The sequence below is a fragment of the Salvia splendens genome, chromosome 7, assembly GCF_004379255.2.
Source record: "Salvia splendens isolate huo1 chromosome 7, SspV2, whole genome shotgun sequence".
Taxonomy (NCBI): domain Eukaryota; kingdom Viridiplantae; phylum Streptophyta; class Magnoliopsida; order Lamiales; family Lamiaceae; genus Salvia; species Salvia splendens.
This window is the reverse complement of record NC_056038.1, coordinates 23,522,981-23,595,069: the sequence shown is the minus strand read 5'-3', so window position 1 is coordinate 23,595,069 and position 72,089 is coordinate 23,522,981. Positions and strand designations below refer to the sequence as shown.

At 37.5% G+C, this 72,089-nt stretch overlaps 5 protein-coding genes across 5 annotated transcripts in view; 3 read left to right on the top strand and 2 right to left on the bottom strand.

Annotated features, from left to right (window-relative positions):
• Positions 1-6,099, bottom strand: part of LOC121810583 — a 6,672-nt gene extending 573 nt beyond the window's left edge. Inside the window, exons 1-3 of the mRNA XM_042211345.1 lie at positions 5,979-6,099; positions 3,605-3,880; positions 1,715-1,898 (exon numbers count right to left, since the gene is read on the bottom strand). Of these exons, the coding sequence (XP_042067279.1) occupies positions 1,715-1,898; positions 3,605-3,880; positions 5,979-6,099 (581 nt within the window). The remainder of the gene's footprint in view (positions 1-1,714; positions 1,899-3,604; positions 3,881-5,978) is intronic.
• Positions 6,100-28,702: 22,603 nt separating this feature from the next.
• LOC121741040 (lectin beta-1 and beta-2 chains-like) lies at positions 28,703-30,428 on the top strand. The gene is made up of 2 exons (XM_042133724.1): positions 28,703-29,305; positions 29,964-30,428. The coding sequence occupies exons 1-2, from the start codon at positions 28,764-28,766 to the stop codon at positions 30,361-30,363; spliced, it is 942 nt and encodes a 313-aa protein (XP_041989658.1). The 5' UTR covers positions 28,703-28,763; the 3' UTR covers positions 30,364-30,428.
• A 26,126-nt stretch (positions 30,429-56,554) lies between these two features.
• Positions 56,555-57,538, top strand: LOC121741025. The gene is made up of 2 exons (XM_042133708.1): positions 56,555-57,005; positions 57,344-57,538. Exons 1-2 carry the CDS (start codon positions 56,700-56,702, stop codon positions 57,431-57,433), a joined length of 396 nt encoding a protein of 131 aa, XP_041989642.1. The 5' UTR covers positions 56,555-56,699; the 3' UTR covers positions 57,434-57,538.
• A 5,315-nt stretch (positions 57,539-62,853) lies between these two features.
• On the bottom strand, positions 62,854-64,824 carry LOC121741846 (glutamine synthetase, chloroplastic-like). Its single transcript, XM_042134774.1, has one exon. The coding sequence runs from the start codon at positions 64,427-64,429 to the stop codon at positions 63,695-63,697; it is 735 nt and encodes a 244-aa protein (XP_041990708.1). The 5' UTR covers positions 64,430-64,824; the 3' UTR covers positions 62,854-63,694.
• Positions 64,825-65,000: 176 nt separating this feature from the next.
• LOC121810582 (probable protein phosphatase 2C 68) lies at positions 65,001-67,311 on the top strand. The gene is made up of 4 exons (XM_042211344.1): positions 65,001-65,241; positions 65,833-66,197; positions 66,285-66,395; positions 67,204-67,311. Exons 1-4 carry the CDS (start codon positions 65,001-65,003, stop codon positions 67,309-67,311), a joined length of 825 nt encoding a protein of 274 aa, XP_042067278.1.
• Positions 67,312-72,089: the final 4,778 nt, after the last annotated feature.

The following is a 72,089-nucleotide window of genomic DNA, read 5'->3' as shown; positions in this document are numbered from 1 at the left end:
GCACATCTTCAATGCTTCTTGGAACTCCATTCTTGGAACTCTATTATTCTTTAATGCTTATTGATACTTCCCCTTTTCTCAACACTCCCCCTCAAATTGAGTGGTGGGATCTCCAAAACTCAATTTGGAAAGCACATCTTCAAAGCTCCTTGAGTTGACTGCTTTAGTTAGGATGTCGGCAAGTTGATCTTCAGAGCGAACAAAAAGGAGTTCGACAATCCCATTCTCAATGTTTTCTTTGATGAAGTGTCTGTCAACCTCCACATGCTTCGTTCGATCATGTTGTACTGGATTTTGTGAGATGCTTATAGCGGCTTTGTTATCACAATACAACTGGCACTTGCTTGGAGAGAGATTAATCTCTTTCATCAATCTCCTTAACCATAAAATCTCAGTCAACCCACTTTTAATCCCACGAAATTCTACTTCAGCACTCGAAAGAGCCACCACCTTCTGCTTCTTGCTTCTCCATGTTACCAAATTACCTCCAACAAAGGTAAAGTAGCCTGCTGTAGACTTCCTATCGTTTGGGTTCCCTGCCCAGTCAGCATCTGTATAACCATGAATCTCAAGATGCCCATTTTTGGCGAACAACACTCCATGCCCTGGAGTTCCCTTCAAATACCGACAAATCCTAAGTGCTGCCTCCATGTGATCTGTCTGCGGCTTATGCATGAACTGACTTACGACCCCAACTGCATAGGCAATATCTGGCCTAGTGTGCGAGAGATATATGAGTTTTCCGACCAGTCGCTGATATCGACTACGGTCAGCCAACTTGGCTCCTTCTCTGATTTGTAATCCATGATTAACTGCCAGAGGAGTGTCTGCTGGTTTACATTCCAGTAGGCCAGTCTCTGCTAGGATGTCCAAGATATACTTCCTTTGTCGCAGAAAAATTCCTTTGGTTGACCTTAGCACTTCAATCCCAAGAAAGTACTTGAGATTCCCCAAGTCCTTCATCTCAAATTCCTGAAAAAGATTTTTCTTTAATTCCTCAATCTCTTCTAGGTCGTCACCTGTAATAATCATGTCATCAATATATATGATTAAACATGTGATCTTATCACTCTGCTTCTTAAAAACTAGCGTATGGTCTGAATTGCTCTGTGTATATCCGTAGCTAATCATTGTCCCAGCAAACTTCCCAAACCATACTCTTGGAGATTGCTTCAATCCATACAAGGTCTTCCTCAATCGGCACCTTTCACCTACTTTAAAATCTGTTGCAAAACCTGGGGGTGCCTCCATGTAAACTTCTTCTTCCTTCTTCAACTCTCCATGTAGGAAGGCATTCGTCACATCAAACTGGTGTAATGGCCAGTCCCTGTTAGCAGCAATGGATAACAACACCCGAATAGTGTTCATCTTAGCTACTGGAGAGAAGGTCTCAGAATAGTCAACTCCATATGTCTGAGTATAGCCTTTTGCGACAAGTCGTGCCTTGTACCTTTCTATCGAGCCATCAGGTCTTCTTTTGATAGTGAAGACCCATCGACAACCCACTGGTCGCTTCCCTTCTGGTAGAGCACATTTCTCCCATGTGTGGTTTCGAATCAGTGCATCAATCTCTTTCTTCATTGCTTCCCTCCAATGCTTGTATTTCATAGCTTCTTCCCATGTCTGTGGTATTTCTTCTTCCTCATATAGTGCATTCTCGAAAGCCCGAGCCATCTCTGATAAATGGCCTTTGGCTAGGTTCACAACAGAGTACCGCTTTTTCCTGTCAATCCTCTCTGGTGTATACCTTTTGGGTGGAACTCCTCTGTTTGACCTTGGTGGAAGTATGTACCTCCCAGTGTCAGGGTCAACTCCTTCGACCTCGACTTCCTCAATTTCCATTTCTTCGGTCTCAATTGAATTTTCTTCTGCACTTACAGTGTTAGCCAAACAATTATCTATATCCACAGGATTACTTACATTGGATAACCTTAACGGAGAAATATTTGAGGCGATGCCACCTTCTACGATGGACTCTACCACATCAGAGACTTGCTCAGCGGAATTGCTTACTGTTTTCTCTGATAGATCCGCATCAGGATTGCTTGGCGTTGGCAGTGGCATTGAGATCCAACTTAGCTGGTCCGTATCATTGTTATCCCTAACATTACTCTCCCCCTGACCGCTAAGATGGGTAAAGAAGTATTCAGTTTCAAGAAAGTTGCAGTTTATTGTAACAAACATCCGGTTGGACTTTGGATCGAAACACCTATACCCCTTTTGATTTACCCCATATCCTACAAAAACGCATTTGATAGCGCATGGGGATAGTTTAGTTCTTTCATGTTTAGGAATGTGGACAAAAACAGAGCATCCGAAGACGCGAGGTTCAAGAGTCAAGGGCGGAGGAATTTTTGTGAAGGTGGACAAGACTTGTAGAGGAGTTTTGTGTTTGAGAATACTTGTGGGCAATCGGTTTAAGAGATAGGCTGAGGTGGCAATGGCTTCTGGCCAGAAGTGTTTCGGGGCTTTTGACTCTATAAGCATAGAACGAGTCATTTCGAGGAGTGATCGATTTTTCCTTTCTGCCACACCGTTTTGTTCGGGAGTATGAGCACATGTGGTTTGGTGTATAAGGCCTTTGTTTTGGAAGAATTGTTTCATGGTAGAATTAACGAACTCCTCCCCCCCATTATCTGACCGAAGGACCTGGATGGTTTTGTGAAACTGAGTTTGGATAAGGTTATAGAAATGGGTAAAGTGTGACAAAACTTCAGATTTTTATTTCATGAAATATATCCAGGTCATGCGAGTGCAATCATCCACAAAAACTAAGAAATATCGAAAACCTTGCCCCCCAATAACTGGTGCGGGCCCCCAAACATCAGAGTGTACTAAGGCAAACGGGGTTTCAACAAGAGTATTACTTAATGGGTAAGAGTTCCGATGACTTTTGGATAAAAGACAAGTTTCACAGTACATGTCATGCTTAGGAATAATACTAGGAAATAACAATTTTAAGTAGTCGATAGATGGATGACCCAAGCGCCGATGCCAAAGCCAAGCTTTCCGGTCAGCTGATCTGTGAGTTAACATGGCAGTCCCATTTTGAGCTATCTCATCCACATAGTAAAGCCCATCACGTTCAGTGCCACGCCAATTATCTCCCCGGTTCGGATATCCTGCAACAGACAAAATTGTGGCTGCATTAGTAACGTACAATTCAATTCCTTTGTGACATGACTAATGGATAATAACTTATGAGACATCGAAGGAATATATAGACAATTTGATAACTGCAAAGTTGGGGAAATGTTAACGGTTCCAGCCCCCTCAACCACTGTAAATTCCCCATTGGCAGTTTGGATATGAGATTTTAGAGGTTTCTGAAGGTTGGTAAGGTCTGAGGCATCATATGTTATGCTATCGGTTGCCCCACAGTCAAAAATCCATTTATCATTTTTCTCATGGCTATTAGATACTGCACACACAACTTCAAGCTTCTCGAGAGGCTGAAATCGATTTTGGCAAGTAGTTTGGGAAATTATGGAATTTTCAGGAGATTTGGGGGCTAATTGTGACTGAGAATTTTGGTGGGGTAAAACCTGCAATTTCCCAAAGATTTGGGGGCTTCCAATAAAAGAGCCCCCTAACCCTAATCTACCTGAATCGGGCGCCGCCTCTTCCCTCATCAATTCTTCACTCCAATCACGAATAACACTCCCACTTCCACCGGTGACGAAGTTTGCTGCCCCGGTTGTGTTCACCGGCTGAACAGCTTCATTTCCGGTCCTTCCTCCTGGCTGGACAGCACCGGCGGTTTGCGCGACCCCCTGCACGGCGTTGCCACCGTCACCTCCAACTGCTGCGACGGCGTGCCCGCCACCGTTCCAGGGTGTTTGCGGTTGCGGCGGCTTGCCGTGCTTCTCTTCCCACCAATCTGGATACCCAATTAGTTCAAAGCATGAATCTTTTGTGTGTCTTTTCCGTTTGCAGTAGGAACACACCAATTTTGACTTGTCTTCTTCATCACTTTGCTGATTTCTGCCATTGCCGCCGCCGCGACCACCACCGTGGCTGCCGCGACCACCACCGTTGCTGCCGCGACCGCCACCCCGAGAGCTGCCGGTAGGGTTCTGCCACCCTCGGATGGCGAGGCCGGTTCCGATTCCATCCGTGGCAGCTGCTCCGCCGGTGTTTGCCAGTTGTAACACTCGGAGTCGTGTCTCCTCCTGCTGAATCAGGTTGTACGCATAGTCGACGGAGGGAAGCAGGTCCATTTTCAGTATCTCCCTCTTGGTTGTTTCATATTTGCTATCAATTGCATATAGAAACTGACATACTCTCTGATCTTGTATGAATTTGTTATGAATCTCCATATCCTCTGGACATATCATTGGGTTCGTCTGTTTTTGATCAATTGAAATCCAGATCTCTCCCAACCGGCTCCATATTTCTTCTAATGAACTGATTGCTTGTCTTAGTGTGGTTGCTTTGAACTGAAGGTCATATACCCGGATTTTATCTCTTCCACTCCCATATGTGACGGCAAACACATCCCAGATATGCTTCGCCGTCGGATGTTGTGAAACTCGACTAACCAGTCGAGGCTCGATGTTTTGTATTAACCAAGTGATCACACAGTGATCGGCTTGTTGCCACTGTGTGAAGGCTGGATCGGTTCGAGGTGGGGAAGGAGGCACTCCGGTGACGTGAGAGAGCATTCCCCGACCACTTATTGCCGTCTTTATCAATACGGACCAAAGGGCGTAATTTTCTCCATTTAACTTGTTCCCACCAATGTGGAGGGGCTGCGTGTCGATTCTGAATGGCATGACAACTGTTTCTGGTGGATTTGGTTGGTTCATCGCAAAACTATTGCGCATAAAATTGGCAAACTGCCGGGCAAATTCATCTGCCATAGATGAATCTGAGGTTTCGGTTACTATATAGTTGTCATTTGACATTTTGGCTTATGGTTACAGGTACAACGGAAAAAGGAAAAACAAAAAAAAACGAGAAGGGGCCGAGAAAGGTATCAAGGACGATGATGATACCTTATCTGAGTCCAAACCTGCTCTGATACCATGTTAAATGGTATAGACAACATATTTAGAGAAGAAAGCAATGGGAGAAGATAATTGTATTTGATTGAATGATGAAATGGTACTCAACACCCATATATTTATAGGGATGTTGGTGACCTTTGAGATCCTACAATAAATGTATATTCATAGAACTACACTGTTATTGAAACATGCACATCTTCAATGCTTCTTGGAACTCCATTCTTGGAACTCTATTATTCTTTAATGCTTATTGATACTTCCCCTTTTCTCAACAGGAAGAAGCCGTTAGCGGCCAGATCTATGTGCATGAATGTCATACCAAGACCATTGAGCTCGGACAGGGTGCTTGCAGATACAACTACCGCGGCTGCGCCATACCGCGATTCGAATTGTTTCCAGGCAGATGCAAGCCGCTCATGAAGAAGTGGTCAGGGGTAACGGTGATTGGGTCCTTGCATGCAGCTATATGTATATAGATAACCATATATGTCAACCATTTGAATTATAATAAAATTGTACTCCTTTCGTTCCTGAAAATTTGTCACATATTTCCATTTTCGTCCGTCCACAAAATTTGTCACATTTCATTTTTTTTGTTTACCATTTTTGAAAGTGGACCCCACATTCCACTAACTCATTCTCACTCACATTTTATTATAAAACAAATATTTAAAAGTATGACCCACATTCCATTAAATTTCTTGAAACTATACTCCCTGTGTACCTGAAAAGTATGAACAATTTCTTTTTTAGTCCGTCCGTCTCTGAAAAATATGAACGTTCTAATTTTGGAAATTTTTTTTGTCTCTAATGAGGCGGGACTCATTATCCACTAACAATACTTTAATTACTTTTTCGTTCTACGACTTTCTTACTTTGTCAATTATGATACATGTGTAGGACAAAATGTTTATACTTTTCAGAGACGGAGATAGTATTTAAGGGACGAAGGGAGTAATATAATGTTACCTTTGCCAGTAGAGTCTGCAACGCAGAAATCTTGAAGAGGACTAGTGTCGAAGGCAAGGACGATGCACATGAAATTCATGATGACGGCCAGGGTGGATAACGCAACTGAAATTGATGCCATTGTGTATCTATATCAAGAAATTGTTTTTGTGTAATTAGCTAGCAAATGAATAATATAACTTCTGCTCTGTTACGAAAATGAAAACCAATTAACCGCTATTTATAGGAGTATTTCACTTTATATGTTCAGATTGCCATTATATTGCCTTGAATTATACAAAAAAATTGTAAATAAATGGTCAACGGGATATATCACACTCCTAAATCCTAATTCATAGATGGTGTATTGCATTAATTACTTCAAGCTCTTTATATCTCTGTAATTTGACGGATTCTAGATTTATGCTCACTCTTTTCTACTATAATAAATATCGCACTTTCTTTTTATCTATTATAGAAAAAATTATATTTCCTTTTTTGCAAAATAGTAAATTGTCATTAAGATATCTATTAATGACAATTTCTCTCTTTTTATTAATATTATTTTAATTACTTTATTAATATTATCTAAAAATATATTCAATTACATTTTCAATTTGTATTTAATCTAATAAACAATACTCCATTTATCCCAATAAATAAGGATATTTGGGAAGGCACGAGAATAAATGTATTATTGATAAAATAAGAGGGATGAGGAGAAAGATAATTAAAATAATATTAGTGCATAGTAGAATCTACATTATTATTAGTGTTTATGGTGGGACCTTGATGAGGTTCGTTTCATGCATGTGTTCTGTGATAAAACTACGTCTAATACTGCAATCTAACGTCCAATTTTGAGTCAGGTGTGTGTGAAATTCCGCCATATTTAAATAATGAACTGATCAACTGGGCGGACGAACGAATCAAGGAGAAGGAGTCAAATTTGCTGCACAAACGGATCAAGTCAGACTACATGACATGCAGCAGGGAGCACCCGATTAGAAGATTGAGCGTCACACAAGCAAAATCCCCACGGGTGAAGGGTAAGAAAGACTTTTCGAAGGACAGTTGCCCTAGGGATCAAGACCTCACGCCTTCATATAAATGAAATAGAGAAGGAGGAAGGAGGCAGCTTCCAGTTCTTGACACTCAGTAGATTTCAGCTCTCTTCTAGGGCTGAAATGGAGGCTCCCAACACTCCAAACTCCTATATTCCGTTGCATACACACTTGGTTCCTATCTTAGTTTAGTTTCTTAGTTGTTTGGTGTTGGTTTTTGTCACCTCTTAGCAATTTGTTCTGTAATTCCGCTTTGAGAAGGGGCGATGAAACAATTTCTATTTTTGTTTCGTCTATTTTCAGTTTACGTTTGATGTTGCAGACTATGGATGTCCTTAATTCAGTAAAATTAGGTTTTATGATTTTGCTCATGCTTAAATGTTCTGTTTACTATGCATACAATTTATGAGTCAACTTTTGAGTGTTGATTTATGTTTCATGTTTGAGCTTAGTGTTTTTGCTATTGTTTAATCTACTGGATCTGAGTTTTACTTTTGATTTCTGCTTGATTGCAAAGAAAATTATGGATAAAGGTGTGTTTAGATCTTATAGTTGATTTGTGATTTCCGCATGATCATGGTTTAAATTCTTATTTATGTAGGTGCAATTTAGATTTTAGGAGTAGATTTAAGTTTACGAGCTGTTTTGATAATTTTGTTGTTCAGAAATGTTCAGATTTGATTTTGCTCTGTTTTTCATGTTGATTTTGTGAGGAAGATGAAGTTGTTAGAAAAGTTTTCTCTATCGTACGTTTTGCAGGAGACTGACAGTCGTTCACTTTTATTCTGTTTGGCTATTTCGGGAAATTTTAGTATGAGTTGATCAAGTAGTTTTAATCCCGTTTAGTAAGCGGATCAGTTTAGTTAGTGCTGTCTCCCAGTTCATTAGATCAAGTAGTTCAACTTAACCTACTGGAAAGCGTGGCCGTAACCATTCCCATTCGTGCCCGCAACAAATGTAAAACTCATCGACTAAGTGAGATCGATCCTTACTTCCCTATACTAGTTAATAGTATTGTGGTTAACGTTTTGAAACGCTTTTGAGCTCCTCCATTCATCTCACTCAAGTCGGATTAGGTTAAGTTGATCAGTTGAGTTTCCACTGCCACTCACCAATATTCGCAGGTAAGAGGGCACACATTGGCCAACTGGATCAGTTGATGGTCTAACTTGAGCAATTCTCAACTATAAGAAGAGAAGGACAACTGACAAAAGAAACCGAGGTTCAGACCTAAAGGTATAAGTTGTAAATAAATTGATATATGCATGTAATAATGAGTTTGGGAGAACTTTTTATAAATGGAAATAAAATATTTTTATGGGACAAACGAAAATAAAAATGTCTTTATTTTTATGAGACGGGGGAGTATCTCTTAAAATTACATTCCATCCTTTAAATATGTCAATTTCTTTAGAGGGAGGGAGTATTTTTCATCAAATATAAATTCCCAACATCTCTACATGTACATACTTTACACAAAAATTAATTAATACAACTATCACTAAAGCGCAAAATGTTCCACTAGTAGTATAACTTTCTAAGAACCATGACACTAACAAATGTCATTAAATTAGTGGTGGATCCAGAATTACAAAATAGATGGATGAAATTAATTTGTCCCATTAAAGATGTAAATATAGAAGGTGGGCATCTTTAATGAGGAAAGAGAAGAGAGTGTTTTATTTCTAAATATAGAAAGTGGACATCATTAGTGGAACAAAATAAAAAGAAAACGTGGACATCTTGAGTAGGAGGAAGGAACGACTTAATAAAATAAAAATTCTCTCTGTTCGCCATTAGTTGTCACTAATTGACCTAGTTCGGGTTTTAAGAAATGTGAAGAAAAAATGGGTAAAAAAAGTTAACATGTTGTGTGTCCTACTTTTTTTTATATTAGTTTTAAAGTAATAAATGTGACTGAAAAAAGTTAGTGGAATGTGAGATCTATTACCAAAGTAGAAAAAAGTAAATGTTGCAACTATTGGTGAACCCAGACCAAAAACTAAAACCAGTGACAAGTAATGGCGAACGAAGGGAGTAGTATAATAATATTCAAATAGCTCTCGCGTCCCGCGACAACTACGTCTAAGTTACAGTACTATCTCCGTCCCATAAAAATATGTGCACTTTTCATTTTCGTCCTTTTCACAAAAATATGTGCATTCAATTTCTGGAAAGTTATCCTAATTTTTACCCGTATACATCAACTTATTTACAACTTATACCACCATTAAACACTACTCCCTCTGTCCCGGCTAAGATGACACATTTCTTGGCCGGCACGAGATTTTAGGAGTTATTGGTTAAAGTGTTTAATTGAATAAAGAAAAGGGTGGGTGTAAGTATTAAAATAGAGAGAGAAAGAAAGATGAATATTTTAATAGGAGTGAGAAAAAGTGGTTGGGTGTATTAATTGGAAAGAGAAAGTTTCCAAAAGAGGAAATGTGTCATCCTAGTTGGGACAAACTAAAAAGGAAAACGTGTCATTTTAAGTGGCACGGAGGTAGTACTAATAATGTGAGTCTCATATTCACTAACACTACTTTAACTACCCTTCTCCTCCCCTCTCTTATTTTACCAATTTTATCTTAGTTCTCGTGTCATATCAATTGTCCATATTTTTATAGGACGAAGGGAGTATAAGATATTTACACACATACAAGTCATGTTTTAATTAATCGGCGAGGTTCGTAAAAGAACAATAACTGAGAGAAACACCTAAATTTAAAAAATTCTAAAATTATTGTCAATATTATACAAATAAATTTACTAGTATAAATTTACCAACTTCACCGGTTTTGGTTGGTTGAGCACGTTAAAATCATTGTTCGATCTGAGGATCTCGAAAAACAAATGTCAAATCCATAGGCGGTAGTCGACGACCGTCTCTTGCACAATCATCAGGTGCACACCTTTGTAGCCTCTCGTGTATGCCCCCTCTATGAAATGGGGTAATATTCCGTTGTCATTGTATGCAATCAATGTTGTCTAGCTTCCCGGTAAATCGTGGAGTGCTTCGTACCTATGAAGCAACTGTTTCGTATGAGTAAAAGATAAAGTTTTTTAGTGTGAATAATGTTAGGGTTTTGTATACTAGAAATCATCTTTCGAGTGATTGGATACTGTAAAACTCTAATTGTTATTTTCCAATAAATGCAACAGATTATTTTTTATCATAATGTTGTTATGTTTTACATTTAATGGTTGTTTATTGCATATTTAAATGTATAAGCAAACGTAACAATGTCTAAGTCTTTGTTTTAGTAGACCGGTTGTGGGCGTCGTCCAATTTAAGGTAACACGGTCAGTTCTAAACAAAGAAAAATAAGAATTTCACAACCTAGATAGGCCTAGACTACCTATCGTGAAAGGTTGCAATGTCAGTCCGATTATTTCTAAGCCTTATTGAAATAAGATGACGTTGGTGTGGTATAACACCGAATGGATCTAACACCAAGACGAGTCTTTATGCTATCTACTGAAAGACGAGGTCTTGATAATTAATATCATAATCAATGTACGTTAGCGTTGAGCATACGATATTGAGTATCTACTACTTTGACTTACCAAAGGTGCGGGTTTTTCGTCACCCAACGATCTAGTTATATTGGGTAGTGGCGATCATTATCTAGCGGTGCTAGGATTGCTATTACGTTGAATCGTGCGCGAGGAGAGTCTCGTTTGATAACATCCACAAGAGGAGCTCGAAACAAGCTTTTATTATTCGGAACCTAGCTAGTTGGAGTTTAATTACTCTATAAATAATAAATAAGAGTTTCTTGCTCAGTCCACTCTTGGAGATTAAAATATGTTAATTAATTAAGTCCATAGCAAATAATAATTAATTAATGGATGTTTCTATCTTAAGCGCGGGAAATAAATTAAATGCAATTAAAGGAAACCCGGAATACTTGTAATTTCGGATTTGGAAGGCAGTGCAATATTATTTCTGTAGTGGCTGCTTGTAATATTCCAATATAAGCTTATACAAAATTATGGGTTCAATTTAATTAGTAAAAAGCTAATTGGGTGACGTCTGTTCCAAATTCTTCCTTATATCCCTGTCTGGGCCCAATATGTGACTTAATATAAATAGGAGAATAAAGGAGACAGAAAAAACAATAATTTTTGTTGAGAATTTTCGTCCCCCTCAGAGAAAAAGAGAGTTCGAAATTTTGCCTCCTCCGTAAGCTGAGTTCTGTCTTCGTTATTCAAGTCCTAGTACGTTGGTGAGATTTTCCCACACAAATATCAGCGTGGAGTAGTGAAGATCTTCACGTGGAGAAGACGCAAGCCATCATCGATTCTTGATTGAATCAACAAGGTAAATTGGCTACTTCCGCAGTAAGCATGTTTTAGGGATCTTATATGCTAAATCATGTTTTAATTCAAGTTATGAGCATGATACATGTGATAATTACGCGAATAGAATTTATCTAAATAATCTGCTAAACAGATCAAATTTATGTGATCAGTAAATTACTGCATGCTTCCGCTGCCAACCCTTTCAATTGGTATCAGAGCCAGTCTTTGGCTCTAATTATTTGGATTTAAATTTCACGAAATTCATGTATGCATGTCCAATTTGATTGCGAAGCATGTTCTTGGAGTTTTGTTTAACTTAATATGCATGATGAACTCAAGAACTATCGAATCAAATAACTTGAATTGCTCGATCGTACGAGACGTGCAATCTATCGGCGCTCGCGCCGAGACGGATCGCACCATGCGCGATAGAGATAGGGATGTCGGGACAGTGGGAGCAAGGGAATCACGATCACGTGGCGACGCGTGGACGAGCGAGGGCACGTGCGCGTCGCAGGTCGAGATCGCACGCCCCAGACGCACCCTCGTCAAAATCGACATGGATGCTTGCGTGGTACGGCGGTTCGACCGAGAACCGGCCGAAACACCGAGACGCGAGGGAACTCAAACCCTAGGCGGAAGGTTCGAGACGGAGTCCTGAGCCACTGGCCGAGACGGACGCGCCGAGTCGCACGCCGTGTGCCGCTGGGATGGGAGCATCGTCGCTCAGATAGGCCGAGACGGGCGACAGCAACTAGCCGAGAGCAGCGCCACCGTCGTGCGCGCTGCTGGCCGAGGACCGCGATACCCGACGTGCCGAGACGGCTGAGAAGCGTCGGCAACGGGCGCTCGCAGCTGGCCGAGACGCATCGGCACCCGACGGGCGCTCACCGCTGGCCGAGACGCGGTGACACCCGATGGCTCGACGGGCCGAGACGCTGGCGCGCCACCTCCGCGCCGGTGGCCGAGACGCTACGTGCATCGTGATTCGACGACGAACTCGTCGGGTCTTCGTCGTTCATCGTTCGTGCGAACCTCGTACGATGAGATAACGATGAAGGATTATTTTAATGATTATTTAATTCTTTTATTAAAAGATATCACTAAAATATTATTATTTAATAGAAATAAAATCTTTTTGGAAGATTTGCCTAGATTTTAGGAATATTTTTATTATTTTCTATATCTATAAAAATAAATAATATTATTCTAATTCCTAGATGATATAGATGAGAATAATTTAATAGTTTCCTAATATTTATCTAGACTTTAGGAATATTTTTATTATTTTCGATATCTATGGAAATAAATAATATTATTTTGATTTCTAGATGATATAGATGAGAATAATTTATAGTTTCCTAATATTTATATATCTAAGATCCTAAAAAGGATAGATATGTATGAATACATTAAATAATAAAATATCTCTTCCTAATCTTGAATAATGGAATTAATTTGAATTTAATTTTTCATGTCTTATTAAGAATTAAATAATTTATTTTAGACATATCTTATAGTAGACATGAATAAGAATTATATTCTAGAACAATAATTTCCTAAAGGAAGATACCAATTAATAAAAGATTTAATTATCCAGCAAATTAAATACCAACAGAATTTAATCAAGCATTTCTCTGCCCTAAGGCTAAGGATAATTAAAGAAAACCCATAACCCAAATATCTAAGCTATAATTACGAACTCAACGTTTGTATATGGTCTCCACCAATTGGTCTGCAATTTATGAAGTCTTTTTCTAATATTAACGCCACCTGCACTGTGGGAACAATAATCCTAAGAAATAGCAAGTTCATATGGCGGACTTCTCAAATATAAATGGTATGAACTAGAATGTGGTTTCCAATATTATCGCCACCTGCTCTGTGGGGACAATAATCCTAAGAAACTACGAGATTCAGAAGTTCACACATGATTTATGAGATAGCTTGGTCTTGTTAGCAGCACATAAGCATTGTTATGGGAGTGTGTTGTAGAAATGAGATTCTGTAATGCTAAATTCAGTGGTCTTGCTTAGGCAACATTAGGCGGCCATGCCACTCTGTGGTCTCTTGACTATTCGTCGGTGTTGTTACCAGTAATATTGTAAGATTTTAATGCGTATTGACTTCCTCTGGAGGGTACAAAATTTTAATTTTACAGTTGTAAGATTTTGAAAAGTTTTATGGTTAATCTAATCAAATTTCTTACATAAGTTTATGACAAATAGTAAAATACTCTATTTTGCAGTGCAATTCAAATCGTCACAATGTCGTTCAATCCTCTTTCTGCAATTCTCAAAGAAAACAAACTCGATGGCCAAAATTACATAGAATGGAAACAAAATTTGGACATCGTTCTTACAGCTGAAGAGTACAACTTTGTGCTCACAACCCTGCGACCTCCAGTACCGGCGGCTAACGCTGTGGTAGGACACAGAGATGCACATAGAAAGTGGCATAAGGCGAATGAGATGGCTAAGTGCTACATGTTGGCATCTATGTCTTCAGTACTCAAGCATCAGCATTCTGCCATGGAAACTGCCACTGAAATTATGCAGAATCTCAAGAATCTTTTTGGTACTCTGAATCGAACGGCTAAGTTTCAAGCCTTTCGGAGTATCATGTCGAAGACAATGAAGGAGGGCTCGTCTGTGAGAGAACAATCATCCTTCAAAGTCTTCCCCCTAGCTTCCAGCAGTTCAAGCTCAACTTTGAGATGAACAAAAGGAATTACACCTTGGCAGAACTATTGACTGAACTTCAGTCAGCAGAGGACCTTATGGTCCAGGCTAAGGCTGCCATGATGACTTCGGCACCTTGTTCCTCTGGCTTCAAGCCTAGCAAAGGAAAAAGGAAGGCACCGAACTCAGAATCGGGCAAAATGGCTAAGGGAAAGAAGAAGAAAAGGGCAAACAAGAAGCCCTCGGGGAAGTGTTTTAAGTGCGGAGAAAAGGGGCATTGGAAGCCAGACTGTCCTAAAAGGGGCAAGGCTACAGGTATGCACCAAGCTTTAGTAGTTGAGTCATGTTTGACTTTGACATCTACTTGCACTGGGGTTATTGACACAGGAGCCACTGATCATATTTGTTTTGATCATGACTTAACTCAGGTGACAAGACGGCTACATGATCATGAGATCAAAGTCCAACTGGGCGACGCTACCAAAGTGGCGGCCATTGCAGTGGGAAACATTTATTTGCGTTTTAGTAGTGATGGATTTTTTATTTTGAAAAATGTTTTGTTGATACCTGCTTTTAGAAGAAATTTAATTTCAGTTTCTAAATTGGTTTATGATGGATATTCGATTTCTTTTAATGACAACTGCGTTATTAAGAAAGATGGTTCTTATATCTGTCGTGGTATCATGGAAAACAATCTGTACACAATCACTTCTACACAATTTAATAATCGCAAATCAGAACTCAATACAACATCGAAAATTTCAAAGAAACGAAAGGAACCTTCAAGTTCAATGAACGAAACGTACTTATGGCACCTTAGACTTGGTCACGCAAATGAAAGGAGGATCCATTCTCTTGTTCAACAAGATCTTATTAAAGGTCTAGAGGAGGAACTTTTTCATAAGTGTGAGTCATGCTTGGAAGGCAAGATGACCAAGAGGCCTTTTAAGGCTAAGGGCAATAGGGCCAAGGAAGTTCTTGAGCTCGTTCATTCCGATGTATGTGGACCAATGTCTACGGAGGCAAGAGGTGGTTTTCGATACTTCATCACATTTATTGATGACTTCTCAAAAATTGGATATGTCTATTTGATGCGTCACAAGTCAGAGTCTTTTGACAAGTTTAAAGACTTTAAGACTCTTGTGGAGAAGTATCATGGAAAGAATATCAAAAGCCTACGATCTGATCGTGGAGACGAATGCCTCAGTGCTGAATTTTTGGACTACTTATCGGAGTCGGGTATTGAATCCCAACTGACTGCGCCGGGCACGCCCCAGCAGAACGGCATGGCTGAAAGAAGGAACATGACCTTGTTAAATATGGTTCGATCGATGATGAGATATGCACGTCTGCCTATTTCGTTTTGGGGACATGCCTTGCTTTCTGCAAGCCATATTTTAGACAATTTACCATCAAAATCCGTACCTACTACTCCTTATGAGTTGTGGACTGGGCGCAAGCCCAATCTAGCACATTTCAAGATTTGGGGTTGCCCGACTCATGTATTGGAAAAGGATCCAACTAAGCTAGGATCAAGGACAAAGGTATGTTTGTTTATAGGATACCCCAAATGGACGAAAGGTTATGAATTCTTTAGTCTCCGAGACAAGAAAGTCATTGTGAGTACTCACGTGACATTCTTAGAGGAAGACTATGTAATGAATCATAAACCCAGCAGTGAAGTGGCTCTTGATGAGCTAACTTCTGTCACAAGTTCCATTAACCAAGAACAAGTACCAAGTGTACAAATAATTCCCGAAACTTCAACTTCTACTCAAAATATTGTAGTGCCGCGCCGCAGTGGGAGGGTCTCGCATGAGCCCGACAGATACAATGGTTTGAGAGAATCTATGGATCACTCCTCGGACATCAATGTATTAGATCCCTGGAACTTTGCGGAGGCGCAGGCAGATGTCGATCATTGCGAATGGGTGAAAGCAATGGATTCGGAACTACAATCTATGATAGACAAAGACGTCTACAATTTGTCCGTCCTACCCAAAAGCTGTACTGCCATTGGGAGCAAGTGGATATATAAGCGTAAACGTGGACCCGATGGACGAGTTAAAGTCTTTAAGGAAAGACTAGTGGCCAAGGGGTATACCCAGAAGAAAGGCGTCGATTATGACGAGACCTTCTCCCCAGTGGCCATGATCAAATCGATCCAGATACTATTGTCTATTGCAACTTATATGGATTGGGATGTATGGAAGATGGACGTTAAGACTGCGTTTCTAAACGGCGGTCTTGAGGAGACCATCTACATGGAACAACCCGAATGATATGCCATAAAGGGCAAAGAACACATGGTTTGGAAGCTTAAGAATGCCATTTATGGCCTCAAGCAAGCATCTAGATCGTGGAACCAATGTTTCGATCAAACTGTTCGCAAGTTTGGATTTGAAAAGTGCCCAAGTGAAAGCTGCGTGTATAAGAAAGTTGATAAGTGGAATGTGGTGTTCTTAGTTTTATATGTAGATGACATTCTTCAAATTGTAAACAATAAAAAGATGTTGTTATCAGTACGAACATGGTTGTCGAACCAGTTCGAGATGAAGGATATGGGAGACGCGGGACACATCCTTGGGATAAAGGTTCTTCGGAATCGAGAAAAGAAGATGTTGTGCTTATCTCAAGAACCTTACATCAACACAGTACTTAGTCGTTTTAGCATGCAGGACGCCAAGGAAGGTTTCTTACCTTTTAGACACGGCATCCATTTATCTCAAGAGATGTGCCCTAAAACGCCGTCTGAGATACAAGCAATGAGAAGGATTCTATACGCTTCGGCAGTTGGAAGTCTCACGTATGCTATGCTTTGTACTAGACCTGATATTTGCTTTGATGTTGGCATGGTGGCAAGGTATCAGTCGAATCCGGGCCAAGGACATTGGACTGCCGTAAAGAACATACTCAAGTACCTTAAACGGACTAAGGACTATGCTCTAATTTACAATGCATTCGAGCTCTGTCCTTTGGGATATACTGACTCAGACTTTCAAGCTGATCAGGACTCAAGAAAATCTACTTCAGGATATGTGTTCACCTTAGGAGGTGGAGCCGTAATTTGAAAGAGTGTGAAGCAGAAATGCATCGCGGACTCGACCATGGAAGCCGAGTATGTGGTCGCTTCGGAGGCTGCAAAAGAGGCTGTATGGTTCAAGAACTTCCTTATGGATTTAGGTGTGGTTTCGAATCTGCCCAAGAGCATCACCATTTATTATGACAATTCTGGTGCTGTGGCAAACTCGAAAGAACCAAGAGCTCACAAAGCGAGCAAACACATAGAGCGGAAGTATCATATCATCAGGGATATAGTGGAGAGAGGAGACATACAAGTGGTCAAGATTGCGTCAGAGAACAACCTGACACATCCTTTTACAAAGGCTTTGACAGATTGTTATGTTTTACATTTAATGGTTGTTTATTGCATATTTAAATGTATAAGCAAACGTAACAAAGTCCGAGTCTTTGTTTTAGTAGACCGGTTGTCGGCGTCGTCCAATTTAAGATAACACGATCAGTTCTAAACAAAGAAAAATAAGAATTTCACAACCTAGATAGGCCTAGACTACCTATCGTGAAAGGTTGCAATGTCAGTCCGATTATTTCTAAGCCTTATCGAAATAAGATGACGTTGGTGTGGTATAGCACTGAATGGATCTAACAGCAAGACGAGTCTTTATGCTATCTACTGAAAGACAAGGTGCGGGTTTTTCGTCACCCAACGATCCAGGTATATTGGATAGTGGCGATCATTATCTAGCGGTGCTAGGATTGCTATTACGTTGATTCGTGCGCGAGGAGAGTCTCGTTTGATAACATCCACAAGAGGAGCTCGAAACAAGCTTTTATTATTCGGAACCTAGCTAGTTAGAGTTTAATTACTCTATGAATAATAAATAAGCGTTTCTTGCTAAGTCCACACTTGGAGATCAAAAAATGTTAATTAATTAAGTCCATAGCAGACAATAATTAATTAATGGATGTTTCTATCTTAAGCGCGAGAAATAAATTAAATGCAATTAAAGGAAACCCGGAACACTTGTAATTTCGGATTTGGAAGGCAGTGCAATATTACTTCTGTAGTGGCTGCTTGTAATATTCCAATATAAGCTTATATTAAATTGTGGGTTCAATTTAATTAGTAAAAAGCTAATTGGGTGAGGCCTGTTCCAAATTCTTCCTTAGATCCCTGACTGGGCCCAATATGTGACTTAATATAAATAGGAGAATAAATGAGACAAAAAACAATAATTTTTGGTAAGAATTTTCGTCCCCCTCAGAGAAAGAGAGAGTTCGAAATTTTGCCTCCTCCGTGAGCTGAGTTTTGTCTTCGTTATTCAAGTCCTAGTACGTTGGTGAGATTTGCCCACACAAATATCAGCGTATAGTCTAGGACACCAGTCAGAAGGTCCGAGGTCGAGTACTGATGATCTTCACGTGGAGAAGACGCAAGCCATCATCGATTCTTAATTGAATCAACAAGGTAAATTAGCTACTTCCGTAGTAAGCATGTTTTAGGGATCTTATATGCTAAAGCATGTTTTAATTCAAGTTATGAGCATGATACATGTGACAATTAAGCGAATTGAATTTGTCTAAATAATCTGCTAAATAGATCAAATTTATGTGATCGGTAAATTACTGCACGCTTCCGCTGCCAACCCCTTCAATTGGTATCAGAGCCAGTCTTTGGCTCTGATTATTTGGATTTAAATTTCGCGAAATTCATGTATGCATGTCCAATTTGATTGCGAAGCATGTTCTTGGTGTTTTGTTTAACTTAATATGCATGATGAACTCAAGAACTATCGAATCAAAGAACATGAATTGCTCGATCATACGAGACGTGCAATCCGTCGGCGGTCGCGCCGAGACAGATTGCACCACGCGCGATCGAGGTAGGGATGTCGAGACAGTGGGAGCCAGGGAGCCACGATCACGTGGCGACGCGCGGATGAGCGAGGGCTCGTGCGCGTCGCAGGCCGAGATCGCAAGCCCCAGACGCACCCGCATTAAGACCGACATGGATGCTGGCGTGGTGGGGCGGTTCGACCGAGAACCGGCCTAGACACCGAGACGCGAGGGAACTCCAACCCTAGGCGGAAGGTCCGAGACGGAGTCCCGAGCAACTGGCTGAGACGGACGCGCCGAGTCGCACGCCGTGTGCCGCTAGGATGGGAGCATCGTCGCTCGGATAGGCCGAGACGGGCGACAACAACTGGCCGAGAGCAGCGCCACCATCGTGCGGACTGCTGGCCGAGGACCGCGTCACCCGACGTGCCGAGACGGCCGAGAAGCGTCGGCAACGGGCGCTCGCAGCTGGCCGAGACGCGTCGGCACCCAACAGTCGACAAGACCGAGACGGGCGCTCGCCGCTGGCCGAGACACGGCGACACCCGATGGCTCGACGGGCCGAGATGCTGGCGCGCCACCTGCACGCCGGTGGCCGAGACGCTACGTGCGTCGTGATTCGACGACGAACTCGTCGGGTCTTCGTCGTTCATCGTTCGTGCGAACCTCGTACGATAAGATAACGATGAAGGATTATTTTAATGATTATTTAATTATTTTATTAAAAGATATCATTGAAATATTATTATTTAATGGAAATAAAATCTTTTTGGAAGATTTGCCTAGATTTTAGGAATATTTTTATTATTTTCTATATCTATGGAAATAAATAATATTATTTTGATTCCTAGATGATATAGATGAGAATAATTTATAGTTTCCTAATATTTATATATCCAAGATCCTAAAAAGGATAGATATGTATGAATACATTAAATAATAAAATATCTCTTCCTAATCTTGAACAATGGAATTAATTTGAATTTAATTTTTCATGTCTTATTAAGAATTAAATAATTTATTTTGGACATATCTTATAGTAGACATGAATAAGAATTATATTCTAGAACAATAATTTCCTAAAGGAAGATACCAATTAATAAAAGATTTAATTATCCAGCAAATTAAATACCAACAGAATTTAATCAAGCCTTTCTCTACCCTAAGGCTAAGGATAATTAAAGAAAAACCATAACCCAAATATCTAAGCTATAATTACGAACTCAACGTTTGTATATGGTCTCCACCAATTGATCTGCAATTTATGAAGCTTTTTTCTAATATTATCGCCACCTGCACTGTGGGGACAATAATCCTAAGAAATAGCAAGTTCATATGGCGGACTTCTCAAATATAAATGGTATGAACTAGAATGTGGTTACCAATATTATCGCCACCTGCTCTGTGGGGACAATAATCCTAAGAAACTACGAGATTCAGAAGTTCACACAAGATTTATGAGATAGCTTGATCTTGTTAGCAGCACATAAGCATTGTTATGGGAGTGTGTTGTAGAAATGAGATTCTGTAATGCTAAATTCGGTGGTCTTGCTTAGGCAACATTAGGCGGCCATGCCACTCTATGGTCTCTTGACTATTCGTCGGTGTTGTGACCAGTAATATTGTAAGATTTTAATGGGTGTTGACTTCCTGTGGAGGGTACAAAATTTTAATTTTACAGTTTTAAGATTTTGAAAAGTTTTAAGGTTAATCTAATCAAATTTCTTATATAAGTTTATGACAAATAGTAAAATACTCTGTTTTGCAGTGCAATTCAAATCGTCACAATGTCGTTCAATCCTCTTTCTGCAATTCTCAAAGAAAACAAACTCGAGGGCCAAAATTACATAGAATGGAAACAAAATTTGGACATCGTTCTTACAGCTGAAGAGTACAGCTTTGTGCTCACAACCCCGCGACCTCCTGTACCAACGGCTAACTCTGAGGTAGGACTCAGAGATGCACATAGAAAGTGACATAAGGCGAATGAGATGGCTAAGTGCTACATGTTGGCATCTATGTCTTCAGTACTCAAACATCAGCATCCTGCCATGGAAACTGCCACTGAAATTATGCAGAATCTCAAGAATCTTTTTGGTACTTAGAATCGAACGGCTAAGTCTCAAGTCTTTCGGAGTATCATGTTGAGGACAATGAAGGAGGGCTCGTCTGTAAGGGACCATGTCCTCGAGATGATGGGCCACCTCAACCAGATTGAGGTGTTAGGAGGGACGATCGATCCCGAGTCCCAGGTAACAATCATCCTTCAAAGTCTTCCCCCTAGCTTCCAGCAGTTCAAGCTCAACTTTGAGATGAACAAAAGGAATTACACCTTGGCAGAACTATTGACTAAACTTCAGTCAGTAGAGGACCTTATGGTGCAGGCTAAGGCTGCCATGATGACTTCGGCACCTCGTTCCTCTGGCTTCAAGCCTAGCAAAGGAAAAAGGAAGGCACCAAACTCAGAATCGGGCAAAATGGCTAAGGGAAAGAAGAAGAAAAGGGAAAACAAGAAGCCCTCGGGGAAGTGTTTCAAGTGCGGAGAAAAGGGGCATTGGAAGCCAGAATGTCCTAAACGGGGCAAGGCTACAGGTATGCACCAAGCTTTAGTAGTTGAGTCATGTTTGACTTTGACATCTACTTGCACTTGGGTTATTGACACAGGAGCCACTTATCATATTTGTTTTGATCCTGACTTAATGCAGGTGACAAGACGGCGTTGCTGAAAAAAGGAACAGGACCTTGTTAAATATGGTTCGATCGATGATGAGTTATGCACGTCTGCCTATTTCGTTTTGGGGACATGCCTTGCTTTCTGCAAGCCATATTTTAGACAATTTACCATCAAAATCCGTACCTACTACTCCTTATGAGTTATGGACTGGGCGCAAGCCCAATCTAGCACATTTCAAGATTTGGGGTTGTCCGGCTCATGTATTGGAAAAGAATCCAACTAAGCTAGGATCAAGGACAAAGGTATGTTTGTTTATAGGATACCCCAAATGGACTAAAGGTTATGAATTCTTGGTCTTCGAGACAAGAAAGTCATTGTGAGTACTCACGTGACATTCTTAGAGGAAGACTATGTAATGAATCATAATCCCAACAGTGAATTGGCTCTTGATGAGCTAACTTCTGTCACAAGTTCCATTAACCAAGAACAAGTACCAAGTGTACAAATAATTCCCGAAACTTCAACTTCTACTCAAAATATTGTAGTGCCGCGCCGCAGTGGGAGGGTCTCGCATGAGCCCGACAGATACAATGGTTTGAGAGAATCTATGGATCACTCCTCGGACATCAATGTATTAGATCCCTGGAACTTTGCGGAGGCGCAGGCAGATGTCGATCATTGCGAATGGGTGAAAGCAATGGATTCGGAACTACAATCTATGATAGACAAAGACGTCTACAATTTGTCCGTCCTACCCAAAGGCTGTACTGCCATTGGGAGCAAGTGGATATATAAGCGTAAACGTGGACCCGATGGACGAGTTAAAGTCTTTAAGGAAAGACTAGTGGCCAAGGGGTATACCCAGAAGGAAGGCGTCGATTATGACGAGACCTTCTCCCCAGTGGCCATGATCAAATCGATCCAGATACTATTGTCTATTGCAAATTATATGGATTGGGATGTATGGCAGATGGACGTTAAGACTGCGTTTCCAAACGGCGGTCTTGAGGAGACCATCTACATGGAACAACCCGAATGATATGCCATAAAGGGCAAAGAACACATGGTTTGGAAGCTTAAGAAGGCCATTTATGGCCTCAACCAAGCATCTAGATCGTGGAACCAATGTTTCGATCAAACTGTTAGCAAGTTTGGATTCGAAAGTGCCCAAGTGAAAGCTGCATGTATAAGAAAGTTGATAAGTGGAATGTGGTGTTCTTAGTTTTATATGTAGATGACATTCTTCTAATTGGAAATAATAAAAAGATGTTGTCATCAGTATGAACATGGTTGTCGAACCAGTTCAAGATGAAGGATATGGGAGACGCGGGACACATCCTCGGGATCAAGGTTCTTCGGAATCGAGAAAAGAAGATGTTGTGCTTATCTCAAGAACCTTACATCAACTGGGCGGACGAACGAATCAAGGAGAAGGAGTCAAATTTGCTGCGCAAACGGATCAAGTCAGACTACATGACATGCAGCAAGAGCACCCGATTAGAAGAATGAGCGTTACACAAGCAAAATCCCCACGGGTGAAGGGTGAGAAAGACTTTTCGAAGGACAGTTGCCCTAGGGATAAAGACCTCACGCCTTCATATAAATGAAATAGAGAAGGAGGAAGGAGGCAGCTTCCAGTTCTTGACACTCAGTAGATTTCAGCTCTCTTCTAGGGCTGAAATGGAGGCTCCCAACACTCCAAACTCCTATATTTCGTCGCATACACACTTGGTTCCTATCTTAGTTTAGTTTCGTAGTGGTTTGGTGTTGGTTTTTGTCACCTCTTAGCAATTTGTTCTGTAATTCCGCTTTGAGAAGGGGCGATGAAACAATTTCTATTTTTGTTTCATCTATTTTCAGTTTACGCTTGATGTTGCTGACTATGGATGTTCTTAATTCAGTAAAATTAGGTTTTATGATTTTGCTCATCCTTAAATGTTCTGATTACCATGCATACATTTCTGACTTAACTTTTGAGTGTTGATTTATGTTTCATGTTTGAGCTTAGTGTTTTTGCTATTGTTTAATCTACTAGATATGAGTTTTACTTTTAATTTCTGCTTGATTACAAAGAAAATTATGGATAAAGTGTTTAAGTGTGTTTAGATCTTATAGTTGATTTGTGATTTCTGCATGATCATGGTTTAAATTCTTATTTATGTAGGTGCAATTTAGATTTTAGGAGTAGATTTAAGTTTACGAGCTGTTTTGATAATTTTGTTGTTCAGAAATGATCAGATTTGATTTTGCTCTGTTTTTCATGTTGATTTTGTGAGAAAGATAAAGTTGTTAGAAAAGTTTTCTCTATCGTACGTTTTGCAGGAGACTGATAGTCGTTCACTTTTATTCTGTTTGGCTATTTCAGGAAATTTTAGTATGAGTTGATCAAGTAGTTTTAGTCCCGCTTAGTAAGCGGATCAGTTTAGTTAGTGCAGTCTCCCAGTTCATTAGATCAAGTAGTTCAACTTAACCCACTGGAAAGCGTGGCCGCAGCCATTCCCATTCGTGTCCGCAACAAATGTAAAACACATCGACTATGTGAAATCGATCCTTACTTCCCTATACTAGTTAATAGTATTGTGGTTAAGGTTTTGAAACGCTTTTGAGCTCCTCCATTCATCTCACTCAAGTCGGATTAAGTTAAGTTGATCAGTTGAGTTTCCACTGCCACTCACCAATATTCGCAGGTAAGAGGGCACACATTGGCCAACTGGATCAGTTGATGGTCTAACTTGAGCAATTCTCAACTATAAGAAGAGAAGGACAACAGACAAAAGAAACCGAGGTTCAGACCTAAAGGTATAAGTTGTAAATAAATTGATATATGCATGTAATAATGAGTTTGGGAGAACTTTTTATAAATGGAAATGAATTATTTTTATGGGACAAACGAAAAATAAAAATGTCTTTATTTTTATGAGACCGGGGAGTATCTCTTCAAATTACATGCCATCCTTTAAATATGACAATTTCTTTAGAGGGAGGGAGTATTTTTCATCATATATAAATTCCCAACATCCCTACATGTACATACTTTACACAAAAATTAATTAATACAACTATCACTAAAGCGCAAAATGTTCCACTAGTAGTATAACTTTCTAAGAACCATGACACTAACAAATGTCATTAAATTAGTGGTGGATCCAGAATTACAAAATAGATGGATGAAATTAATTTGTCCCATTAAAGATGTAAATATAGAAAGTGGGCATCTTTAATGAGGAAAGAGAAGAGAATGTTTTATTTCTAAATATAGAAAGTGGACATCTTTAGTGGAACAAAATAAAAAGAAAACGTGGACATCTTGAGTAGGAGGAAGGAACGACTTAATAAAATAAAAATTCTCTCTGTTCGCCATTAGTTGTCACTAATTGACCAAGTTCGGGTTTTAAGAAGTGTGAAGAAAAAATGGGTAAAAAAGTTAACAGGTTGTGAGTCCTACTTTTTTTTTATATTAGTTTTAAAGTAATAAATGTGATTGAAAAAAGTTAGTGGAATGTGAGATCTATTACCAAAGTAGAAAAGAGTAAATGTTGCAACTATTGGTAAACCCAGACCAAAAACTAAAACCAGTGACAAGTAATGGCGAACGAAGTGAGTAGTATAATAATATTCAAATAGCTCTCGCGTCCCGCGACAACTACGTCTAAGTTACAGTACTATCTCCGTCCCATAAAAATATGTGCACTTTCCATTTTCGTCCTTTTCACAAAAATATGTGCATTCAATTTCTGGAAAGTTATCCTAATTTTTACCCGTATACATCAACTTATTTACAACTTATACCACCATTAAACACTACTCCCTCCGTCCCGGCTAAGATGACACATTTCTTGGCCGGCACGGGATTTTAGGAGTTATTGATTAAAGTGTTTAATTGAAGAAAGAAAATGGTGGGTGTAAGTATTAAAATAGAGAGAGAAAGAAAGATGAATATTTTAATAGGAGTGAGAAAAAGTGGTTGGGTGTATTAATTGGAAAGAGAAAGTTTCCAAAAGAGGAAATTTGTCATCTTAGTTGGGACAAACTAAAAAGGAAAACGTGTCATCTTAAGTGAGACGGAGGTAGTACTAATAATGTGAGTCGCATATCCACTAACACTACTTTAACTACCCTTCTCCTCCCCTCTCTTACTTTACCAATTTTATCTTAGTTCTCGTGTCATATCAATTGCCCATATTTTTATAGGACGAAGGGAGTATAAGATATTTACACACATACAAGTCATGTTTTAATTAATCGGTGAGGTTCGTAAAAGAACAATAACTGAGAGAAACACCTAAATTTTAAAAAATTCTAAAATTATTGTCAGTATTATACAAATAAATTTACTAGTATAAATTTACCAACTTCACCGGTTTTGGTTGGTTGAGCACGTTAATATCATTGTTCGATCTGAGGATCTCGAAAAACAAATGTCAAATCCATAGGCGGTAGTCGACGACCGTCTCTTTCACAATCATCAGGTGCACGCCTTTGTAGCCTCTCGTGTATGCCCCCGCTATGAAGTGGGGTAATATTCCGTTGTCAATGTATGCAATCAATGTTGTCTAGCATCCCGGGAAATCGTGGAGTGCTTCGTACCTATGAAGCAACTGTTTCGTATGAGTAAAAGATAAAGTTTTTGAGTGTGAATAAATTGTGGGCTGAATATGATATTTATAGATGAGTTAGAGAAGTTTTGGAGGATAAAAAAAATTGAATAAATCCATTGGGTAAAGGAGTACTCCTATAATTAAAATTTTGGGATGAATTAAAAAATTTATCTTTGATATTTTTTCAAAAATATTTAAAGTGATCGGATTTGGAACCCACCCGCCATTCAGAAACAGTCGTGGGAAGGGGGTGGGGCGTGGAGTGAGAGCCAACTACCCCTCCCCCTCCCCCTCCGTTTGATGCTCGCCAAGAGGGTACCCTGCAACTGGTCCCTGCCATCTTTCCTTGCCGGCATGGGATGCAACCCACGTGTATCGGATGCTTTATTTGTGGTCTCCATCTTGGTCTCCAGCCCTGAAATGCAATAGTCCTGTAGTAGTGAAATTTTATGTAGAAGATATAAAACATTAATCGAACATAATACAATCTAATAAAAAATAGAGATGTGATACGCCCCGGTAGTGTCACGGATTGACGTGTCATCCCTAAAGATGAAACAACTTCGTCCCTGTAGCAGTACCGCTAGCAACAGAGTTCCGGCGAACTGGGTGAAGGTGAGGAACATAACTTCGACAGAAGACAAAACTAAGAGTGAGAGAACTTATGCATAGAATGCTTTGTTAGTTGTGTGTTAGAATACATAGATGACTATATTATTTATAGGTGTAGTCCAATTCATGTGCGAAGTGGAAGTCAATGGAGACATTATGTCTGCCACCATGTTTTGAGTGTAACCGCCAAGGGTTACAAGCCGTTATGGGGGCATGTGCTGGAGCTAGAGGATGAACCTGGACGGACGTATCAGGGCACGATGTGCGTCAAGGTTCAATCACGACGTGGACATCGTTACGTGCCAACCACGTTTGCTTCATCGCATCGTGTTGGCTCGCACACGGTCACGTCCCCGCCCACGCACCCGCACATGGCCACGACACACGAGCGTAGGGCACGGTACACGGAGCATGGGATGTTGGAACGGTGCATCGAACACGAGCACAATGCATGGAGCACAGGGCCTGGTCTCCATGCGAAATTAGCGTAGTAGTCCAAATACATTGATATCCCAAAATACCCATTCTTCTTAATAAAAGTCAACTAGTTTACATTATTTTCATCAATCTAATCTATATTCCCTAATCAGTCTACATTATAAAAATCAACTTTGCTTCAATGTGCACTAAGATATTAATTTGATTAATTACTATATATGTAATGATCTCGCAATATTCACTAATGATCAAGACCTCTTTAGCTAGCAACTCGGCAAGGTGACAATCAACCATGAAAAATATAACAAAGACTTAGAATTGAGATATCTTAACAAGATACAGTAAAGTCTTGTATATTGAATGTCCTATATTGCAGACTCAAGCATTTCAAGATGCATAATTTTAGTAAAGATTCAGATTAATTAAATGGGCCACAATATATCACGTACTACTCATATATTTGGTGTTGTTCCATAAAAAAAAGCCAAAATGGTTTGGATTTGTTGTATAATTGGAGAAGTTTTTTCACCAAAAATGAGATTTGATATATGGTTGGAGACGGAGGCTCCGTTTGGTATTACGGAATTGGGCATGAGGAATCGGAATTGGAGATTCCAATTCCAAATACAATGTTCAGTACCACAAAATAATTTTTATTTGGAATTGAAATTGTTTTGGAATTGAATTACAATTTCAATTCCTCTCAATTCCACATTTGAATTTCATACAAAAAATAGATAATTGAAATTTCAAATAATAATAAAATTGCACTTTCACACAATCCACACACATATACACACACTACACACATACACACACAACACACACCTACACATTCCTACACACAACACACACCTACTCACACACACACATACACACACCTGCACGACTACACATACACACACATACACAAACCTGCACACACACAACATACCCTTGCTCACAGACACAACACTCACCTGTACGGCTGTACATACAAACACCGGCCCACACACATAACACACACAGCATAATTTTTTAAAATTAAAATTCTTATCAATTACTCCCTCCGTCCCACTTAAAATGAAACATTTGGAAATCGACACGGGATTTTATGTAGTGTTATTTTATAAGTTAATGAAGAAAGAGTAAACTAAGAGAGATGAAAAAGTAGAGATAGAGTTATTTCCATTTTAGGAAACGTTTCATTGCTAATGGAACAATCAAAAAAGGAAAACGTTTCATTTTTAATGGGACGGAAGGAGTATATCATTTTACTGAAAAAGAATTTAGAATTGAATTTTAATTATAATTCCAATTTAATTCTAATTCCGTGTATAGAACGGACCTGGAGTGTTTTTTGGCACCATCTTGTACATAGGAAAATTATAGTCTATAAATTGCATCAATCAAGGAAAGTTGGAGAAATTTATGTCACATGATGCCGGGAATTGCTAGAGTGGGGACTCTCTCCATGACTTGGACTCAGTCATTAAGTCTCCCCTTGCCTCTTGAGTACTTGGTACATTTTCGCAATCGATTTATAGAAGAATATTAGTAAATTCTTTGCAAAGCATGTTCATACATAGCCCATAGTCATGTCTAAATCGGTTTCCATCTTCCTCTTCCTGACCTTGTTCGCACATGCAACATTCTCACTATCCTTCGACATGTCTCCCATCAGAAAATCGGACGCCGGCCGCCTCAACCTCACCGGCGACGCCTACATTACTGAGGAAGGCATCCAAGTCACAACCAACGAGCGCGACCAAGTCCAGGAAGGTCGAGTTGGTCGCGCCACCTACTCTGAGCTCCTGCATTTGTGGGACAAAGCCTCACGACAAATGGCCGATTTCTCCACCCACTTCTCCTTTGTCATCGACTCATCTGGCCGCTACAACTTCGGCGACGGCCTTGCCTTCTTCTTGGCCCCTTATGGCTCCACCATCAAGGCCTGGGCCTACGGCAGCGGCCTTGGCCTCGGCAACGCCACTTCTCCCTCGTCGTTGGACACCTTCGTCGCAGTGGAGTTCGACACATACCCCAATGCCGTTATTGACCCGCCTTATGACGGCGGTCTCGTCATCCCGCACGTGGGAATCGATATCGGCAACGTGAGCTCGGTAGCAACAAAGACATGGTACTATACAAATCCACTTGAATTCATCGTAAAATCAATTGGTGGTAGTAGAAGTGATCCACGAGATTTATATAGTGTTTCACTTCTCTCTTTATATTAATTTAAGATATACTCCCTCCATCCCATAGAAATAAGTAGAATTTCCTAGTTCGTCCATCCCATATAAATAAGTCATATCCATTTATGAAAACCTTGTCAACTTCTTTTTTACTGTATCATTTATGAGTCCAATCATACACTACATTATTTCACCTATTTTTTCTCCTTTTCTCTTACTTGAAACAAGTGTCATCTCCAATTAGCTTATTTCTATGGGACGGAGGGAGTATATTGTTAGAGTTGTGATCCATGCAAAACTTAATCTTAATAACCAAACACACGGAGGTCATTTTTTAGGTCATTGTTAGTTTATTTTTAAGTCATTTTCGTAAGGATAACCTAAAATGATCTAAAAATGAACTCAAACCTGGATTTTATAAAACAACATAAAACTGATTACTATTCAACTTCCGTGTTTTGGGTTAATTATTGACTATCAGATTTAAAAAATCTCGTGGTCAAAATTTGTTATGCGATTTTATATTGAGATCAATTTTTGTTTTTGTTTTGATCACTTTCATATATTGTCATATTTATTTTTTCCTTCATTTGCCAACAGGTACAACAATATATCTGCAGGCTGGCAAAATGATGCTTGGATTAAGTACAATTCCAGCACCAACATATTAAAGGTCATTTTCACCGGCAACAATGGCGGAAAATTTCGACGAGACGACCTCCTCTACGAGGTCGATCTCCGAAATTACTTGTCGGAATATGTCACTGTCGGATTCTCAGCTGCCACCGGGGCCTCTTTCGAGAAAAACAACGTTAAATCTTGGAATTTTTCTTCGACTGACGTGGTGGCTTCCACTAAACTAGTTCCAAGTCCCATCCCACAACCTCAAGCCGATACGGAAAGACAACAACCTCAAGCATCCAACAATTGCGCAAAGAAGAAAAGACTTATATTCAGACTTGGTGGTGCCGCCATAATCTTCATCATTCTTGCTTTGTAACAACCCGCTAAGATGATATTATTAGAAACAATATTATTAGCTTGATTATCTATATAAGTGATTTTTATGCGATTAAATCCGAACTACGATAGATTATTGTTCTTGTTTGCTTTGACGTTAGGTAAGTGACTAGAACACGTAAATATATCACACATATATGAATATAATAAATTTAAATACATAAATAAATAAGATCCCAAAATTAAAATTATAATGTCCGATACATCCAACAAAATTTAATACATCCTACATTCTAAGAAATCGGGTACTTCAGCGCGGGCAGCCACGAACTTGAACCGATTATACCTACACTAAATTAAACGAACAAGTAAACAAATACTCAAATAATTACTTTAATAAATAAATAAAATAAACAAACAAAAGAAGGGATAGGGCAGATCCTAGAGGATCAACCTTTTCAGATACAACATTAAATGTTGCATTAATAGATTTGCAGTAGAAATCATCATTCTCTGACGGAATATTTGCAAGATACGCCACTTGCCATATTTTATGTATAGGTACATTTGTGCAAATCACTTTCTTTCACTATAACACATCACCAGATATCCTAAATTCCCTTCACAAACCCCACATAAACATTTACTCCACGTCAATCTCACAACAAAGCTGAAGCAAGAGGAGGAAGCAAATCTAGCCACTCTTTTTTTTTTCACAATCACACAAAAGCGCAAATTCAGCAACTCTCTTTCACAATCAAACAAACGTAAGTACCCACAACTCACTTATCCACATATAGAAACAGTATATATATAGGCAAACTTAGTCCCTGCCCGAACCACAGTATCCAATATGTTGCACATAGGTAATATAGCTAATCAAGGACATGCCTCAACAAGCTGTAGTTCCGAGCTCAATAAAGGAGTTAGAAACAAATATGCATGAATGTGAAGAGAGAACGGAGATTCAAGTCCATATTGATGAGCACAAGGCTGCATCAGAGACAACAAAGCATGAGCTTGAAGTAGGAATAGAAGATAGGAGAAGGTTGTTTACGGATGAGCTTGGATTATAATCTGAATAATTGGTTCAGAAAGGAGGTGCTGAACTAGGTGCATTTGTTGGAGATGAAGTTGCATATGTCATTCCAAAAGGTTTGACGAAAATTTCCGTTCTCTATGTGGATTTGCACGTCGGTGATGTTGCAAGTATGAAACATCAATCAACAACATCGCTCGACGCTGATGCACGGTTGATCCCTCCGCGCATTGACACACATTGTTTGAGTATTCTTGAACGCGTTGACATGCTCCCCGTTGTTGCCCTGGAAAATCATGACCACAATATTGCTTCGAAGTCTGCCATGACTTGTATCCAACACGGTCCTCCATTGGTGATATTGGAGGGATATGATGAAGGAAGATGCATATTTATTTGGTGTGCGTTTGATCCAGGAGGGGAGAGCTCGCCAAAGCTTATGTTCGCGTCGCTCTTCGTTGTGTCGTAGTTCCCACCTTGAGGACAAGGTGGACTTTAACCGCGGGGGAGTTGATACGTTTATTATTTATATATCTTTCATATCGTGCATTATTATTTAGTTGCATTATTTAGTTAGATATTTAGGGAGTGCATATCTTTTTCATATCTTTTGTCTTGCTCATTAAGTTAGTATCCACTATTATAAATAGTGGACATTGTTATTCATTTCATTCAATCAAGAAATAACATATTTTCCCAATTTTATCGTCTTCTTTAATTTTCTGCAAACACTAGTTTTGGAGCTGATCCCGGGGGAAGCCCGTGACGTCCACCATTATCCTTCGGTCGTCGACCGCTCGTCGTCGCCGAAATCTTGTTAAGGGAGTGCACCCTTAACAGCGAGCAATGTGAAGCTTGATAACAACTTCAACGCGAGGCTTGGGGACATTGGATTAGCCCGCCTCGTTGATCACGATAAAGATCTGCATTCCACCATTCCTGCATGGACCATCGGGTACATTGCTCCCGAGTACTCAGCCACGGGTAAGGCGAGCAAGGAGACGGACAGCTTCAGCTTCGGGATTGTGTTACTCGAAACAGCCTGTGGGAGGAAGCCGGTTGATCACAAGTTCCCCGGAGATCAAGCGTTGTTGATGGAGTGGGTGTGGAGCTTGTATGGGTCCGGGCAGGTTCTTGATGCAGCGGACGCGAGGCTTGGCTTTTCGAGATTTGAGGTGCGGAAGATAGAGCGGTTGATGGTTGTGGGGTTGTGGTGTGTGCATCCACAGAGTGGGAGGAGGCCGTCGATAAGGCAGGTGGTGCGGGCGCTTACGTCCGAGGATCCGTTGCCGAGCCTGCCTCAAGCAATGCCAAAGGCTGTGTATGATGATAACACTGCTTCAGCATCTGCATCGGCATCTCAAGTAGCTACCACCAATTCGAGTCATGTTGTTAGTGGGATCAGCGGTTCTTCAAGTTTAACCATATCTTCTGCAGGTTCTACCTCTGATTTGTTGCCCAATTAGTAATAATATCCTTCACTGTTGTCTAAATAACTACTGGTGAAGGATTGTCTAATTTTTTAGCCTCACTGTTTTTCTTCTTTTTTGTTTTTTTATCTGTTTCATTTCATCTTCGTGCCTGAATATGTGCTGTTGCGATGACAAATTCTACTGTAATTTTAATACTAGTATTTATACCTTTGATTTGATTTGATTTGATTTGATTACGAATAAAGTAGTAGTACTTACTAGTCTATTCTAAATTTTCAAAGGGAATATCTGAGACTACGGAAGTGACATTTGTTTGAAGTTTGTAAACAAAACACTGATCCCTAAATAATACTCCCATCACCATGAAATAATATCTGCATTAGTAATTCCGGTTCATTCATAATTTAAAGTTTTATTTGTTTATTTTCTATTTCTAAACGGACACTGAGTTTTAATGCGAAACAAAACACTGATCCCTAAATAATACCTCACCTTCTACTAACTTATTATAAAATTTTAAACGGACACGAGTTTTAATGCAAATTGGTAAATTAAAAAAGAAATAAAAAAAACTGATTAAAGTATTGTTAGTGGAGAACAGGTTCACCTCATTAGAGAAAAAAATGTTATCTAAACAAAAATTTGTAACTTTAAGAGGCTAATTAAAATGGAAATAGTTCATATTTTTAATGGACGGATGCAGTATATTAAAGTAGGACCCGCATTCATTCATATTTCTTAAAACCCTCATCGATTCAAAGTAGACTATAAATAATACTCCATCCGTCCGCCATTATGAGTCTCATTTATGGGCGGTACGAGTTTTAAGAAATGTTAAGAAAAGTGGGTGGAAAAAAGTTAGTAGAATAGGGGTCTCACTTGTATACATTAGAGCATCTGCAGCAGTGAGGAGGACGTTGTCCGTCCGTGCCAGCGGCACGGCACCGCTGTCCGCCGCTGCGCTCTTGCCGTTGGCGCTTCGCTGCTCGATGCATCGAGCACGTCCGTGCCAGCGAGCAGCTGACGTGACGCGTTCTGATTGGCCAACGGCATTTCCGTTGGAAATTTAATTTTTTTTAAAAAAAATCGAAAATAATATCAAAATTTTAAAAATATATATATTTTCAGAATCCCAAAAATCTGGCCGTTTTTTTACCGTTTTTCTGGATTTTTTTAAATTTTTTTATTATCCCCAAAATCATCTATAAATACACACATTCATCATCCAGTTTTTACATCAAATCATCTCTCATTCATATCTCATTCATATTTTTTCATACAACTTATATCTACATCTTCCTCTCTTACTCAAACCCTCAAATGAATTTCACTCATCTCATTGCGAAAGCGGAGCTCGAAGAACAAGAATATTATGAACAACATCGTGCCGCCTGTGAAGCCTATGTCGCACGAGTAGTGGGTTTTTTTTTTTAATTTGACCCGAACCCACGTTGAGCTACAAGAAGACCTAATCAAACACATTTGGGCGAAATTCGGCCATGAGTAGTGGTTTTTTTTATTTATGAATTTAATTATGTAATTTTTAATTTTTAGGATTTAAATTATGTAATTTTTAATTTTTAAGACTTTAATTATGAAAATTTTAATTTTTTTGAATTTGTAATATTATTCCGGTTATTTTTAATGCATTTTAATATTGTAGAAATATTTTTATTTAAATTTAATAATAGAATGGTGGGACCCTAAATTGAATAATAGAATGGTGGGACCCTTAAGCTTGTCCTTGCAGAAGAGCACGGATGTGGGTGTTGTGCTCTTGCCTAAGAGCAGGGAATAAAAGTGGGTCCGGGCCCACATCCCTGCTCTTGCCAACGAGCACGGATGTGGATGCTCTTAGCTTCAAATGAATTGTGAGTGGAATGAGTCAGTGGAAGCTGAGACTCTATTACCATTTATGGTAAAAGTGAATCGGGACTCCTATTCGCGGACGAACTAAAAAGGAAAAATAGGACTCTTATTCACGGACAGATAAAGTAGTAGATAGATAGAGTAACTGCATATTTTTCAATTGCATTCTACCTAGGTGGAATTCTCCGTGGAAATATTTACAAGGGTGGTAAGCTTAACTAGGCCTGGCGAAAGGGGTAACCCACGCCCGCATCCCAATTTCGGACACAAATCATTTCCCGATACCCGTCCTGCGCGCTGTCCGTTAGAGCATCCGCAATGGGCGGACGATGGTACGCCCGATGGCGCGCATCGTCCGCGCCATCCATCGTCCGCACCCATTGCGGCTGTCGCTGACGATGGCCGAGGACGATGGTCATCGTCCACACCATCGTCCGCCCCATTGTGGAGGTCGCGGACGATCGACGCGGATGATGGCACGCGGTTTTGATTTTCTATTTAAATCATGTTTCTCATTCAGTTGTGCATATGAACATATCGACTATCTCTTTACATATTCTCTCTCTACATCCAACCAAAATGAATCTGGCGACACCAATAGTTCTAGTTCGTCTGAATCCGGTGGTTCGCTTGACGAAGCATTAGATGCAGCCGTTGAAGAGGCCATGGCGGCATGCTATGCGCAAATGCAGCGCGAGAAGGAGGCGGCGGCCGCGGCGGCTGAGCAAGTCCATTGGCCTATTCGACATAGGTCGTATGTCCGACGCGACCACCAGGAAGCTCACAGACGTCTGGTTGAAGACTATTTTGCCGATCAACCGCGATGGGGCCCGACTGTTTTCCGCCGCCGGTTTAGAATGTCGAGGTACCTTTTTCTCAGCATTGTTCGTACATTGTCTTCACGTGATGAATACTTCACGTTTCGGGAGGACGGCATCGGGAAACCCGGCCGTACACCATTGCAAAAGTGCACGACTGCTATTCGTCAGTTGGCATACGGCACCACGGCGGACCTTTTTGACGAGTACCTCCACTGTGGGGAGACTACAGGCCGCAAGTGTCTGAAGAGCTTTTGTCGGGGGATAGTAGAGGCATATGGCGACACATATTTGCGCAAGCCGACAGCCACTGATTGCCAGGGTCTGATGCAGATGCACGAGAGGACGCACGGGTTTCCCGGGATGCTCGGGAGCATCGACTGTATGCACTGAGAATGGAAGAATTGTCCCACGGCGTGGAGAGGCCAATTCACAAGTGGATACAAGGGCAGCCACCCGACGATGATCCTCGAAGCCGTCGCTGACCATCGGCTCTGGATCTGGCATGCTTACTTCGGCGTAGCCGGGTCGAACAACAACATCAACGTCCTCAACTCGTCCACCCTCTTCACCGACCAATGTAACGGCAACGGCCCTGCCATCGAGTTCACTGCCAACAGACGCCAATACCATCTGGGGTACTACTTGGCCGATGGTATCTACCCACGGTGGCCAGTTTTCCTAAAGACGGTCAGCTGCCCAATTGGTGAGAAGAGGGGTTTTATTTGCGCAAAAGCAGGAGGCGGCGCGGAAGGATGTCGAGCGGGCATTTGGGGTGCTCCAATCACGGTGGGCAATTGTGAAAGGGCCGGCTCGTTTCTGGTACAAGAAAGTCATCGCCGATGTCATATATGCGTGCATAATCATGCACAACATGATAGTCGAGAATGAAGGCGGAAGCATCACCGACTGGAATGAAGACGACCGTGCATCTAGCTCTTCTGGCACATCGACCGACACACCCGATAGAGGGTTACTGTTAGGCTTCGAAGAGGTTCTATCTAGACAGGCCTCAATGCGCAACCAACAGGAGCATGCGCAGCTCATGAGCGACATGATTGAAGAAGTGTGGGCTCGTAACCGCCGTCGCTGAGTTTGCGTTTTTTTTAATTCGCATTGTAATGTATTAATTTTTATTAAATGAAATGGAGTTTTTGAAATTTGTATTTTAATGTATTATTTTTTTAAAATTCGTATGGATTTTGTAAATATTAAAAAAATGATGACGTGGCGCGTCTTAGGGCGCCCCACTGCAGGTGGGGAGGTAGGAGGATAAAACTGCTGACGTGGCGCGCCATAGTGCGCGCCTTAGGGCGCCCCATTGCTAATGCCCTTAGTCCCGAATCAGGTATCCCACACTCGAACATGCCATTTTTTTAAAATCTAATTATTGTTGTGATTTTTATATTATAATATATTTGATTTAACTTGCGTACTTTCAATCTATCTGATGCAAAAAAGTATCGTGAATGACTGAACTGAGATGAAATCAAGAAATTCCGATTTCTTGAAAACGAAATTATATTATAAATCAAAAACTGAAGTCAAAACAATGAGACAAGCTATTTATAAGCACTTAGAAAACCGTAGGAATAGAAAAGAAATAAAAATAAAATTTAGGAAATTAAAAACAAATCCAAAAATACAGTTAATCGCCTTTTTGTTGGAGTTGTATTTTTATGCGACGGAGGGAGAGTATAAGACTGAAATTATTGAGCAAGAAGATACTTCCGGAGCTCCGATGTACAAGGGTAAAAAAATCTAGCGGATGAGGACGTATACAAACCAATTATTGAAGATTTAGGAATGTCCTCCACATAACATGGGCTGGGATGACGATGAAGATATTCATCCCAATTCGTTTCCTTAGCAAACATGTGCCCTAAAGAGCATCTATTCTTCTCATACTTTAAGGGTGGGTTTGTGTGGCCAGACAGATGCTCATGCAAATGAAACATTTGAGCCATGTATTGAAAAATAAACCTCAAACATGAAAAATTCAAGTATTCGCAAGAAGTTTTCACTTGGTCATTCCAAGCAAGAAAGGCCATAATGAGGCCAACAAATCAGAAGAATGTTGGAAGATTTTGCAGATTCTACACTAGGTGTCAATGAAGACTGATGAAGAAAGCTCTATAAAACTTCAATATACTCCCTCCGTTCCTTATAGTGGAAGCGGAATTTTTCGGCACAAAGTTTAAGAAATGGATGTTTAGTGTGTTAAGTAGATAAAAAAAAAGTAAGAAAGAGAAGAAAGTAGAGAGAATTATTAGAGTAGAAAGTGAATACAGTAGAGATAATAAAGTAAGAGTGAGAAAAAATGTTAATTATTACTCCTTTCGTCCCAACTAAGTTGAGGCAAACCTTATGGGCACAAAAATTAAGAATTGTGTTGAAAAGTAGGATAGTTAAAGAGCGAGTAGAGGATGGAATAACGTAAGAGTGATTCGATATTTTTTTTGTCAAAAAAGGGAACAGATGGAGTACAACATATTCAAGCTGCCATACAAACGGCCACAATGGAGAGTGGGGAACATTTTTTTTCTGACAGACTTGTTTTATGATAAATTGGTACAGGATAATGTACAGAAGGTGGGTACATGTACATAAGAAGGAAGCTCATAATGCGAGTGACTATATTAAGACCACCTTGCACATACAACACACTCTCACACATGTCATGAGGTTTAACACAATAAATGGCATAATGCAAATTGGTTGGCGAAGCGTTACACTAAAATGATCAAATCAAATTTGTGCATTCCACTAAAATCAATAAGGCAATGCGTATATGAGGACTTCGGTGATTCATGTGGTCAGATGAAGGCCTATCGAGCCAAGGACATGGCACCTGAAGGGATATATGGAAGACATGATCTATACAAAAAAAAAAACTCTTCTACTACAAGAACAAGCTTCTAAGGACGGATCCGATTCCGTGTTCTACTACAAGAACAAGCTTCTAAGGACGGATCCGATTCCGTGGTGAAGGTAAATGATAGAAATCCATGGGTTCCATCCTAAAACCAATTGGTGATAGGAGGAGTGGCCCATGGGATTTATATACTAGTTTCAATACTATGACTCGAATAAAGAAGACAGAAATTCCTCACGGAGGAGAGTTGAAGAATTCACGAAGGAGAAAAATTAGAAAATTTTGTACTCCTTCAAAAAGAGAAGGGACGAAAATTTCGTACTCCTTCAAAAAGAGAAGGGACTAAAATTTCATCTCAAAATTAAGTATCTTTTCTATCTCATTCATTCTCCTATTTATATTACGTTCGTATTGGGTCCAGTCAGGGATCTATGGAAGGTTTTGGATATGGCCTCACCCAATTAGCTTTTTATTAATTAAACTGAACCCATAACTTAACATAAGCTTATATTGTAATATTACGAGCAACCACTACATAAGTCATATTGCACTGCCCATCCAAATCCAAAATTACAAGTAATCCGGGTTTCCGTTTTGTTTATTGTTTATTTTCCGTGCTTAAGATATAAATGTCCATTAATTAATTAATGTCAGTCATGGACTTAATTAATTAATATCTTATTAATTCCAAGAGTGAACTTAGCAAGAAACACTTATTATTATTCATGGAATAATTAAATTCCAACTGGCCAGTTTCCGAATAATAAAACCTTGTTCGAGCTCCTCTTGAGGACATTATCAAAGGAGACTCACCTCACGCACGATTCAACATAATAGCAATCCTAGCACTGCTAGATATTAATCACCACTACCCAATATATCAGGATTATTGGGTTGCGAAAAACCTGCACCATTTGATAAGTAAAACTAGTGCATAACCAATACCGTATGCTCAATGCTAACGTATGTAGATTAAGAAATAGTTATTTATCAAGACATAGTCTTTCAGTAGATAGCATAAAGACACGTCTTGCTGTTAGATCTATTTAGTGCTATACCACACCAACGTTATCTTATTTCAGAAAGGCTTAGAAATAATCGAACTGACATTGCAACCTTTCACGATAGGTAGTCTAAGCCTATCTGGATTGTGAAATTCTTCTTTATCATTTGCAAAGCATTACGTAGAACCGACTGTGTTACCTTAAATTGGACGATGCCCACAACCAGTCTACTAAGCAAAAGACTTAGACTTTGTTTGCTTCTTATACATTTAAATGTTTATAAAACATCTTATAAATGCACAAGCAAACACAATGTAATAATATATTGATTCTATTCGTGCGATAGTGCTCGAATAATACTGAATCGGGTTAAAAGTGGATTGTAGAGTTTTTTCGTATATAAGCAAGATCCTATTCGCGCAAACTTGCTCGAAACATGCTTTTCATTATACCAAACCTAACAATTAGAGGAGTGGACCAAATTTCATTTCGTCCAACATTGCTTGTCTTTTGAAAAATTCAAAATATATTTTCGATTAATGAGACTAAACTTAAATACTTATACTTAATCTACTAACAGAAAACCAACAGTAACAAATAATTTTAACGCATAATTTAAAAATAATATTATAAACAAAGAAATGATGAATATTTAGTCTTTTATACATATATTATATGGTGCATTCTCGTGCAAATTGGATAAGTACTAAAACATTTCAATATCAAGAGTAATTAGTTCAAGAATTAAAACAAGTTATTGTTTTATAATATAGTTTCTATAATATTTTATTGGGATTTGGTACCTAAAACTAGGGCTGGGGAAAAATACCGAAATACCGGTCTTATCGTACCGAAAAAATATCGAAAATACCGAATTTTTGGTATACCGTGACTTTCGGTACGGTATGATACCTTACCGAAAAATTTCGGTAAGGTAACGGTATGGATTTCCAAATACCGCGGTATACCGCTGCATACCGAAATTCGGTATATACCGTAAATTAAGGTATATACCGTAAACTAAGGTATATACCACAAAAATATAAACACAATTATATATAAAATATATTTTATATATTTTTAAATTATAAAATCTATTGTCAAATATAAATATAATTATGAATAAATTATATTTAATTTATTTTTAAAATTATAAAATATAAATAATATTCTAAAAAATCTAATTTTCTATTTTAATTGATGTTGAAAGTAAGGTATACCGAACTTCGGTATGGTATACCGAAAATGAGGTACGGTATCGGTATGGAAATTCGTCATACCGAAAATAAGGTATACCGAAGTTCGGTATACCGAAAACTTTGATAAGGTAAAGGTATGATTTTTTCGCATACCGTATTTACGGTAAGGTATACGGTATGGTGATTTCGGTAAGGTATACCGTACCTACCCACCCCTACCTAAAACCATCAAATTTCCTAAAAATATTCTATTTCCCATGAATTAGGTATAAAATACCATAAATTTTGGCTAAGCATGTTTTTTCCTGCGACCCGATTTTAAAATTTTCTGGTAAAAATCGATTACATGGGCAATCGTAAAAAGTCTTCATGTGTTTACCGAAAATTTAAAACCTTACTACTATTTTAAGAATTATTAAATATTAAAATAATTAGATACGAATAACCATTATAATTTTAATTTACTTTTTAGTAAGAGTATTATATGGAGTATCAATTTAATTTTGTTTCACGACTTTTCGAGTGAAGACGTAGAGAACACAATGAAATTGACTCAATAATCATGAATTAGCTGAACGATAGCACTGAAAAATTAAAAATTCCAGATAGACATTTAGTCATTTTTATAACTTATGACTTTAATAATTACTCCCCCAGTCTCATAATAAGAGTAACACTTTGCCATTTTGGTCCGTCCTATAATAAAAGTCACATTTTATTTTTACCTTAAATAGTAAATAGGTCACACATTGCATTAACTCGCTTCACTCACATTTTATTATATAGCCAATATAAAAAAGTGGGCCTATATTCCACTAACTTTTTTCCAACCCACTATTCTTTATATTTCTTAAAACTCGTACCCACAATAACAGTGACTCCTATTGTGGGACGGAGGGAGTATTATATAGTACTCCCTCCGTCCCATAAAAATATGTGCACTTTCCATTTTCGTTCATCCCACAAAAATATGTGCATTCCATTTTTGAAAAGTTATATCAATTTAATAATATAGGTCCCACTATCAACTAACAGTACTTTAACTATCATTCACCTTCTCTCTCACTTTACCATACCATTCTCTTATTGTACCAATTTTGTTTTAATTCTCGTGACATATCTATTGCTCAAATTTTTATGGGACGAAGGGAGTAATAAAATAATTCGATGTAAAATTTTGATCACCAGAGCTTTACAACCAAGAAGCAACGGGGAATTAGCTACAACATAAAACCAATTCAAAAGATATTTCATTTGTAGAGAAGAAAGGTTAAATTTTCAGAAAATGGAAGAAGCAATTTCTCATTCTTATCAATGGAAGAAGAAATTATGCAGCTAATATATCTTAATCTAAAGAATTAATTACGTACATGTAGTAAATCATTTCCTAAATATGTACAGAATTTGGAAACTTAATCTTTCCGAAATGATCATAGAAGAATAAATCTGTAATATATAAAATTAATTAATAATAACAATTTTATTTTAAATGTAAAATATCTAAAATATCCAATTATGAAGTATAGTTTATATAAGTTTACCACTATTCTTATTATAATATATAGCATTTAATAATTTGGTTTTGGTTTTATAAAATAGATTTAATAAATTTATGAGATTTCATTTTTGTAAAATTTCAACTGTAGCTTAAGTTTACTATTTAGCATTTATTTGCTACTCTTTCAGCAAATTAATGTGCCTAATTCCATTCATTTAAGCTATAGGATATACAATAAATGCCTAATTCCATTCATTTAATATGATATACAATAAATTCATAACAGATTAACAGGAAACCAAATGTAGGCCATTGCCAACAATTTCGTTTATAGTTAAAAAACTACAAAAAATTAAAGGTGAAATCCAATATGAGCGGTCAATTAGGATGTCAATAGTTACCCACCAACATAATTCAATAAAATATTGTCGATTTTTAATATTTCAAACAAAAATTCTTCATATGAATATGAGCGGTCATTTTTCTTCATTTTCAGCTTCTGCATATAATTAATTAGTTTGTCAAGCCGAGTTGGTTCGGAGGGATTTTTACGAACCAATGTTTTGATTTTGAACCCACCAACCACGTCTAAATTTCCATACTTTCATTTTGTTTAGTTTTTTTTTCTTTTTCTAAAACTAGTTTATGAGGTTAAGTTGAATAATAATTTAAAAAGTTCAATATATTTTTTTTGATTAAATTTAATTTCTAAAGAAATATGTATCTTAATTAAATAAAATACTTCATCCGTCCCAAAAAATTATCTCATTTAGAAATAACACGAGTTATAATACACAATTGGTAAATTATGACAGAAAAAAGAAAGATGTGAAAAGGTTAGAGGGAGAAAGAGAAAAAGTAGACAATATTTCATGGAGAATGAAGCATTTAATACATGAAAACATACTACATAAAGTGAAACGAAATAAAAAAAACTACAAAATAAGACTCATAATTAGTTAAGAGCATGAATAGTAGGTTGTGAGTATTGGTTTTTAATAATGGATGAGATAAAAAGTGCTGGGATATAAATAATTAAGGAAATGATCAATTTTAGTGACGAAGTTGTGAATACCCTTACTTGCTTTCAGGAGGTGTAAACGATTACATCTCTATTGTATCTCTAATTCTCAATTGAATGATGTTAGACGCATTAACTTGTTTAACACTTGAAAGTCGGCTTAAGCTACAGCTACAATTTCATAAAAATTATACCCAAATAAGGAAATTTATCAAATAACAAATTACTCCGTATTGACTAATAGTCCTTCCGTCCTACAAGAATATGCACTCTTTCCTTTTTAGTCCGTCCCACAAAAATATGCACTTTTTAATTTTGGAAGTCTTTTCTTTCTAAGTAGAGAGGACCCATTCTCCACCAACTATACTTTAATTACTTTTTCTCTCTACCTCTCTCTTACTTACCAATTTTACATTAAAACTCGTGCCGAATTCAAATTGCGTATTCTTTGGGGATGGAGGGAGTACTAAAAAAAGAAAATTCGTCCCCAATAACAATGATTTACTAATATTACAAAATAAGAATAAGAAGTAGTAGAATATAGGGTTGGCAAATAAATAGGTGAGTTTCTAGACATATTTAATATTGGAGGATAATTTAATATTTGACCATTTCTTTTTTCATTTGGCAAACGAACAACTTTCCAATATTAGTGAAACACCTCTATAAAAAGAAGCTGCTATGCTTTCAACACTCGAACAATAAAAACATTATTGATTTACATTCAGTAATAATTCTAAATGGCTTCCAGTGCAATCTTGTGTATCTACCTTCTTAATTCTTATTTATATAGGAGTATATTTTACTGCTACAAAATTCTCAAAATTTATAGTAATATTCAACAGGAAAATGCAAGGACCCTAAATTTGTTACCGCCAATGACTTCTCCATGAGCGGTCTAGGCCGGCCCGGACACTATAATTCGTACGGCGTTGCCCCCGTCTTTGCATCTGCAGCTACAATACCGGGGTTTAACACTATGGGCCAGACATTTATACGTGCGGAGTTTGCACCGAATGGGTACTGGCCGCCGCACAGGCACCCTAGGGCGGCGTCGGAGATCATCTATATATTGGAAGGTACAATGGAGGTTGGATTTGTAACCTCGTATCCTGCCTACAAATATTACAGCAAAGTTCTTAACAAAGGTGGTGCCATCATGATTCCTTTCGGCCTCGTTCACACTGTGCGAAACGTAGCCAGCGAGAAATGTGTCATAACGGTCTCGTTCAATAGCCAGAATCCAGGCTTTATTTACATGCCCGACTCGGTTTTCACGGCCAAGCCTGCCATCAACAGCACTTATCTAGCCGGAGCGTTTAAGCTGGATGAAAAAACTGTAAAAGATTTGCAGACAAAGATGTGGTATATTTAATCCTTGTATGCTACTTCACCATGTATGGTGATAAAGAGTCTTTAATCTTCAATAAATAATAATAGTAATAATTCTCATTGGAATAAAAATATATTTCTTTATTAGTATCTTTTTCGTAGAATTTTAAAGTTTGTGCTGAACATTTATTCATAAATAAAGGAAATAGCATATAATTTCTTAAAATCCGTACAAGTGCCAAATTATTAGGGACAGAGTGAGTACTAATTAAATTTGAACTTCTACTAAGCTATTTGCATTATATCCGAGTTCCAAACTATTTTTCTTTCTTTGGCAAAAAGTTTATTTACACTTCTTCTTTTACTCTCTTTTTCCCCTACTTTATTACTCCCTCCGTTCCACTAAACTTTATTTTTCACTTATTCTTTTACTCTATTTTTCCTCTCCTATTTTATGTAGTGTTGTTTTGTTTATAAAGTGGAAAGAGAATAAAGTATGAGAGATAAAAAAAAGTAGAGATTATGTTGCTTCTATTTAGAATTATTTTTAGCGGGACAACCCAAAAAAATGGGTCACTTTTAATGTGATCATGGAGAGAGTATCTTTTATACTTTATTATATCTCCACTTAACTTTTAAACATCAATTCCTTGAATTCTCATGTCCAAAATATAAACTCTTTCCGTTTTGATCCGTCATCTAAAAATAGAAATTTTCTATTTAAATAAAAATTTCTCTCTAATGAGGTGAGACCCATGTCTTTATATCCGTCTCTGACTCTCACTCTACTAATTTCGCATTAAAATGAGTGCCGTTTCAAAAGTCCCTACTTCTAAAGGACGGAATGTCACGCCCGCATTTTCTAAGGATAGAAAACACGGTTGATCGCGACTAGGGGAGGATTAAAGAAGCGGAGAAGAAAGGGGAAAACAACACAACTCGACCATAGCTCGAAACAAATGGGAATAGCTCGAATAAAATCAGAGTATCATTTCAACAACCAACAACTCCAAATGAAAATATCTCAATAATACACGAACTCAACATCATCATCCTCAACATCATCAACATTACCATACCATCATCCTTAACTTTGAAAGAGCCCGAGTCACTAAAACATTTCACTAACATCATCATTGCCACCAACCTCAACATCATCATCCTCAACATCATCAACATTACCATACCATATCTGAACATACATGACAAGGAATGTGGCCACATTCCAAGCCACTAGACCGGCCAACTCAAAGAGATAGCGCATGATCTACGGGGTGTACACTAGCCTGAGTAGGGACTCACTCCCTAGTCAGACCCGAATTCGATTAACCATACATGGCAAAAGCCACTTCAGATAGGTCCCATAGCAACATAAAAATATGGCATGACAAACATATTTCACAAAAACAAATATACTTAGGACATAGTCCTTATTTAAAAAGAAAGCCACCTCGTTCTCTTAAATCCTTCACTTGTCAATCAGCTTCGTTCTCAAATAGCATGCAAAATCACCTTTTTTAAAAGAACATGATATGCAAAAAAATAGACTTTGCAAAAAGAAAATATATTTAAAATTATACTATATGGTGTTCATTTTATCCTCGCTCTTCCTTAGCATAAATTTGCAAAGCTCTCATATCATAACTAAAACGGAGATTTAATTAATTTCGTTAAGCTGCCCAACGATCAAACAACCTGCCCAACTCACTTCAAGACCTAAGCTCGTTGCCCCAAAAGCTAAACTAGATCATCAATATATATTAAATCCTTAGCCCAACAAAACTATACCAGCTCAACACTTTAATTAGAAATTTGGGCCAAGACTAAATCGTTTTAAATTCTATACTGTCCAAGACTAACAAAATAGATATTCTCATCAAACAGGCTCAAAATCTAAAAGAGAACTCACGTACAGCTTGCTGCTTCTTTCTCCTCCATCTCGGCACTCCTTCCATCGCTCTCCCTCTCCACTCTAATTCTCTCTCAAAAACTCCTCTCCGGCAAAACTCGGCACCGCCGCTGCACAGTCGGAGTTTCATCAGCCCGCTGCTGCTGTCCGTCATGAGCAGCAGCTGCTGCTGTACACCTCCCGAGCTGTCGTTGCTCGGCTTCTCGAGCCTTGGCTGTTCACGGCAAGCGCCGCTGCTGTTCGGATAGTGAGGCTCCGCCATAGCTGTCCCCGATTCACTGTCTCTGTAGACTGTAGTCTCTCAATTTGTTCCCAATTCCAGAAAGAAATCGTAGCCTACATTCTCCTATCCCACGACAACTTCTTCTCTCCCAATTTCACACTCATCTTCTTCTCCAAACTCTCCAACTCTCTATATCTTTCACCAACAAGCAGTCCCATATCTCTCTATCAAACTCACGATCATCACCCCAAAACAACAACTCCTTCCCTCTCATTTCTCCATTACTACTTCTCACTACTACTGCTATTTCTCTTCTCTTCCACAGCGCCACTGCGCTCTCTTCTCCACGGCGCTACCACCCATCTGATCTCTCCGTCGCTGCTGCCTCCACGCTCGTCTCTTTCTCTCTCTCGGCCGAAGGTAAGGCTGCGCTTGCCTAGATCAAAACGCAGCGTCGCTGCTGTCACGGCGCAGTCGACGTCGCATCGGTGCTGCTGCTCGGTCGTGATGCAAAACTGCAGCCGCCGCCGTCGTCCTCCTGAACCGCCGCAGCCTATTCAGCCCAACTTTTATCATCGAAACCGTGAGGTTGTGGGAGACAATAACTCTTGATTGTCTTTTTAGTATTTCTCTGCTATTCGATGTGAATTTGTGAAGGAAGTTGTGGGATGGTGAGTGATTGTATAAAACCGATCATGGTAGCAAATCGTGGTTTTCTTGAAACTGAAAGAACGTGGAGTGGAGAGATCATGTGATTGAGGAAGATATGTATATTATATACAATCTGGATTCTGTTCCATATTTTTAGAGGGTGCAGATTTTGTGTAAACAGATTTGTGAAACCAACACACGACAAAACTATGGAATTAATTGGGCTGATTTGCAGAAAATAATGAAGTTGAATTAGGACCAAAAGAATAGATGGGCTTCCTCAAGAAAATTAGTTGGACTTGTAAAAGAATAAATTTAATAGGTCCAAATATGTATATATTTTCTCAATAAGGAAACAAAGGCGAAACTTTTTCAGGTGTACAAGCAACGACCTTTCAAGAATAAATAAAAAAGGTAGAAAAAAGTCGGGGTATTACACGGAAGGAGTATACTACCTACAACCATTATCTTTCCACCATCTCTTCTCTTAACAATTCATTAGTTTCACTTCTTCATATCCTTTATAATTTCTTTTTTTCCCAACCAATTTAATTTAAATTAAACATTATTTATATATCATAAATATGACATTTTATTGAGAAAAATCAAAATTACATATTGAAATCCTAAAATTGTAATCTATTGTAAGAAATAAAATACGTAATCCTAAATCGAATAGGTAGAAACAAGCCATCACTAGAATTTTAGTGGTAAAGCAGCTACCACCGTTGAAAAGTTACACTTGAAAAATATTGTAGGAGATCGGCTATACATTGCTAAATCTGGACCAAATATGCTCGATTAGATCTTCCTGGACTTGGGTGTGGGCAACAGAATCGCACGTCGTTGCCCGACGTTGTAAGAACTTGCAGAACGGTGACGGCGCACCCTAGCGTGGGGACTTTTGCGCTGGAGCTACTGGGGTATCTTCATTGAGCCAATTTTCCACGTTTGGTCCTTCGTTTTCAATTATCGTGTTGTACATGGATAATACACATGCATGATGTTAGTGAGGTTATGTACATACCAAGAACAACTCGAGACTTTGACAATCGCGAACCGTGCTTGTAGAACCCCGAAAGTTCTTTCCACATCTTTTCAAGCTGACTCTTGCTAAGCCACAAAAAGAACACGTTTGAGGTATTGCGACATGTTGAATGTCTTCACGAAGATCTGTCACTTCGGATAGATACCATCGGAGAGATAGTACCTCTTGTTGTTTTCTTGCTCATTAGCCGTGAAGGATATTGTCAATGCTCTACAGTTTAAAATATTGTTGAAGACGTCGAAGTAGTTTAGCATATTGATATGGTTGTTCGATACACAAACCCCAAAAAATGCATGCCAAATCAATCGATAGGCGGAAGTCGGCGACTGCCTCTAGCACAATCGTCGGGTGATAGTCGGCGACTGCCTCTAGCACATTTAACTCACTAAATTTAACTTTTTTAAATCTCGTGCCACAAAAAAATACTTCAAGTATTGTGGAATGAAGGGATTTAATTGCATCCCTATAATCATGTCTAAGGTTTCTCTGTTATTGTATTTTAAATAATTTTATGAACAAACTTGTAATCTTTTGGGAAGCATCCTAAAAATTCTCGTGAACGTGAGAGCTTCAGTGACGGCCCATCCCAAAGTCTTGCACACCCGCGTTCCAACTTTTGAACACTACATTTGAACCCAGTTTAGAAAGGTCATGATTAATGCAACTTTCAACATATTTATTCCCTTTGTCCCACTCTAAGTTAACCATTTTTCTTTTTGGATATCCCCCTCTAGGGTGGTCTTCCAGGGTGATGATCAATTGCTAACTAATTAGCAATCCAAAATTAAGACCAATTCCTAACCCTTAGATGAGGAGATCTAATAGTTGAAATAATGTCAAGTGGATTATATTATAAATTTAAATAATAATTAAATAAATTCAAAGGTTATTAATGTCAATTCATATATATATATATATATATATATAGTAGTTAAAACTAATTACTTTCTCTCTCTTTAAAATCCTCTCAAAACTTTTTACATAACTCTCTCGATTTAAATTATTTTTATAAGGATTATAACGAGATCTCAATTGCATATGTTTCGACGACGTTCGAATGATGAAATTCGATAATTTTTATTTCAGTTTTCGTATATGTTGATAAACATATTTTTATCAACAAATGCATCAAAAAATTTCAATATAATGCATGTAAAATCTCAATAAAATTGTGCTGATATTTTTGTGTACATGTGCTGAAATACTTATGTCATTGTGTTGATATTTGTAATACACTATGTTGATATTAAAAAAACCACAAAAATTATAATATGATAACTAAATAACGATCTTACCCCTTTGTTGATATTTTATCTACTATTTATTGAAATTCTTGATATTTAGTCTCATTCATTCATTTAAAATCTAAGGGTGCAAATTTGGTCTTAATTTTGGATTATGATGCTATAAGCAATATAAGAGGACTCTCCCACTCTAAATTACATACTCCCTCCATCCCATAAGAATATGCACTCTTTCCTTTTTAGTCCGTCCCACAAGAATATACACTTTCTAATTTTGGAAAGTCTTTTCTCTCTATGAGTGGGACCCATTCTCCACTAACAATATTTTAATTACTTTTTCTCTCTACCTCTCTGTTACTTTACCAATTTTACATTAAAACTCGTGCCGAACCCAAAGTGCATATTCTTTGGGGACAGAGGGAGTATTTTATAAAAATAGAAACATCATTTTATTATTCTGGAATAAATTCCAACCGGTCGGGTTTCTGAATAATAAAACCTTTTTCGAACACCTCTTGAGGATATTATCAAACTGGACTCACCCAGCATACGATTCATTGCAATAAGAATACTAGCACCTCTAGACATTGATCACCACTACACAAGATATCGGGATTCTTGGATTGCGAAAAATCTGCACCATGCATAATCAATATTGTATGCTCAATGTTATGTCAACAATGATTAAGAAATAACAATCACCGAGACCCCGTCTTTTAGTAAATAGCAAGAAAGACGTATCTCAACTGTTAGATCGTTTAGTGTTATATCACACCAGTGTCGTTTATTTCCTAAGGTAAGGAAACATTCGGACTGACACTGCAACCGTCCACGATAGGTAGCCAAAGCCTATCTAGGTTGTGAAATTCTATTTCTCTTCTACAAAGGACCGACTGCATCACCTTCTGTGTAGGTCGTTCATGACCAGTCTACTATGCTGAAAGAATCAGGCTTGTTTGCTTCTTATACATTTAAATGTTTGAGAAACATCTTATAAATGCATAAGCAAACACCAATGCGATAAAATTACTTCTTCTCGCCTTGGGTCAAAAGTGGATTGTAGAGTTTATTGTATACAAGCAATTCTATCCGTGCAACATGATCAAAATATGTTTTTCAGTATACCAATCCTAACAAGGCGTTCTGAACAGTTTTCGCTGATTTGGGTAGAGAGTTTGCTCGACCGGGCGAAATGGTTTTTAAATACTTTTTCTTGGGTTTTCAACCCTACCTATATATATTCATTTGTGAGACTTTAAAACTTAGTTTATTAATGAATGTTAAATGTTAAAAGACTCCTATGGAGCATTTCCTTTTTGAGATATTATCCAATTAATAGGAGCATTTCCTTTTTGAGATTTTATCCAATTAGTACTTCTAGGTTGCTTGATTTTCTCTATTAGATTAAGTCAAGTAAAGGTATGTAATTATGGTTGTGTATCAATAAATTATGGAGCCAAATGAGTGTTTGTCTTGGTGAAAGTAGGGCTGGCAATTTTCGACACGACACGATAATCTGACACGAATCCGCACAAAATTATTGGGTTTGGGTCAAGTCTTATTGGATCCATGTCCTTATCGGGTTGACCCATTAAGAACCCAAAAATTTCGGGTTGGGTTCGGGTCGGATGCGGGTCGGATACGGGTAACCCATTAAGAAATAATATTATTATTTTTATTATTATTTAAAAATATATATATTACTTTAATTTTTTAATTTCTTATAAATTAGATTTAAATAGTATAAAACGAATTTTAATTGTGTAAATTAGGTAAAAAATTAAGGTTTAATCGTGTAATATTAGGTTTTAATCGTGTAATATCAGGTTCGGGTTGTTATCGTATCGTGTCAACCCATATTATATCGTGTCGATAACGGGTTCGTGTCGGGTGCGGGTCGTGTTCGGATTTGAAGGTAGCAGGTCGGGTTCGTGTTCGGATTTACAGTTTCCTTAACATGTCGGGTTCAGGTTAGGCCTTATTGGATTGGGTCATTATCAGGTTGACCCGATAACGACCCAATCCGCACGATTTGCCAGCCCTAGGTGAAAGTAGCCTAGAGTTACCCTTATTTTCTTGTGGGAGGTCTTAGGTCCCAAGGAGGATTCCTCCCTCTTTACGCATTCTTTCCATATCTATTCTCAATATCAAATCCTTTTTGGGTTTAGTTTTTGTGGCTAACACTATTTGCGGCATATCTTGGGAATGTAGGTGAATTCATTCATAAGAATCCTTATCATTTGGTATCTAGAGTGTAGGTGCCTTGCAAGTGTTTGATCATTTGCCTCTTTGAAAATTTTCATGTCATTGTTATTTTCTTGTTTTAGCCTATGCTTGTTTATTGGTATATTGTTGTTGAATTGAGCTAATATTTGGTATGTATGATCTTTGATACGTGAACTATTTACCTGCAAAATGTCAGCCTAAAATTCCATGATTTGATAGGTCAAATTAATTTGTGAATGTGTTGCCCTGTTTTGTTCCCTAGTTTGACATATTTGGGAAAAACTTGAAATCGAGGGTCATCTCAAAAACTTGTATATTGGGATATTTTTAGCTCATTCTAAACCCTTTAATCTTGTTATATACTCCCCCCGTCTACTTATAAGCGTCCTATTTTACCATTTTCGTCTGTCCACCAATAAATGTCTCAATTGCTTCTTTACTACTTTTGGTAATGGACCTCACATTTCACTAACATTTTTCATTCACTTTCTACTACTCCCTCCATCCCCCAATTAGAGTCACACTTTGCCATTTTGGTACGTCCCACAATAAGAGTCACACTTCATTTTTACCATAAATGGTAAGTAGGTCCAACATTCCACTAACTCACTTCACTCACATTTTATTATAAAATTAATATAAAAATGTGGGTCTCATATTCCATTAACTTTTCCAACCCACGTTTCTTTACATTTTTTAAAATTCGTGCCCACAATAAGAGTGACTCCTATTGTGGGACGGATGGAGTAATATATAAAAGTAAAACTCACCTTCCACTAACATTTTCCATTGACTTTCAATTACTCCCCCTGTCCCATAAAAATATGGGCGTATGATATGACACGAGAATTAAGACAAAATTGGTAAAGTAAGAGAGAAAGAGAAGTAGTGTTTAGTGGATAGTGAGATCTATATTATTTTTAGTGTTTTTATGGTGGTATAAGTTGTAAATAACTTGATGTATAAGAGTAATAAATTGGGATAACTTTCTATAAATGAAAATGCACATATTTTTGTGGGACGGACGAAAATGGAAAGTACACATATTTTTATGGAACAGAATGAGTATATTTCTTAAAACTCGTGTCTGATCAAAATTGGTCTTGTATTAGTGGACGGATGGAATACCAAGTTTCATCAATTTTTGGGGTTGGGTAGCTATATCAAAAAAAATTCTAAAGCTCAACTAAGTTGGTATGTTGCTTCATTAGGCATTGAACCTTACTTTCACATGCTTGATTGGCTTTACTTACTTGGTTATATTACCTGCGTTTATGCCTTGATTGATATTTGTCTTAGCACTTACATTTAGGAAGTTAGATATCGAGAGTGAGTGAATTGGGGGATGGGATTACCAATTAGGAATTAAGCTCATACTAAAATAACCTCTTCTTGTGTGTGTCAGTTGTGTTTTTGCAAACCACACTTAGACTAGCTCCTAGTGTAATGTTTTTTGTTTTTGTAGATACACATTTATGGATATTTACACTAAGGTTTGTGATTGGCAACTTAACTCATTGGGGAGTGAAAGGGAGAGTATTGTACAATTTCGGGGCTGAGAGGGACGCTCTACCTATAGCGCGAAAAGGATCTAGCTCCCGACATGGTGAATGTGACAACAATCAGAGTCGTATTTCACTTTGGAATGTGTAGTTCATTACCAAAAATAGTAAAAGTAAGTGTGTCAATTAATTGTGGATGGACGAAAAAGAAAGTTAATGTCAATTAATCGTGAGTGGACAGTGGGAATATTAATATAGAAAATTTGTATTTGTTATTTTTTTAGTTTGAGATAGTTATAAATTGTTGTTCATCTTTTACATAAAGATATAGAGTAAAAGACAAAAGTGGTCCTAAACATATGACGATTTTACGATTTTAGTCCTAGACATTACGTTTTGAATTATTACATCCCACACATTTAAACTCAGGTCAGACTCAGTACAAATTCGACGGAGCTGTAAAAAATATACGGTAAATGGAAGTTAAGCCGGTTTTGACCCAATAAAACTATTAAGTGCGATTATTAGCCCCTAATTATATCCTTAATTTTTATTCTGAAATGAAAATAAAATTACATACTACAGATAAAAAGAATTAAAACATAACATGCAAACAATAACCTTCTGCAATCTCCCTTCTCTCACAATCTCCCTCCCACCTCTTCTCGAATCGACAATGGCTACCCAAAATCCATTGCAAACAGCAACCTGAGCAACACGTCGCTCAAGAACCAAACCGCCATGAACTCTACGCTCCCACTCATGCCCGATCACCCACGGCGCTACACTGGAAAACGGCATAAACTTCATTCTCAAGAACACTTTAAAGAAAACATATTGATCCTCAATCTCTCCAAAGAAGAAAAATCCCCATTAGCTGAGCTAGAGCACCCCTCGGAGCCCATTTCATAAGCAACCGACAAACCACCGTCTAAGAAGAAAAGCTATGACACATCGCGATTCCCCAATTAAAACCCCCTTGATCAGGAAATCCAAATCCAACACCACCTTACCATCATCCAACCTTTTCTCGACGAATTTGGAATCATCCTCCTCTAATAGAGTGACATTCTTCCTAAATTCAGGCTTGAAGCTAAAAACCCCAGGTTTAAGAACGACGGAGGTGGAAATGGCGGCGTGCTTCCTAGAAGAATGATGGAATAGCGAGCGATCAAAATCAGAATCGCCGGAGAAGAAGTCATCGTCGAGGGTTCCAACGTGGGAGAGGTGGAGGAAGGTGCGGCGGCGGTGCGGCGGGGGGCGGTGGAGCTGGGAGGAGGCGGAGAAATCAAGCCGGGAGAGAAGGGATTTCAGGGAGGGGTCACTGTTGATGAGGGAGGAGAGGTAATATGAGGCGCTCGACGTTGGAGCATAAGGTGAGCAGGAGAGAGGAGAGGAAGACGAAGGTGAGGAGGTGGTGATCTAATAAAAAATAATTAAAAAATCTAATAAAAATGCTTAATTCAGTTAAAAGTGGCTAAATAGCCGTTGTCCGTTATTGTTTAGACGGAGCCGTCTAAAAGGGACTGATTCCGGCCCGAGTTCAAATATGTAGGATGCAATAATTCAAAACGTAATGTCTAGGACTAAAACCGTAAAATCGTCATATGTTTAGGACCAAATTTGACATTTACTCTAAAGATATACTACCTCCATCATTTAACAATAGCAACTTTTTAAATAATATGAGTTTTAATGCATAATTATTAAAGTAAGAGAGATTGAAAGAAAAATAATGGAATTATTGTCAGTGGACAACGAATATCACCTAATTAAAGAGAAACTTTAATTTATAACTTATTGAGTCGACCAAAATAATAATAATTATTATTTTTAAGGACGAATATAGTATATCTGTCTAGGAGGAAAAAAATAGGAGAAATAATTCAAATTAAAGTATATGGAAAATATGACTAATGAAAAGAAAATAAAAAATCTTATTTTTTGAAGTCCAATGGACAAACCTTAGTGATGGATCCAATTCAATACAAATAGGTACAACTATATACCCAAAAATATAATCTAATCAGTAGCCTAGCTAGTGGTAAAGTTTTCACCTATGGAATGCTGCTGAGACCCCGGTTGTAATTCTTGCGGTGCATATTTTACAATCATTTAATATTTTGTTCTTGGATTTGAACATTTATTTATTCTCTAATTGATTACGCTTTATAACCATTTTAAGCATTTATTTCCCTATAAAGCATTATAATTACAATATTTAACTTTTTAAAATTTGTGTGTAGTGTGTAAATTTGTGTAGTGCGTGAATTGTTTGTAGTGGGTGAAATGTGTGAAATTTGTGTGAAATGTTTGTAGTGTATGAAATGTTTGTAGTGTATGAAATGTGTGTAGTGTGTGAAATGTGTGAAATTTGTGTAGTGTGTGAAATATGTGTGTGTGTAGTGTGTGTGAAATGTGTGTAGTGTGTGAAATGTGTGTAGTGAGTAGTGAAGCTATCTAATTTTATGAATATTTGGAATTCTAATTTCTACTTTTGATATGGAATTCAAATCCTCCAATTCCACTTCCAAAGCTCCAATTTCATGTTCTCAAACACACCCTAGATTTTTCTTGTATTACGTTTTCTAATTTTCTTCTCAATACATTTAACCTTTTTTTCTTTATCATATCTAAATGTTCTTCGTAAAGTATTTTATATTTCATTTAAAATAATATATCTTTTCTGTTTTATAACATTTGGCAAAAAAGTTACTTATAAATGATTTCATTGTTTTACACTTTTAGATTATTTAATTTAACAAAATGAACAAGCTAGAAAGAATAATACAACAGAAAATGAAATAACTAAGACTAAAAATATCAAATAATTAAATGAAAATTTATTTAAAAAACACATAAGTTACCAAATTATTTTATAATTAAATATAATAATTTAGTTATATAGTGTGTTAATTAACAGTACTATAATAATAAATTTATAATTTAAATTAATTATTTTTTTAGATTAGTGTTAAATTACATATGAAATTTTTTGAAATTCATTTATGACTTTGATGCATGATTCAAGTTTATCTCTAATTAATGAACATGCATTCAGATAAAGATATTTAACTTTGTTTAATTTTCATTAATTAGATATATATATCCATTTAATATGATACTAGGTAAATTAGTCACAATATAAAATAAAATTATGGCAAAAAAATCACTAAATCACTACCCTAATTTTAATAGGCTTATTAGATCAGGTCATTAACCGACGTCAACGGACATCCTAGACGCATCACAACTATATATTTAATCCAGCATAACAATTGAGGAAAGTAATAATAAGACATATTTATTGTTATAATAACTTTGTAACGGCTCTATTCTTTAACTATTCAAACCAATTCCACTACGCTTTTCAACGGTCCTTTTCTCCTTCCTCATTTACCTCGCTTCTTCACTACACTACACAAACACCTGCACATTTTCCTCAATAACTCTTCACCTCTCTCTCTCTCTCTCTATCACATACAATGGAGAATGTAGATCCTAATGTTACCAGAGTTCAGCACGTGGCGAAAGCATCCTCGGATAAGCTCCTGAGCAAATTCGCCGAGGCGGGCTCCGATTCCAACCCAAAAAATCTGAGATTGGCAAAGAGAGTGAAGAGAAATCAAGAATCTGCTGCTAATAACAATTCTGTTTCTTCCTTAGCGGAGAAGAAATCGCTCCTTCCGCAGCGTAAAAAGGCAGCGCTGATGCGGGGGCTGGGGATTAGCAGAGCCAAGATCAAAGCCAGAGAAATCAAGAACAAATCAATAGTCACCATTATTGAGAAGGTACACCTAACATTCTCTGTTTTCGATTCAGGCATAAGCTCAAACTTATTTTAGTATAAATATCACATTAAGTATGATTTTACCCCGTTCCTTTACTAATTCAAATTTAAAATAATATTATCTGTCTTATACATTTTTTACTCACAAAATTTGAAAAAAAAATTATTTTGTTTTAGTATAAACCTAAAAATATGTATTTTTTATTCAAAAACTGAAAATAAGATTGGTTAATTGGGAGTACGAGCAAATTGTCAACCCATTTTAGGTTTTACTGTATCATTGGAGATGGTCTTATGAATGCTAAATTAGGTGGTTAATGGAATTTGATTTGGGTGCAGACTTGGCGTAGGACTGTGGAAGGGGCTTCCAGAGTGTTGATGGAGAAGCATTACAACAGCCATAAACGCCTAATAAATGAATCCTATTAGATTCGCACCGGCTGCTTACTAAATTACTCTGTTTTCAATCACTTAATTCGTTTAAATTAGGTTGTAGTATTATTTGAATATTTACCTCTATTTTTTGTACATTAATTACATATATTTGTGCTTTGACTCACGCATTCAATTCATATCTACTTTTTTCAAATTTTATTGTGTTCTTAAAAATCTTGAGGAGGAGTGGGCTCTGGCCCACGGTTTGTAAATTGTACAAATCAGCGATTCGGGTCTAGGTTCATCGGTTCCAGTTCGGAATAGTATGTTCTACTAGTTCGATGAACATCGAAACTGTAACTGCGACGTGAAGCACCCTTGGCTGTTCAGGTTCGAAACTCTTACCGGATGATTACTTAATATATTAAGACATTTAACAACCATTCAATATAGGGTTATTAGCATCTAATTTCTTTGAAAAATTAATTCTTTCACAAAATTTGAAGTTGTCAAAAATGCAACTTTACGTGGATGTCAATTCCCTCCATAAATGTGAACTAGACACACATAAAAAGTAATTTAGGACCACATTTTCCTAACTAACCTATTAGACTATAAAGCTGAAAAAGCATACATGATACGTAAAGCATAAAAGTAATCTTAGATCTGATCTTAAACCGATTTCTTGACTACATCTTCTTCAACACCATAGATGAACATTTAAATCGAGAACTAGAAATTACTTCTACTCAACCTAAAATATGAAAACAAAGAGCTAACTAACTGGATCTACTCAATCTAACCAACTAGCATGGGAATGAAACAGAAATTAACTCAAAACATGCATCCAACCTGAAATAAACCTAGATCTACGGATTCAAAAAATAAACAATTACTATGAACATCCAACAAAAGGAATAAAGTGAAACTTCTTAAAACCAACATAAACTTCAATAAGGTGCTAAAAGTTAGCAATATCCAAAACATCAAAGCCTAAACGGCAACCAACCCAAGTGTATTAATATAATAACATAGGTTCAAAACTAGAAATATCTAACACTTAAACTACTTTGTAATGAAAACTGAAAATGCGAAACAGAAACGAACCATTGTATCTTCACTTCTAAGAGCAGTTGATCTAACTGAACTAAGCTAAACAAGAACATAACCCGCAATCAGTGGCGGATCTAGAAAATTTATACTGGGGGTACGATAAAAAAAATCACTTGAAAACTTTTCATTATTTAAAGTGAATATTCTTAGATATATTAATAGGGAATTTATTTTAATTTAGAAAGAATTTTTAATATATTAAAATAAAAAGCATATAATTCCAAATTTAAGCATAATTAGAAACTATAAATAATACTAATAATCTTTATAACTGAGTTGTGATCAATGTCAAACCAATTTTAAAGAACGAACTAGAGACCAAATTAGGGCCATTAGATCTAGTTTCTTTGATGAGATGCGATGTTGTGTATATTATTTCGGTCTTCATTACAAGCTCATTTTACTTCATTGTATTAGGTTTATTACTTCATTCCGGTACGTAATATCTTGAAACTATAGTATGTTTTTACTTATTTCCATTAGGTTTTAAAATGATTCAACACATGCTTCATTTAAATGCATTGACCTGAGTATTTCCTTTATTCACTTTAAAAAATGCAATTTATTCCAGTAGGTTTATTACTTCATTAAAAAATGTTATTACTTCATTAGACAAGGTTTTTACTCCATTCCAGTAGGGCTTCAAATGTTTCTACACATACTTCATTCAAATAGTTTATTATATCATTCCATGTGCTTACTACACCATTCAATTAGACTATCATTTCATTTTGTTGTCAGCCCCGTGGCGGCAGTGATAGATATTGTAGAGAGAAAGAACGGTACGCGATGGCGAAACCGCCTTTACATACTGGAATGAAGTATAATCCTATCGGAATGAAGTAAAAACCTACTGGAATGAAGTAATATATTCTGGAATGAAGTTAAATCCTCCTAATATGTTAGTATGACTTATTTGCCCTGGGCTGAAGTAAAATAGGCTCGTGATGAAGTCGAAAACAATTTATAAATTTGCTCATCTCATCCATAAAAAACTAGATCTAAGAACCCTAATTTGGTATACTAGAACGAAGTAATATATTCTGGAATGAAGTTAAATCCTCCTAATATGTTAGTATGACTTATTTGCCCTGGACTAAAGTAAAATAGGCTCGTGATGAAGGCGGAAACAATTTATAAATTTGCTCATCTCATCCATAAAAAAACTAGATCTAAAAACCCTAATTTGGTATGGTTCTGCGGTTCAGCAATAAGGAGTGGATTTGCATATAATGAGACTCTAACCATACATATTTTATTTTATTGTGTACAAAACAAATGAGAGTATAAATAATAAATTATACTCCCTCTGTCCCAAGATAAGTGAAGACTTTTTTTAGGCACGAGATTTAAGGAATTCATATTTAAAGAGTTGAAGTAAAGAGAGTAAAATATGAGAGAGAGAAAAAGTAGAGAAGTAAAGAGAGAATTAAGTAGGTGGAGAGGCAGAGAGCACTGATGCCTAGGGTATACTTTTTGCGGCTTGACAATTGTATCCTTGAGAAAATGGAGTTTTCTAAATATCCATTCTTTTTTGTACCACATGCAATGCCAACACACTTAGAATGTATCATCTTGACTACTTGGGAGGCACTCCTTCATTTTTAATCCATTTTGCTCCATGTGCACTCCTTTTGACCAGTTTTCACTTCTCTTGATCAAGTGGCATATCTCCACACTAAATTTATCCATTTATGCATTATATCCTCACAAAAGTTCGAAATATGACACAACTCGATGCACGAAACATGCCTATTAGGGACGAACAAGAATTCACTAAAACCGACCAATCAATAGTATTCATTTGATTACTCGATGCAATTGAATATATATACACCACAATTTAAAATACAAAAGTCTAACTATCAAATTTAAAGTTGAGTTGAAACTCTTTCTTTTTGTTTTTTTCCTATTCCTTGTAAAATACTAAATGTGTTGTATATCATATGGTGTACTCTCTCCGTCTCACTAAAGATGACTCAATTTCTTTTTTGGTTTGTCTTAACTAAGATATCTCATTACTAAAATGGAAACACCTTTCATCTCTACATGATACCCTCTCTCTTACTTTATTTTCTCTACTTAACGCACAAATAATAAAGTTACATAAAATCACACGTCGCTCAATGAAGGAGTCATATTCCTTGGGAAGAAGGGAGTAAGTTTTGTAACTTGTGACTATAGTTTGTTAATTTATATAAGTGAGATTAGATCATTAGAACTTAGAAGTTAGTTTATCTATTACTTAAATAATTTGTAAATCATAAATATTTTGATTATTAAATCAAATCAATATAATTGCAAATTTTATTAATATTGTTTAAATTTAATTTGTAGTAGTTTATAAAGAATAATTTACAATTTTTTAAAAAAACAACAAAATCTTGGCAGAACAGCCAAATTCGGCTGAAAAAATCGCTAGTCCGGAACTGGGAACTACTCGCTAATGGTTCATAATCGGATCCCCTAGATTATGGTTGTTTGTTTACAATTTACAATTTTGTTTTTTGTTTACAATTTACTATTTTGACAAAAATAGTCTGGACTAGTAGTTCTAATCGGATCCCCTAGTTATTAGTCGTGATCCCCTAGACTAATAGTCCGACTGATTAGTTTCCTTTTTTGACAAAAAATAAAATATCTAATCACTTTTATTTTATTTCATCATCTACTTCACTCTCTCTTTATATTTCGTATTTTATTTCTCTCTTCTACTGTTCAACACAATTTATTAATCTCCGTGCGCAAAAGTTTTGACTCTACTTAGTTGGGATGGAGGGAGTATATTTCACGATTTGTATGATACTCCCTCCGTCTCAACTAAGTTGAATCAAAATTTTTAGGCACGGATATTAAGAAATTGTATTTAAAAGTATGAGAGAATAATAAAGGTGAAAAGATAAAGAGAGAGTAAAACAGGTGATTGAATAAAGTAAGAGTGATTGGATGTTTTGTTTTTTGTCAAGAAAGAAAATGACTAACTTAGTTGGGACATATAAAAAAGGAATACAATTCAACTTAGTTAGGACGAAAAGAGTACTAATTTGCTTTTGCACATTTTTTGTCCCTTTTGAATAATGTGTAACTCGTTGTACTCCCTCCATCCATGAAATATTGTCCATGTTTGACTCGGCGAGAGTTTTAAGAAATGTTAAGAAAAGTTAATTGAAAAAGTAAGTGGAATGTAAGTCTCACATTAATATATTAGTTTATAATAGAATGTGATTGTAACGAGTTAGTGGAAAGTAGGGTTCATTTACCAAAAATGGAAAAAAGTAAAATGGACAACATTTTTCGGACGGACTGAAATGACAAAATTGGACACTATTTCACGGACGGAGGAAGTATTAATTGTGACAGATCTGATCCAACTTCACTTTTTGCTTGTTGCATATTCTAACTTCTTATTTATTCGTTTCTTTATTGTGAAGTGAGACCCATGCCTTCCTATCTGTCTCTTTTATTGTGAAGTAATAACTTCACAATAAAGAAACGAATTAATACTTCTCTCTGTCTCTCACTCTACTAATCTCGCCTGACTAGTTAGTTCAATTTGAGATATTTTATTGTTATTTGAATTATTGTGGCGGTAGCTGATATCTTTTGGAGAGATCAGAAATAGGGACGGCAGTAGCTGTAAGCCTCTGCGGAGAATTATCGTGGCCTCCTACGTGAGGATTGTTCTTCTATTTTGCTTCTTTTTTTCTATCCTTTTATCAATAAATTTAGTTCTTATTTCCTTAATCATAGTGTTCTATTGATTGAGTTGGAATCCGGCATTTACTCCTATCAAATACTCCCTCCCTTAATGTGTAGTAGATGCATTTGTTTTGTTACGTAATTTAAGAAAAGTTGTTTTAAGTGAGTTAACTAAAGAAATAATAAAGTAGAAAGATGAAGAGAGAAGTGAGTTAACTAAAGAAATAATAAAGTAGAAAGATGAAGAGAGAGTAGAGTAGAGAGAAACAATTTTTCATAAATAAAAGGAAACGACTCAGCTGAAGTGGGATAACCCAAAAAGGAAAACGACCTAGCTACAAAGGGAATACTTATTATCATATACACCCTCCGCTCCGTGGTAGTGGAGGCGTTTCATTTGCCACGCAATTTAAGAAATATTTTGTTAAGTGAGTTAAGTAAAAGGAAAAATAAAGTAGGAAATGCAAAAGGTAGAGAGATAAGAGAATAAAGTAGGAGACAATTAAGTAAGTGAGAAAAATAGTGTTGATTTTTATTAAAAAAAGGAAATGACTCCACTACTATATAGGTGAAAATTGAAAAATTAGATAGGTTTTTCTCACTTTTATCGCCCTATATAAATGACTTTTATTGTATTTTGCAATTACCACTTTGTTAAAAATGGAGTCATTAATGAAAAACTCTCTCCTTTGTTCTCTTTCTTCTTCGTCGCATTTCATCTCCATTAATCCTTCATTCTCCTTCAATGGAGATTTATCCATCATCCTCTTCTCCATTTTTCACATGGTATCAGAGCGCAATCCGTTGCGCCTCTGATTACCTCTATCTCCTCTATCCTATTTTTTTTCTTTTGAATCTTCATAGTTAGGGTTTGTTCTTAGAATTCAGATTTTTGGATCGGTGATAATCTGTCGTAGTTCTTCCGCAATTCTATGGAGATTTCGTCTATTACTTCTCACCGGATTCTGAGATTCCTCTGTCAGAATGCTCGAGTCGTCAATCAACAGAAAGGAACTGTTAACCGAATTTTGAGATTTCTCTGTCAGAATGCTCGAGTCGTCTCCTCACCGTCGATGTACTCCAGATCGGTGATTTCTCTATCCTCAGATCTCAATTGAGTTTTGGATTTTTTTTTTCAATTCCAATTGTAATCGGTTCTCTCTGCTTAGAGTTCATATTTGGTGTAGTATGGAGTTGTATGCTCCGATTTTGTCAATCCTTTGTTCATTGGATTTGTATGATCCAAGTTTATATCTCTCCGATTAAAATCGGTTGAGTGTTTCGGTTTGAGAATATGTTTTCTCAAATTTGTTGTTGAATCTGAATATGTTTTCTGATTTATCTCTGTTTTTCCGATTGTATGTCGGATGTTTGTTTTGTTGTTCTCCGATTTTTCGGTTGGATCTGTTTCGAGCTTGGTTTGTGGATGTTTGAAATGTGTTTTTGATCTTCATTGAGAAGTCAGTTTGCCAGATTTGTTATTTGTTTGGGTGAGGAGGAAGGCTATGTGGTGTTGGTGTCTGTGTTGTTGAATTGCAGATCCTTGTGGAGTGGATTTGATGGATGGATAGTGATGCTTTGTTCACAAACATGGTTGCAACTGCAAGACTTTTGTGGCTGTTGATGGTCTTGCGTTGGGTGGGGGGTTGGAAGTTGCAATTGGTGATTGCAACAATTGGTGAATTTTTGGTTATATGCTTGGAGTTGCGTAATCAAATTTGTTGTTGAGATGATGATTGTTGATGAGATGATGAAGATGTTTTCACTCAATGAATCAAAGCTTGAAATTGGAGTGGAAATTTGTTGTGCTGTCCTGTATCCGTTGTTCGTCGGGATTGGTTCACTTGCTGGTGTGTAAGCATCGCACATGACCAGAATGTTGTTCCCCCTCCTAAACGGATCTTTGAAAATTGCTAGAGGGTAGAGGATAACTTCATTGTCTTCTCCAGGAGCCTGTCCTGTGCTAGACCCATCGTAATTCCACTTCGGCAGCTTTGCAGGATCACTTACTGGTCCAGAAAGAGTCCTTGCTTTACTCCGAAGATCCATACCAGAGCCGCCAATCCAAACATATTCAGCAATGACCTTAGAAGTGGTTTCATAACCTGCCTCTGCACCCAAAGCAAAGGTGGGAGTACCAAGGGTGAATGGTCTTTGATGAAGGAATAATATCAGCAACAGTGAAAGTGGCTGAGAGTTGCTGAGTTGTGGCATCTTTGGAGCCAATTGATTCTTCATTGAGGCTTGTCGAGTTCTGCTATAGTTTTATCAAAGGCTTGTTTTGCAGCCAAAAGATACAGCCCATGCATCCAAGAGAAGTGAGAGTTTGAGGCTCCTTCAAGGAGCGCAGCTGCCATGAGAAGGTTTGCAAATGTTCAAGATGGTTTTTCTCGAAGATGGAGTTAGAATAGTTAGAATAAGATTGAGATGCTATTTTCTTTTTTTATATTGACATTTTTGTCAAGATGGTTGCATTTGATATGCTTTCATCTTGAGGGATGCTGTGAAAATTGAAAAATTAGATAGGTTTTTCTCACTTTTATCAGCCTATATAAATGGCTTTTATTGTATTTTGCCATTACCACTTTGTTAAAAATGTAGTCATTAATGAAAAACTCTCTCCTTTGTTCTCTTTCTTCTTCGTCGCATTTCATCTGCATTGTTCCTTCATTCTCCTTCAATGGAGATATATCCATCATCCTCTTCTCCATTTTTCACAATGTAATGTACTAAAATGACAAAAATACAAAATAATTCCAGTAATGCAATGGAGGGAGTAGTTTTGTAGATTGGCCAAACCAGCATTTTCATGTTTGAGTCCTATGAGCAAGTCTGCGGAGGGGAGGACGACTCGCTTCTCTGGTCCAAAGATCTCGAGAAGCTTTCACACGGTGAGTTTCTCGTTTGCTGTTGTCCAGACAATGCTGTCCTTGAGGATAAGAGCCAAGTTGAGACTGGCAGGCATGCCACTTTTGTCGGTGTCTATGATGGCCATGGTGGCCCTGAGGCCTCAAGATACATATCCGACCACTTCTTCGACGATCTGATTAGTAAGTATTTTTCTTCTTGGAATGTTCAAGTTTAGGGTCGAGTTCGCGTAGTATTTTTTTTGCTGATGATAATGAGCTTGCCAAAAATGAGAAACAACATATTTCTTGATCATGTTTCTCATGTCTAATTTGTTGATTTTGGTTGCTAAAATTTATGTATAGTAGCCACTGGCGGAGCCCGCATAGAACAAGGGATACAACTGTACCCCATCTCATTCTCTATGAAATATGTAGTAGTATTGAGATATATAATTCAAAAAGCGTTGGTGGTGGTATGGTTGGCGAGTTGGTTTCTTTAAGTGGAGACCCACTTTCAGAAATCAGTTCATCACGACGAACCACTCACTGTTCGTAAGCATCTCTTTCCACTGGACAAGCCATTGAAAAGATTTTGGTCATCTATGACCTATCTCTTTAAATGATGTGAGATTTGTTAGCTGTAGCCTCTATGTTGCTAAATTCTTGTTATTTTCCCTTATCAGTTATTTTCTCAATAAAAAAAAGTCCAGGTAAGGGACAAATGCATGAAATCATTCTAAGATGGGCAGAAAAAAGTGTCTGATACCTAACATGAACGCCTCTTTTTCACAGGACTTGCTCGGGAAAATGGAGCGATGTCGGAGGATGTACTCAGAAGTGCATTTTCTGAAATAGAAAATGGGTTTCTCACACTCGTTAGAAGAGCTTATGCAATAACACCAGTGCTTGCACCAATTGGTTCGTGTTGCCTGGTTGGAGTTATATGGAAGAGAATGCTATATGTTGCTAATTTGTGTGATTCTAGAGCTGTAATGGGATGTTTGAACCGGTCGTATAAAATTGTGGCCGAGCAGCTAACTCGAGACCATAATGCCTGCATGGAAGCGGTCATGAAAGAGTTGACAAATCTGCACCCTGAAGATTCACATATCGTTGTGATGAAGCTAGGGGTTTGGCGTATTATGGGAGTCATACGGGTTCGCCTCAATTTTCGTTGCGATGAAATTGTAATACCTGCACAAGCAATGGTTTGAATCTTAAATTTGGAATGTGTCTACACACAGGTATCCAGATCCACTGGCGATGCTTACCTCAAGAGGCCAGAATTTGCCCTCGATCCATCTTTCCCACGGTTCCCCCTTCCCCAGCCTCTCCAGAGACTTAAAATCTTGAGAGTTAGTGTAATATGTTAGTGGAATATGAGTCTCAATTATAATCTTGAAAACTTAAAATCCTAGTAGTTCTTAAATGGTTTATGGATAATCAATGTTATGTTTATCCATGCAAATAACGAATATTGAAGGGATTTAGTTCCAACACATTTTTTGCAAGACTCTCATTAATGAAGCCATTTTCAAGAAAGCCATTGGAGTTGTTAAAGAGTTATGAGCTGATCCTAAGTGCTACTACATATACATGATGCTGAAGATGAGATCTCTTCATCGACACATACAATCAACAAAGGATATAGAGCTAGGTACATGTTCATTTTGAGAATATTACAAGCTCTTAAGTGTGTGTTTGTATTGTATGGTTCTTGACATAAATAAAGCTTGCACATCATTCTTCCGTGGACATAGAACAATTTGATCGAAGAACATAATATCTTTATGTTCTTGTATTGTGTTTCACTATGGTAGTAGTATTCTACAAAGTGGTGCGGTCTGTGGGAATCAAATTTTGAAGCAAGCGCATGCGAGATTATGACTACGGAGTTAGAAGCATAGAGTTTTAGGGGAAAGAATGATTTTGATATATAGCGAATCAAGATAAGAGATATGCTCGTTCAACATGGATAAGATGGGGAGTTAGAAATGATGGATCAAGCTCATAGCGCCATCGGTCTGAGGTTATGAGAGAACTGTCAAAGGAGACTACGGCTGTGTGACTGTGGGCAAAATTAGAGAGCCTATGCATGACAAATCCCTCGCGAATTAGCTATATAGGAACCAACATTAATACTCCTACAAGTTCTATAAATAGGAACGAATGGGTGAGCAACTGGATGAATTCAACAACATCATGGATGCTCATGAGAATATCGATGCCAGTTTGGAAGACAAGGATAAAACAACCATACTCTTGAATTGATGTAAACCTTCATCTGTGGATTCAAAATTATGCTTGCCCAAGACTTGCTTTATATGTCCAACACTCAATCAAATGAAATTGATATGATCTAACTCACAAATAGCTAGATTAAAAGGATAGGATGAATGAAGAAGTATGGAGAAGTAAATGAATTGAGAGACCACGTTAGGACTAATAAACGCGGATTTGTTTTTATGTTTTTTAAGGCCAAGAATTGGCTAGTTTTGATTATCTTTCATGCAAAATATCATGTTCTATATTGTGTATATATTTCTACATTTTGGGATTTTGACGTGTTTTGTGAGAAATGTGCAAAATAGACTTAGAAAATGGCAAAAAAAGGTAAAAAATGAAGAGTGGAGAAAACGGACCAAGTCAGGGGTATGTTGAGTAGTCAGCGGCCGCCGAGTAATCAGCGGTCCATTTCGAAATTTGAGCCTGCACCGATGTTACAACCGCTGACCACCGAGTAATCAGCGGTCCAAGACTTACCTTTCTGGGCTAAAATTGTTACCTTATAAAGAAAAATGTCCACAAGCCTATAAATACCCCATTCCATCATCATTCAAGACAAATTGATTCACCTGAGAATTCCCTCTCCAAGAGATTCATCATTCCTTTACACCAAACAATGACACCTCATTCTACACTTGGAGATTAGAGCAAGAGAATAAAGAGAAGACTTAAGCCATCAAAATTCTGTCGCTGGGTTTTGACATAGATTGTTTTATGTCTTCTTACTTTATTATGGTTTTTGTTACCTCGTTTATGGGTAACTAATTTATTGAATTTTAGGGATTCGTAACTCTTCATGTTTATTTAATTTCAGTTTTTGATATCCAGGACTTATATTTATTTCGGTCCATCTGGTTCGATAATGCTTCAAGTCGAGTGACACATCTTGGTGATTTATTGGCATGTGACGTAATCGAGGGAGAATCCATATGTTATTTAGGATTGATGACACTATAATTAATATCCCCAAAAGGATAAACCTAAGATTAAGGGATTTTTAAGGGTCTAATTAATCTTTGCGGAGTCACTAGATAAGATTGACAACCTTAGTTCTAGTAATCAACGTTGCTTGGTCAATGAAAGTAATTGACTCGCCCTAGTGATACGCTCGTATTTTGCACTGTTTTAAGGCTATTTTTTGGTCCGTTTTCAGTGTCAAAGTTGCATTATATGTCAATTATTTGCATATTTTATCTATTTCGGTATTTTTGACGTGTTATTGTGACAAATGTGCAAAATAAAGATGAAAAAGGTCAAAAATTGGAAGCTGGAGAAGAAGTGCAACCTAGCGGTCCGCTGGATGATGCACTATTTATTAGCACTAAAAATACCTGCAAACATATAAGGTAGATCTAGTATAGCTAAAGGTCAGTACTGGGATATCGAACACAGTGAATAGGATAACAAATGGCTATCATATACTAAGCGCCATATACTATTTAGAGACACATAGTTTTTGGTTTGATAAATTAAACTAGACAAAAAATAAATAAATAATTAACAAAAATCACAAAAACGTATAATTCAAAGCAGGCGGATGAATATATAATTTTAGGATCCAAAACACAATCATGAGCTATTCCAATCGATTATCTTGAATTACAGTCCGATCACAATACTAGATTAAACCCCCCTCTCGAGGTAAGAAATCCGTAGATTAGGTATTAGGATTGAATTACGAGTTTTGTTGAATTAAGGTGTGAATTATCATTTTTTCAAATCAATTATTTCGTCTCCCGACAACTCTAATATGTATTCAAGATGTAGCTAATCAATTGAATATAGAAGGTCACAAGGATAAATCAAATAACTACAAGAGCTAAAAAGGAAAATCAAATGAATATCTTCACCAAAAAATCCACAAAAAATGTTCTACTTATAGACAAGTAAAAACAACAATTAAAGTACGAGACATGATAGAAATTGATAAAACCTAAAGTTGAATCTTCAATCTTCAGTTGCTTGGGTCTACAGAGCTCCACTCTAATAGAAGATGGTTGAATTATGTGTGGAATATGGGATGGAAGAATGTGCAGAGAGGGAGAAGGATTGAAGGCTCTAAGATGAATGTTATAAATTAGGTTATATCCTTATGGGTATTTATAGGCTAGAAAAATGTTTAAATATGTTAATAATTGTCATACAAGTAATTGAAAAGATATTATTTTCGAGTCCTTCAAATAATAAGAGAGTTTTAGCTTCACAATGCAATAATCTCTTTCTTTTCTTGAATTTCCGCTCAAATTCTCGTCAACTTTAACTGCACATGATATGGATCCATGTAGATTGTGATCCATTAACCCAAGATTTATACCATTTAATGATGTTTGATCTTGCACTTGAACACAAAAACACAAAAGCAATAAAAGGATAGGGTGGATCTAGCCTTCAAAAACTAGATCCAAGAGGATTTAATGGGAGACAAGAGATGCAGAAATGTGAATTTGATATTAGCTAAATCCATTGATGGAGAAAATACTCTAAGCAATTATGGAGAAGCTAAGGAGGATTTGGGCATAGATATCTTGAGAAAGAGAGGCAAGGGGGAATTGAAGTTGATTTAGTCTGATTAAATATATAATATCCTAAAGAAGTTACAGATGTACAATACAAAAGCAGCATCAATACCTCAGGCTCCACATTTCAGATCATAAATGAGTCAAAAGCTAAGCACAGTAAGAAAAGGAAGAGAGATAGAAGTATTAGATATCATATATTGTTGGGAGAGTAATATACACCATGAGATGTACAAAGCCCAAAGCAGCTCAGGCTATCAGTGTGTCTTGTAGATCTATGTCAAAGTTTGGCAAAGAACCTTGGACTAGAGATGTGCTGATACAACTGAAGATCCTCGTAAAGGTTATTGTAACTTTGATTGTGCATGAAATACAGACAACAAGAAATCTTAGTTAGGATATGTGATCAATTTATATGGTCCTTTAATAAATTGGAAACCTAATTTGCAATTTCTGGTGGCATTATCAACTACCCAAACTGAGTACAATGCTCTCACTGTGAAATTGAAAGAAGGCATGTAGTTTGAAAGAGATCAATACGGAATTTTGGATTCCACAAGAGACAATGACAAACATGTGTTATAGTAACAGTGCAATGTAGGGTGTCGAAACGGATATCCGCGGGTACCCGCACCCGATTTCGGCCATAATGGCATCTGATATCTGTCCCGCACTGTGTCGGGTACAATCCGATACCCGACTCGGGTATCCCGCACCCGACGTCGAGGGTACCCGACCCCACCATGGTTTTTTTAATCTTATTTTTGTTGTAAGGAGGCGGCGACCGGCAGGTGGAAAAATGTGGAATTAAGAATCAAGAATCACAATTTAAGAATCAATAATATATATGTAACTTTTATTCACAAAGCATAATTCCTTCCCAACAATTTTGAAATCAATAAAGAAATTAAAAAATATTCATGAATCAAGAATCAATCCAAGATATATGTAATGCGTACTAGAGCAGCAAGTAACAGTAAAAAAAAAGATGAAGGAAATTCAATAGAATGGGATTATGGGAATGAAGGAAATAGGAAATACAATAGAAAAAACAAAAAACACTCATGACTACGTGAACTAGCACAGGTTGGGAGGTGGAGACGTCGGCGACGGCAGATGCTGGTGGTGGCGGTTGGAAGGAGAATCGGTACAAACATGAGAGAATAAGATAAAAAAAGTTACTCCCTCCGTCCCACTTTAGCAATCCTGGTTTACCATTTTTGGGTGTCCCACTTTAGAAATCCCGGCTGAAATATCCCATAAATGGTAATAGACCTCATGTTCCACTAACATCTTTCCACTCACATTTTATTATAAAACTAATATAAAAAAGTTAAATCCACATTTCACTATCTATTTTCACAAACTTTCTTTTATATTTCTTAAAACTCGTGCCTTGACGAACTCAAATGAGACTCCTAAAATGGGATGGAGAGAGTAAAAAACTTAACCTTAATTAATAGAGGGAAAAAGATAAACTACAAAATGTTAATATAACTTGTATAAAAATAAACAATCGGGTAATTCTTGGGACTAACAGGTATACCCGATACCCGCAAAACCCAAAATATGAATACCCGATCCCGTCCCGTTTCTCGTTTCGGAAAGGTAGCGGATACCCGATACCCATCGAGTATTGGGTCGGGTTGGAAATTACCCGATACCCACTACCCATTTCGACACCCCTAGTGCAATGTGCTTAGCAAAATATTAAATGTCTACGAAAGAAATATATCCATGTAAGATTATATTCTAGTAGATACTATGAGATATAAACAGGAGTGGTGATTGTCAAGGTAATGTTGCAGATATATTTATTGAATGAGTAGAGTTATAGTGGAGGAGGTTGGGTATGTTTATTTGATGGTTAAGGTGGAGATTTCTTATGGTTATGCATGCAGATAACGAATGCTGAAGGGAATTAGCTGCAACACAGATTTGCTGCAAGACTTTCATCAATCGAAGTCGTTAAGAGCTGATCCAAAGTTAAATATATACATGATGCTGAAGATGGAATTTCTTCTTTGACACATAAAATCAAGAAAGATATAGAGCTAGGAACGTGTTCATTCGGACATTATTGACATAAATAAAGCTTGCACATCTTTCTACCATGGACGTAGATCAATTCGATCGAAACAAACCACATAACATCTTCTTCAACTTAGCTAACTAAACACTAAATTAGTTGTAGACTTATGGACTAATAATAGTAAATTCCATTTTTTCCCTAATAATAGCCATAAT

Bases quoted from the DNA above. Each gene is read 5' to 3' on its own strand.
- LOC121741040 (XM_042133724.1), top strand. From the start codon at position 28,764: ATGTCTAAATCGGTTTCCATCTTCCTCTTCCTGACCTTGTTCGCACAT. The intron at 29,306-29,963 runs GTACTATACAAA...ATTTGCCAACAG, and splicing joins TCGGTAGCAACAAAGACATG to GTACAACAATATATCTGCAG.
- LOC121741025 (XM_042133708.1), top strand. From the start codon at position 56,700: ATGGAGAATGTAGATCCTAATGTTACCAGAGTTCAGCACGTGGCGAAA. The intron at 57,006-57,343 runs GTACACCTAACA...ATTTGGGTGCAG, and splicing joins TAGTCACCATTATTGAGAAG to ACTTGGCGTAGGACTGTGGA.
- LOC121741846 (XM_042134774.1), bottom strand. From the start codon at position 64,429: ATGAAGAATCAATTGGCTCCAAAGATGCCACAACTCAGCAACTCTCAG.
- LOC121810582 (XM_042211344.1), top strand. From the start codon at position 65,001: ATGTTTGAGTCCTATGAGCAAGTCTGCGGAGGGGAGGACGACTCGCTT. The intron at 66,198-66,284 runs GTTCGCCTCAAT...GTCTACACACAG, and splicing joins GTATTATGGGAGTCATACGG to GTATCCAGATCCACTGGCGA. The intron at 66,396-67,203 runs GTTAGTGTAATA...TTCTATAAATAG, and splicing joins AGAGACTTAAAATCTTGAGA to GAACGAATGGGTGAGCAACT.